This window comes from Toxorhynchites rutilus, chromosome 3, assembly GCF_029784135.1.
Source record: "Toxorhynchites rutilus septentrionalis strain SRP chromosome 3, ASM2978413v1, whole genome shotgun sequence".
NCBI lineage: Eukaryota > Metazoa > Arthropoda > Insecta > Diptera > Culicidae > Toxorhynchites > Toxorhynchites rutilus.
This window is the reverse complement of record NC_073746.1, coordinates 306,908,891-306,969,838: the sequence shown is the minus strand read 5'-3', so window position 1 is coordinate 306,969,838 and position 60,948 is coordinate 306,908,891. Positions and strand designations below refer to the sequence as shown.

The following is a 60,948-nucleotide window of genomic DNA, read 5'->3' as shown; positions in this document are numbered from 1 at the left end:
TAAATATGAATACTTACCAATAAACTAGTTATATGCCGGAAGGAATACATGGGATACATGAGAATAAAAATAAGTGACGAAATGAGAAACCATAAACAAAACAAAAAAAAAACGTTCTGTTCTTTGGAAAGAAACTACCTTCTCTGACAGTGCGGTCCTTGGCGCACGGCATCGACAGGGTTGGAAGCTGACAAGTTGAATACTAACCTCACTTTTTGCCACACAAGAAGAACGTGGAGCTCTGAGGGGAGGGGACGAGGTTTTACCCTGCCCTCGGAACAATGCCGTCCCTATGGGAACCATCGCCAAATAAGGTAGTGGCATAAATCAATATTCCATATTGCCAAGGTTAGCTCTGCCCTGCTGCTGTCTTGGTTTTCCGAGTCCGACCAGTTGTACGGCAGTTTCGCGAAAGTAAGGATGAACTCCAAGCGTTTCCTCCCATCTGCAAACTGGTGGAAAAGTGAAAGTAACCTAGTTTTTCCGCGTTTTCACTAACCCCGGGCAATGAATTCGTCGCAGTAATTGCTGGTGAGCAGCACAGTACGGATGGTGGTATCAATTAGTGCGGAATTTGGAAGGTTTGGTTAGGATTTGGCTTGACTACGAACAAAAGAAATGAACATCTCAAAATGGCTACCGAAGCAGCACCACGAAGTGGTTAAACTTTTCGATCAAACCAGAGCGCTGGAGCGGGAATTTCGTGTGCTGGGCAAGAAATTCGCCACGGACATTAACCTGGATCTGCCGGATTATTATGTGAGTATGGGAATTTTAACTTTCAGAGGAAATATGTAATGTGACATCAATTTCTGCGGTGTAACTCAATTACAGCGACACCATTATATTTTTTAATGATTGTTCTAATATTTGTACTTCCGAAACGTGCATTTTATGTTTGACTAGTGGGTACTGAGGAAATACGGTCAAGGTTTTTCCAATGAAACGGCACGTTGTTTCTGCTCTAACTTCCTTGAGATTAAGCACCACAAAACCAAATTGCAAACCAAGTCTTAGGAAAAAAAATGTATTGGGGAAATGCTGTTAAAATGAACCGGTGCTTAAATTTCGATGATTTAACTAAAAACAATTGATACTTCTTGATTATCTTATTCTTAAAACATATGAAGATAATAAAGACACCCTGTAAAATACATGAAACTGTCAAATGTTGAAAATAATTAATAAAACATAATTTTTTCTCCCGGTGGCCATACGGATTTTATTTTGCGCGTATCGCATTTAAGGAATTTCCCGTGAATTTTCTTTATCCGACCTGATATTTTCGAAAATTCATCAGTTTGAACGACATATTCTGAAAAAAGAAACAGATAGTTTGTTTGATTCTAGCGATCAATTAACATTCGAAACTACTTTGTTGTTTGGGGCAAAATGAGTTGGATAACGACTTACAATGTTATGCTTCCTAAAGCTGACATACCTTATCACATGTTGATCTTCAAGGGGTTTCTTTTGTGGGTTTGACCCTGGAGAAATATGCCATCCCTACATCCCGACCTCAATATGTGAAGCGCTGTGTTTCTTACTATGCTTTTGTATGTATGAATCGTTACAGTTTTCGTAGAGTGACCCCCTGATATAGGAAAGACATAGTCCTATGTCAAAATAATTTTGAGTGGGACGAAGTTCACCGGATCAGCTAGTTTAGGGAAAAAAAGTAATTTTGTTGGAACAAACAATTTGCTTCCAGATACACAGTTTGGGTTCACAAGAGGTAAAGCTGCGAATGATTGTCTAGCGTTGCTTTCGTCTGAAATTCAAATAGCAATTCGCTCGTGGAAATTTGGCAGTCTCTCGACTAAGCTAAAGGGTGTGTCACATCAAATTGCATCACGGATAAAACGCTGTAGAAATTTAATTTTTAGGAATTATATCTTCAGCTTTCGCTTATAATCAGATAAGAGTGTATAGATCACGTTGGCCATGCTTCACTGTAAATTTTTCGTAAATTTGGAAAAATGTCGTCGAACGAAAAAGAGCGTCGTGAATTAATCCTGCGCATTCATTTCGAGAATCCGGAGTTGTCACATCGGGACATTGGTAAGATGCTGGGAATCGTTTAATCCACGGTCAGCAGAGTACTAAAACGATACTTCGAGAACCTAACCATCGACCGGAAGGTGAAGAACGGCAAAAATGGATGCTCCGTCAGTGAAAAAGATCACAAGCGCGTAGTTAAGCAGTTTAGACGTGATCCGAGAAGTTCGGTCCGGGATGTCGCCAATAAGCTGAATTTGTTAAGTTCATTCGTCCAGCGGACCAAGCAGCGGGAGGGCCTGCGTACATACAAGGTTCAGAAGGCTCCTAACCGCGACGAAAGGCAAAACATGGTGGGGAAGACGCGAGCCCGGAAGCTGTACACCGAAATGCTGACGAAGCCGCATTGCCTGGTAATGGACGACGAAACCTACGTCAAAGCGGACTTTCGTCAGCTGCCGAGCCTGTTGTTCTTCTCCGCAGAGGACAAATTCAGCGTTCCGGAGGAGATTCGCAAGCAGAAACTATCCAAGTTTGCCAAAAAGTACATGGTGTGGCAAGCGATCTGCTCTTGCGGAAAGTGGAGCGCCCCCTTCGTGATGACCGGCACGGTAAACGGGCAGGTTTATCTTAAGGAGTTCCTACAGAAGCGCTTACTACCACTATTGAAGCAGCACGAGGGCCCGACCATCTTCTGGCCGGATCTCGCTTCGTACCACTATTCAAAGGACGTGTTGGAGTGGTACGAAGCCAACGGGGTCACCTTCGTGCCAAAGGAAATGAACCCGCCCAACGCGCCGGAGCTTCGCCCAATAGAGAAATATTGGGCGATTATGAATGCAATTATGATGCAATTTGATGTGACACACCCTTTATATGGGAGTTCCACAAGGTTCATGTTTGAGCCCCCTATTTTATTACATTTATGTTTATGATATTGACAATTGCCTTCCGGAACATTGCACGCTGTGACAACCTGCAGATGATGGAGTGGTTTCCAATAGGGGATCTTTCTCCGCCGATCTCTAAAGACCATTACAGGATACTTTGGACAATTTGTCCACATAGGCTATATTCTCTACGGAGAAAACAAGATAATAGTTTTTTTTTGACGTAAAACTACGTCTTTCAGGGTGCCAAATCAGAAAACAGGTCACGTTTTTATGAAATAAAGTTAACGTTAATAACTATTTTCACTGTGTACGAATTCTCATGATTCGCATACCAATCGAATCGGAAATTCTCTAAAATTTGTTTGAAATTCTATACATTACAATTAGCTAATCTCTCAACGGTTTATATTCATGAAAACTGGAAGAGTTTCCTTTTTCCCATACATTTGTTCTGCCGATTTGTGTGCTAACCCTACCCGTATTTCGAATGCTTACAACTCGAACATTTCTTAATAAATCGGAAAGATGTCTGCATCAATTGATAAAAAATATTTCTACGCGTCTATCACATTTAATAAAATGTTATTTTTCATGATTTGAACAAATGAATAACTGTAAAATGTCAAGCGTTATCTAAACGTCCTACTTCGGGACATCGAAGCTTGTTTGACAGCCAGTTTATATGAAGCAAAGATAAACAAAACGCAAATCAAAAAGTGGTGGATTTCAGCAAGTATTTTTACAAATGTAATGAATTGATTTTGATAATGGTAAGTGTTGAATGGAAGAATAATGTTCTGCAGAGCTAATTAGGTTGAAATATATACACTAGCAACATTAGAAACAACTTTTGATTGCTGTAGAAAATGACGCTTCCTCTGCGGCGGGAAAAATAAACGCAGTTTCAGGGACAAAATTATCAATGAAAATCAAATTATCCATATCAAATGAATATTCTAAGTGAAAATGTAACGAGTTTTGTACGAGTGAAAAAAAATTGTGAGCGAAAACAGTGTCTAGTAATGATTTTTTTCGCTGTTTTTCAGGAGCCATTATTGGGAGAAAACGCAACATGCAATGTATTTGTGGGCCTGGGAGATATTGGGCCTGATTCTCGAATACACTTCACGGTGGAAACAAAATTAGTTCCCCACTAAAACTTATCATTATTATATATATTATCTTCAGATAAAATTCTTGTATGAGATTATTATACCACATGAAGAAAACAAAGTTTTCCATTCACATTGAACACCAGTTTGATACGAAGAAGTTAGTTTTCATTAATGATTTTTATTTGAAAAGTGCTCATTCTGCCTGAAAACTCATTATTATCTTCGACACTTCACTAACTCGTAAAATGTAGTTCAATAGCGTGCCGTTTATTTCGTTTCCACCGTGAAGTGTATTCGAGAATCAGGCCCATTTTTAATTTCACTGCCGGAGGAAGTCGTTTGGTCGTCGAGGGTAATTTTACATACCTTCTGGAAAGAAATGCAAGGTGTTGATATGAAGATTTCAGGTACGGTTGTTTATCAATGGCTTAATCTCCATCCTGAGCCGTTAAAACTATTCGAGTTATCAGGTTTCATCTGTTTTCGATGAAATGTTACACTATTCTGGGTCAATATCTTAATTTATAATCTGGAACGACTATACAAATCGAGCGACAGTTAGGTTCAGCGTTATGATTATATTTTCCAGTATTACTGACAAAAGCAATATCCTTATTGAAAAGGCAATTCGTCCACTTTTCAAAGGTTCTGGTGAAAAGATTTAGGAGTTCTTCTAGTGATGATTATACACGGATCCGGACGATGTAACCTGCCCATGCGAACAACATTTCAAAATAATTTTCATTCAATGTATGAAAATTTACAACTGCATTTAAGCATGCTAGTCTCAATGAAGTTACTCTTATTCGAGTCTGTAGTGTGTGTCAATGCAATAAATGAACGGTTCCTGAGGTAAAAACTGCTTTACTAAGCTTCATTCTATCACTACGTATTCGTTTTTTTATAAACTACAAAAGAACTCGAGAAAAAATAGCACTCAAAGGACAGTTGAAAAACACACGGTTTGTTTACTTTTTCCTCATACATTCATAATATCCGCTAGATGGCGACAGCGTATATTGTATGTCGCGTTACATTTACAATTTCAGATTTCTGGTAATGAGAACTCCTTCTACATGTTATTCTATAATATTTAAGCCACCCTATGGCAATGAATACTGATAAAAAGTGGAAAAGGAAAACAAAAACCGAAAATCGTACATGATTCCGCGTGTGGATGTAATTTTAGCTACTTCGACATTAAGCATTTTGAGTGGTTCAATATCAAAATTCAATTCGCTCATGGTTATATTTCGGTTTGTGAGTAGACAGAGAAGCGAATTCCGACGTATGTACGGAAAATTAAATTAATTTTTGGTGGAAAAATTAAATTATTGAAATAATTGTACTGATGGGGTAAAACGGACAGTTGCCAGTGGAAGTGAGATGAACTGTGAAAAGTCTGTTTATTCTATTCCTAAGGAATGCCCTGCGTCTATAAATGGAAATCCAATCGTCAAATATGGACTGTTTAGAAGCTGACTGGAACCAAAAGCATAATAGTTGAGGGTCTGCTCGTTTATACTGCTAAAAAGCACGATATCACTTCTAGGTGGATTAATTCATTTTTTTCATCATTTAACGAACATTCGTGATGAGTGCAGACCTTGGTCGAATAAAATTATTCCTCTCGCGATCGTTAAAACTCTACGCTTCATATATTACAAACCTGTCCATATTCCCCCCATTATATGTCTATATTACCCGCATCGAAAAAAATGTTGTACTTATCAGTCTGTTTTAATTTTAGTAAAAAAACATTGAAAAACACTTTTTTGTAAAATATTTGGCCAATTAGGTTGAGAAACAACAATATTGAATTGCAAGAAACTGCATCAAAGTTTTGGAAAACATGAGTTCCCAAAGATACAGGGTTTTCCAACTTTAAATTCCGAAAGTAAATTGAAATAAAACACACTTAGAATTTGAATTTTGATGAAACTTTCATTTCAAATTAAAGTTTGGTTTATGCCATTATGTGTGAAATACAACATCATTCAAATGTCCACCTAGGGCTTCCTCGCACACCTTGATCCGGAACAGGTAATTTTCGATGACTTTTCGACACATATGGGGCGGTATCTCGGTCATAACTTCACGAATGTTGTCTTTCAAATGTTCAAGAGTTTGCGGAGAGTTGGCATAGAAACGGTCTTTCGCATAACCCCACAAAAAAAAGTCTAGCGGGTTCAAATCGCATGATCTGGACGGCCAATTAGCATCACCACAACGCGAAATTATGCGTCCCTCAAATTTGTTGTGTGGCACGTGGCGCCGTCCTGCTGAAACCACATGTCATCCGTATCCATATCTTCAATTTGTGGCAAAAAAAATCGGTTAACATGCGGCCATAGCGCTCACCATTCACAGTTACCGTCTCGCCGTCCTCATTTTCGAAGAAATACGGCCCGATGACTCCACCAGACCATAATGCGCACCAAACAGTGACTTTTGGCGGATGCAATGGCCTCTCAACAATCACGTGTGGATTTTCTGAGCCCCATATACGGAAATTTTGGGTGTTCACATAGCCACAGAGCTCGAAATGTGCCTCATCGCTGAAGAAAATTTGATGCGAAAATTCAGCATTTTGCTGCTGTTGTTCGTTCACCCAATCGACGTATGTCCGACGCATTCCATGGCCACCACGCTCTAATTTTTGTACCAGTTGGACTTTATATGGATGTAGGTGCAAGTCCAAATGCAAAATTCGCCACAATGATGTGTTTGACAAGCCCAATTGCTGAGCACGCCGTGGAATCGAAACATTCGGGTCATCCTCCACACTGGCAGCAACAGTAGCAATATTTTCGGCCGAACGCACATTACGATGATGCACAGGTTTCACAATATCCGCTACGGATCCAGTTTGTTCGAATTTACGCACTACATTAGCGATTGTGTGCTCTGTAGGCCGTCCATGACGACCAAAATCCGTCCGTAATGCTCGAAAAACATTTGCCTGTTTTTCATCATTTTTATAGTATAATTAAACAAAATTAACACGTTGTGCGATGCTAAAACGATCCATATTGTAAAATGGCAGACATTCAACTAACGATATGACGCTTTGGTTGACAGCTATGTCAAACGGTTGTCAGCGCAGGGCTGTATACTTTCGGAAGCCCGAAATGGAAAACCCTGTATAATTGAAGTTTTTCGGACATGTTAATGTTTTACCCCCTACCTGTGGAAATCCGCTTTGCAAATATACATGCAAGTAGGGGGTATTTTTGTTCCCACCGAGCTGTGTTTCCTTAGCACGGACCTCAAAATCAATGTGCCTAGGGGAATCCGCTTTGCAAATACATGCAAGTCGGTGTTAGGTACTTTTGTACTCGTTTGTCGTTTTGCAGACCGGAATATGTTTTCCTAAAACGTACTTTTAAACTGAAAAGCCTGGGAAAATCGTCATTTCAGATACTAGAGGTGAATGAACTTTCGCGGTTCGAGAACTACGTAATCATGAGATGTGCAATAATTTCAGAGGGAAATGTAAGATACAATGATTGTTTGACAATTCTTCCGTTCACATATTTTGGTAGTCCTAGGCATCATATCAAACGTAAAAGGACGTTCATCAAATTTACTTGTAACGAAGAACATAATCTATTATAATGCATGAATTGATCAAACTTTTAAAACTGTTCAAACTTTTAACTTACAAAGTAAATATGTTGAATTCAATTGAATTCGAAAATTGTTTCATTCAATCGATAATTTATTCAATACAATACAAATACTTACTACGACAACGGTAGTCCCACGTCAACTCTGCCGTTATATCATAGATAATACCTACCCATTTTTTTCCACAACGGCCCCTCCTCAGGGCTAGAGGCGAAAAAAAAGGATGGAATGAAACCACAGTTGCGAGCGAGCGGATATCATTCATGCCTAATGCTGATTTCAAACACAAATAAACACACAACTCAATATAAGGATAGGAAGCCATCTGTATCAAAGTGTGCTACAACAGAAAAAAATGCATACGGGAAATTTTTGTGCTAGTGCGGATATGGAAGAGTATCCAGAATTTTGGAATATGGTCATACACTGCATTTATTCAGATATAGCGTATATTTCATGGAAGTATGCTTTCAAATCCCCGTAGGAAAACCTTATGGTTGCATGTTGTGGGGTTCGATTCCACTTCAAGCGGAATATAGGAGCAAAAGTGTTAATAGTTTGTGATCGATATCTGAGTAGGAGTGAGAAATTCTGGTGCGGGTTGGCAGCGCTGTTGAATCGTAAATGTAATATATTAGGCTGTCAAAAAAGTCCTGCGGTATTTCCGCGAGGTGTCGTTGTAAGCGCGTAGTTCTAGTTGTATTCATCGAGTCATACTATAGCTTGTTGGAAAGGTATTTTTGCGCGCTATAATATAGTCCTTGATATTGTTTTGTTTGGTTGAGTCGTTCGTGAGTTATAGTGTCGCAAATATGGAGCAAAATAAAGAGAAAATCCGACATATTTTACTACTATGACAAAGGCAAAAATGCATCTCAAGCTGCCAATAAAATTTGTGCAGTTTATTGACCCGATACAGTTTCCATTTCCACCGCACAACGATGGTTTCAACGTTTTCGTTCTGGTGTAGAGGTCATCGAAGATGCGCCACGCTCCGGAAGGCCTGTCGTCGAAAATTGCGACAAAATCGCTGAATTAGCCGAGAAAGACCGGCATAGCATCGGCCAAGAGCTGGGGATAAGTCATCAAACCGTTATTAACCATTTGAAGAAGCTTGGATTCACAAAGAAGCTCGATGTATGGGTGCCACACACGTTGACGCAAAAAAACGTCTTTGACCGTATCGGCGCATGTGAATCGCTGCTGAATCGCAACAAAATCGACCCGTTTCTGAAGCGGATGGTGACTGGCGATGAAAAGTGGGTCACTTACGACAACGTGAAGCGCAAACGGTCGTGGTCGAAGCCCGCTGAAGCGGCTCAGACGGTGGCCAAGCCCTCATTAACGGCCAGGAAGGTTCTGCTGTGTGTTTGGTGGGATTGTCAAGGAATAATCTATTATGAGCTGCTTCCCCAAGGCCAAACGCTCAATTCGGACCTGTACTGCCAACAACTGGACCGCTTGAAGGTAGCACTCATGAAGAAGAGGCCATCTTTGATAAACAGAGGTCGCATTTTCTTCCATCAGGACAACGCCAGGCCACACACTTCTTTGGTGACGCGCCATAAGCTCCGGGAGCTCGGATGGGAGGTTCTTTTGCATCCGCCATATAGTCCGGACCTTGCACCAAGTGACTACCACCTGTTTTTGTCCATGGCGAACGAGCTAGGTAGTCAGAAGTTAGCCACAAAAGAGGCCTGTGAAAATTGGCTATCCGAGTTTTTTTGCCAATAAGGAAGCGAGCTTCTATAACCGGGGTATTATAAAGTTGGCATCTCGTTGGGAACTAGTCATCGAACAAAACGACGCATATTTGACTTAAAACAGATGATTGTAACTAATTTTATGAAAATTAAAAATTCAAAAAAAAAATACCGCAGGACTTTTTTGACAGCCTAATATTAATATATTATATATCTAATGTGTAAATCTACAGTCTGATAGCGATATCCATATAATTCTCTATTAGTTTACCAAGCCAGAACTACCAGTTTGGGATGGTTCGAATTTCAAATAAAAAAAATTAAAGGGTGTGTCACATCAAATTGCATCACGGAAAAAACGCTGTAGAAATTCGCCCAGTAGACCGATCGTTTTGAAAATTTTAGACAGTAAAATAAAAACTATTAAACAACTTTTGGCATTTTCTTTTTATTCATATTCATACTCCAACACGTCCTTTGAATAGTGGCATGAAGCGAGATCCGGCCAGAAGATGGTAGGGCCCTCGTGCTGCTTCAATAGTGGTAGTAAGCGCTTCTGTAGGCACTCCTTAAGGTAAACCTGCCCGTTTATCGTGCCGGTCATCACGAAGGGGGCGCTCCGCTTTCCGCAAGAGCGGATACACACCATATACTTTTTGGCAAACTTGGATAGTTTCTGCTTGCGAATCTCCTCCGGAACGCTGAATTTGTCCTCTGCGGAGAAAAACAACAGGCCCGGCAGCTGACGAAAGTCCGCTTTGACGTAGGTTTCGTCGTCCATTACCAGGCAATGCGGCTTCGTCAGCATTTCGGTGTACAGCTTCCGGGCTCGCGTCTTCCCCACCATGTTTTGCCTTTCGTCGCGGTTAGGAGCCTTCTGAACCTTGTATGTACGCAGGCCCTCCCGCTGCTTGGTCCGCTGGACGAATGAACTTGACAAATTCAGCTTATTGGCGACATCCCGGACCGAACTTCTCGGATCACGTCTAAACTGCTTAACTACGCGCTTGTGATCTTTTTCACTGACGGAGCATCCATTTTTGCCGTTCTTCACCTTCCGGTCGATTGTTAGGTTCTCGAAGTATCGTTTTAGTACTCTGCTGACCGTGGATTAAACGATTCCCAGCATCTTACCAATGTCCCGATGTGACAACTCCGGATTCTCGAAATGAGTGCACAGGATTAATTCACGACTCTCTTTTTCGTTCGTCGACATTTTTCCAAATTTACGAAAAATTGACAGTGAAGCATGGCCAACGTGATCTATACACTCTTATCTGATTATAAGCGAGAGCTGAAGATATAATTCCTAAAAATTAAATTTCTACAGCGTTTTTTCCGTGATGCAATTTGATGTGACACACCCTTTACTAACAATAAAAAAAAACTAGAAGTTATTTCTAAAATTTCGATGCATTCTAAAACAATATTCGAAGTGGTAAACAAGTGGATTTCATAATGTAATTGCGTAGTTCTACGTTGAAAATGCGGTCGTGTCCTACATACAATCCCTTACAATTTTCTTAAAAGCACAAACCTGCAAAATTTCTGGCAAACAATAATCCACTCAAATTTCAAATATCTTGGTATCAATTTATATTCTAAATGTACCTGGTAGTGTCATATTGCGTATCTGAAACAGAAATACCTAAAGAGGGGTGCGCACCCAGGAAACCCCATAAATTTGTATAAAACAACGATACTATCGGTCCTCGAGTACGGTATCTATCGCTTCCGAACGACAGCTATGACTCACTCTAAAGATGGAGAGGATACAAAATCGTTGCTTGCGTATTGCTCTGGGTTGCATGCAATCGATCCGCACGATGAATCTCGAGGAGTACTTTCTCTACTTCTTCGATTTAGAGAACTATCATACAGATATCTTGTTCGCTGTAAGATTTGGAGACTATTAGTGATTTCGAAGAACTTCTTCAATTGAATCCAGGCTCAAAGTTCACCACTTTCTACGTTGAGTTCCTTTCACAAGGATTGCAAACTTCATCATGCATCATCAACCAAGACAGTCTATCGATTTATCCATGCATCAAGTAATACGTGATATTTCAGAACATATGCGTTTTGTGGTTACCCCACGAAACTTTTCGTCCAAATTTCGCGAAATAGGTTCTGACAGAATGTTTTTTACTGATGAATCATACTATTATGGTTCCACTGGTTTTGGCATATTTATTGAAAACTTCAGTGTTAATCGCGGCTCGGTGTATGTTGCGGAAATGGAGAAAATTGCCGTTTTATCTATCCAGATAGCATCCACTCAATAGAAGCTTCTTCTTCTTCTTCAATGGCACTAACGTTCCTAGAGGAACTTCGCCGTCTCAACGTAGTATTACTTGCGTCATTTTTATTAGTACTTAGTTGAGATTTCTATGCCAAATAACACGCCTTGAATGCATTCTGAGAGGCAAGCTCTAGAATACGCGTGATCACAGTGCAAGTCGGAGGAAATTTCTTTGACGAAAAATTCCCCCGACCAGAACGGGAATCGAACCCGAACACCCGGCATGTTAGTTATGACGCTAACCACTCGACCACGGGAGCACGGGAGCAATAGAAGCTATTCGATCGATTAAATTTTAAGAACCTCATGTTATGTTCTTATGCGAATAAGTAGGATTATATTAGCCTGTGTTTCAGTCCATTGCTCCATTCCAGGTAACGAGAGACCGGACTCGTTAACTAAGATCGGCGCCTTGAAATTTTTGAGCGACAAATAACCTATCATGATTTTTTTGACGTGGGACTACACCTAAGCGGAATATATGGGGGGTAAAATGAAAACCTAAACACAGAACATGCAGGAAAAAATGAAAGATTTCGAATGCTTATAACTCGAATATTTCTTACTGGATCGGAAAGATGTTTGCATCAATTGATAGGGAATATTTCTACGCATCTATAGCAATCAGTAAAATGTTATTTTTCATTAAATAAACAATTGAATAACTGTAAAATATTAAGCGTAATCTAAACGCCATAACTGCTTCATTACGATTGGCCCGATTTACGGTTTCCCCAACACAGACTTCTAAACCAAGCAGCCTTGAGGAAATCGGCATTGCAAACACCTGAAAGTGGGGGAACTTTTGTTCTCACCGAGATGTGTTCTCCAACACGGACTTCAAAACTAAGGTTCCTTGAGGCCAACTGTGAATACTTTTGTACTCACTTGTCTTTGTGCAGGCTGGAACATTTTTCCCGGACACGATCTTCTAAACTTAGGAACGTGGTAAAATCGTGCAGACACTAGAGGCGAATGAACTTTCAAGTTTAAAGCCTCCATAGTATAAAGGGCAGAAGTTGAAGTTGTTGATTCATGCAAGCCGGAGGTACTTCTGCTCCGCATGTTTTGTTTTGCACTCCGGAAAGTGTTTTCCTTACACGGATTACAAAAGCGGGTACGAACACAACGCTTTGGCTCGGTTATTCATGATTGCATTGAAGGATATGCCTTCTGCTCACTGAATTCCGACGAATACCGTTTGATGATTAGGAAAAATGTTGATAACCATTTACTGCGATAACGCCTATTGATTAAACAATATGCGTTCGACGTACATGTCAATATCGAAACTGAGTGCCTGAAGCTCATCAAATCATGCAAATTCGTGGTTCGAGAAGTGCGTAAACTTGTGAGATGCAATCTTCAGAGGGAAATGTAAAATACAATAATCGTATGATAACTCTTCCGTTCACATATTTAGTAAGTCCTAGGCATAATACCAAACGTAAAAAAAGAGTCATTAAATATACTTGTAACGAAGAACATAATCTATCACAATGCATGGAAGGTCATGGCATTTGTTCAATCTTTTTACTCACAAAGCAAATATATTGAATTCAATTGAATTTGGAAATTGCTACATTCAATCAGAAATTTATTCAATACAAAAAAATATATTACTAAGCTAAGGTAGTGCCACGTCAACCTTGTGGTTATATCATAGATATAACCCATCGATTTTTTGTACTCCTCGTCGGCACACACTCTCCAATTGGCAACACAATTGAAGCGAAGATAACATGGGTCGCTGGTTGCATATAATTATTCCTAAGGTATCGACAAACGCATGGTTCAAGAAATTGAATGTAGGTCAAGACTTCTTTCGCGTGATATCTCGCCTTATTTCTAATGATAACTTGTTAAATACACATCTGCATCGCATTGGGATCGTTGATAGTAATATTTGCGTTTGTGATGATGGTTTGATATCATGACATCGAGGTCTGCCCCTGTAAAAAAATCATTTTGCCAGGGCTTATCTATAGGAATCACTCAGGGCACTAGGAAAGCAATCTGACTCACCGGTTAGAGACATGTTAGCCAGTCGCGACCTCAACCTTATGCTCTCTCTTTCTGAAAAGATATGATATCATGTTAGATTGTGTTATTACTGAATTATGAGTCTTAGTTATATAGAAAAAAAAAAGTTTTATTTTAAGGTGAAATATGACCCTATAAACTTTGACAAGTAATTGAGCTCATTTTTAGTTAAATGGATATATCAATAGGCAAAATTGTCGCATTTGGGTGAACAGAATCAATTGTCGCCATTGTCGAAATGTCGTTGCATTCTGAAAAAGACACTGTTTGATGCACTCCATGGATCGGCGGAATCATTGGTTCGATTTTTTTTTCACGTAGGACTACCTCTTTGATTTCTATATAGAGGGGTCACTCTACGACAAATGTAACGAAAAATTAAGAAATTTTAAATCAATATTTCACAAAATTGTTATTGCAATAAATGGGTTCCGGGGATAAATCGCCCCAGAGAACAACTGCAACAGAAACAACCGCTCAGGAAATGCGTGGTAGGCTACAAATATTGTGGTGCAATGCACCAGGCAAACGTATGTCGTCCGACGCTCGCTTAACCTCGGTCATACCTTGCTAAAGGATCGTATCCTTTGTTTCAAACTAACCAGACAATCAGTGGAACACAGGTTTGCGTGCGACAGACCGCCACTTCCGACAGCGGTCGACTCGGATCGCGTCATCTTGGCCGCTTCGGCCACCTCGATTCCTTATTCTCGTTAAACGAAGACATCGCTCATTGACATTGACCTCAGAATAAATTTCGAAAAACGAAAAATATTATATATAATAGAAATTGTATTTTTGTCCTGTGAGGCATCCATACCCATGATGTTTTTCCCGTGTCAAAATATTTCTTTTTTGTTTTATTTATAATTAATTTTCATGTTTTTTTCCTGAACGGTTCTGTTTCTGTTGCAGTTGTTTTCTGGGACGATTTATTCGGATTACGTCATATATGTCATACTACATGAATGAATTAATAGGAAATTAATTCAGCTTTTTTTTTTTTGAATGAAACGCCAACAGTGAAGATAGCAAAAGAAGTAAACAATTTAGCGAATAAAGCAGGTAAGTTTTTTTTAGATTTTACTCGCTGCTTGCGCTGTGGAGGAAAAGCAACAAACAACATGTTTGCATACCATTCGGGCGCTAACATCCATGGTAGAGATAGGAAACTGTTCACGAACGGTACAGAAGAACTAGTTGTTCAAAAAGATTGGACGAACGGTCGTTCCTTTTTAAAGAGCGGTAGTTCGCCATACGAACTGATTGCGAACGTACCGTTTGAGAAAGAATGAAGTGCAGTGGAACAGCTGAATACATGTGAAAAGAAAATTGCGTTGGACTGAACGGGTGAATATAACGAAAAGGTTTTGAAGAAAATATCCTATCTAATCTGACGATATCAATGTCAGAAATGAATAGCTGTGAAACTTCCTATGTATTTTGGGTTTCAGCTAACATTTAAAGTTGCTCTTAATGCCGGTATTGATACCGCCGAACGGAAGAGCGGAAGAACGGTTCAAAAGAGCTGCTTCACTTAGGTGACCAGTTAGCGACTGTGCGGTTCATCAAGGTGAACTGGTTTGCTCATCTCTACTCTATGATGTGGTTTCTTCATTCGTTCTTACAGGGTTTTTTTCGTGACAGACAATTTCTATATTTGCCAGCACTTGTCAGAATCAAAGGAGAGAAGATGACTTGGAAGATGGTGACACTCTATTATCTTCACATTTTCGACAAGAGCCGGGTTTAAAAGGTAAATGTTGATGGAGACTTTATTAGAGCTAGAGGCGAATGAACTGAAAAGTTTAAACCCTCTTAAAGCCAAAAAGAAGAAGAAGAAGAGTTTATTAGAAAGTTTGTTGTCTAATCATATCGTCTATCATGTAGGATATGATATTGAATACGTTGGTAGTGTTGAAAATTTTTCAATAAAAGAACTTAAGACAGCATTAGCTACGTTATAAAAATCCAAGTTCGTGTTCTATGTCTCTTTAAAAAAATAGGCCTTCACTACATGACCAGGAATGTCGGAAAATTTTTCAACTCGGAAGATTCATGAAAAATGAGAAGTGGGTTGTATCTGTGATATAACCGCAAGATAGACGTAGGACTACCGTTGGCTCGGTAATCATTTGTTTGAAATTGCATCTGCAATATTTTGAAAGATTGCTGAGAGTTTTTCTCTTTTTAGTATGGAATTGTTATTAACATGAAATTCAACTCTTTCGAACTTGTTGGTGGTCCCGGAACGAACCGATGAAATTTGAGTGGCCTTGTAAGAAGATGTTTGACACGTGATTCATTTTTGTTTTCGTGAGAATAACACGAGATTTTTCATGATCACTCCATGCGCAGAATAGAAACTTAGGGCGCCATTTCATGCTGAAAACGAAATAAAGTCTATATAACCTTGCATAAAATTTATTTCGATTTTATCGCGATGTGGCAATTTTTCATGATTGTTCCATGTAGTGATCCCCGATAATCGTTCGATTAATCGATTAATCGAATACTTCCTACAGAAATCGATTATTAATCGAACGAATACTGCGCCACCAATAACCGAAGCGAACGAATAATTTACGTCGATTAATCGTTCCAAGTCCAGAGAAAAAAACGTACGGCCGCTGCAGTTTTATCCTGAAAATCAAGCATTATCTTTGACGCTCCCCTCAACTCGCAAACGAAGCTCAATGCCGTCAACGCGAATTGAGCTTCGTTTACGAATTAAGAGGTGCGTAATATATAATAATTGATTTTCAGGCGGAATGAACACTTTTTTGATTCCAGTGGCTTTCTAGCAAATGTGAAATATTAGTCTAACTAATTATTTCCCTCATTGTGACGATTAATCGATTAATCGATTATTTGGGGCGATTAATCGTATCGAATAACAAACTGCTGAAAAGTATTCGATTAGCTGATGAACGATTATTTTCAAAAGTCGGGGATCACTAGTTCCATGCGTAAGCAGAACAGAAACTGATGCTATTGGATTGCATCACGAGAACACCAATTCGAGTGTGTAAATGGTTGCGAATATTTCTTCGCTCGGACGCATTTACACGCAAGCAATCTTCATGTCTATTCCATGCGAAAGCAGAACAGAAACTGATGTCCGCTATGGTTCCCCAAAACCAATGCAAGCGAGCAAAAGAAATCACAGCTTGCATGTATTCGTTATGACCAGCGTTGCCATTGTTCCAGTTTAAACTGGATTCTTCCAGTTTTTTTTCTCGATCCAGTCAAACAGTTAAATCCTGAAATCTTCCAGTTTTTTGAAATATTATCCAGTTTTATCCAGTTTTTTCATATGTGTGCTTCATTTTTATCCGTGAATTTACAATGTATAAATATTATCCCTCTCAGGGTTGCCACAATAAAATCTGTGTTTTTAATCTAAAAAAATCTCGGGTATGTTTTCATTCAAATTTATTTTTTTTCGAACTTCTTCGTTGAAACATTTGACGATTCCGCAGATAGTCTAAAATGTCATTTTTCTACCTCGTCCAGTTCAGTAGCTCCTGTTTCTACAACTTCAACACCGATGTAGATATATTTGCCTTCTTTAGACAGGTTGTCGACTCTAACCCCGAAAAAAATCCCTAATTTGCCATTAATTTTTCAGAATAAACCAGCTGTAGACTAGTAACTAAATTTCTACTAGTTATGTAGTTATAGTTATAGTATCTTAGAATGAATGAATTGTTTGTGATTTTTTATTGCATTTCACGAAACTATTACGATTTTAACGAAACTATTTTTTCAAAGGGCTTCCTTCTAAGCGTTTTCCAAAATATCCTTCGTTTCACCTCGAGAAATTTCACTTCTGCTTCTAGTAGCCGTTTCATTATTTTGTATCATTTGATGCAAAAGCTCTTTTTTCCGGCTTTCCTTGCCTTCTAAAAGAAGTGAATGAAAATTTATCGATAATCTGTTTTTCTCTTATGTATTTTGAATTAATTAGCTCGACTTTTTTATTTATGTTATCCCTCCAACGTGAAACACATGTCGCATTGCACAATAGTATAGTATCTACTGATACGTCCAAATTTTGATAGGAGTCAATGACGGAAATGTCAAGAGAGAATACGATTTTCGTCGTAGGATACATCAACGCTTCACAAGTTTTAAAAATAGTGCGTTTAACATCCTTTCGCATCCCGGATGAAATTGCAAGATATATTTCTTTGGTACCATTAAACTTTCTAATTAATTCAATAATTAAAATAATAATCGACGGAATTGCATTTTTCCCTGATTGGTGAAGATATTTCCTGATTTCAAGAATATTCCAGGAAGTCGCTGTTAGATGCTGTTTAAAATTTCCTTAGATTTGTGTATTATTGTGGGCATATATTGTTCAAGAGAGAAAGATAAATTGTTGTGGTTTCCGAATCAATCTGAGTAAATTCGGGCGTTTCAGTTTGTTTGTTCGACTTAATAATCAATAGCGAAACGTTTAACAAAACACATGTTTGGTCTTCGAGTCTTTCAAATGATTCAAAATCACTATTTGGTTTTGGCCGTAGTTGAACCTGGAGGTTACGTTTAACGACGGATTCCAGCAAAAGCCATCTTGTTGCGAACGAATTCAGTATTTTCAACATGGGATAGATCTGACACGGTTTTGTCTGTGTTAGGGAAACAACTCGAATCTATGGGAAGTTAGAAGCTCTATTTTCAACGCTATTCATTATTTACCATCAACTATACGAAATTTGATAATTACATTTATGATTAAATTTTATTTAAAAAAATATCAAAAATATCCCTCATGAAATGATGTGTTATTTTCACTTCCTATATGTTCCCGAAAACGTAATCCAACATCAAAACGTGTCGATAGTACTTTCAAATATTTCAAATCCTTAAAACAAGACTTTTGAAATGAAAATGTATTTTCACGACACTGTGAGCGCACTTGCGAGGCTCACATTGCTGTGCTTTAAATATAAAAAGATAAAGAGTGTTATTTATTGTAACGCTAACCGATGACGCAGATTTTTTTCTATGAATATCAGATGTACTAGATTTTTCAAAACATTCTGAAGTCAAAACCAATTGATCTACCATTGAGTTTATATAAATATCAGATATGATAGGTCCTCCAAATCATTCTAAAGTTCAGAAGATCATAGAGTCAATGTGCTCCATATGAATATAAAAAATAAGGATACCTCATTTCTGATATTGATACCAAAATTCAAAGGAAAATCTATTACTCAAGCATTGAAATGGATAAAAATCTTTTTAGATAAATCAAAGCCGACTTTCTTAAAATAAACCGGTTTTACAAGATCCAGTTTTTTTAAGAGCGATCTTCCAGTTTTTTGGAAAATATTATTTGCAACCCTGGCTATGACGGTTTCTCGTCCGTGTTCGGGAACACATTGCGATCACCAATCATCATCAATGAGCTAGATTGTTATGACTTTAATAGCTTGCTTTCAAATCAATTTTTAAGCTATTGAAACGATTTTTTGGACCAATAAGTGACAATCATATAACTCGTTGACATTTTATCTTTAGGATGAAGTGATTATTATACCACTCCATTCAGCCGGTAAAGAAGTATTAACGTTCAAAACCTTGCAGTCCAGCGTCACTCTCTCTCTCTCTCTTTCGAAACTCTGAACTTACATCCCGGTACAGAAATGAAAGACGTAGTCTTACGTCAAAATATACATGTTTTTGAACACCATCCAAACGGTACGATTTAACACAAATGAAAATGATTAAATATTCATTTGGGGAGATAAATCTGTTTTTAAACTAAATTGATAAATTAATTGGCAATTTTTCAAATGTGAAAAAAACGTGTTTTTGTCCAAACGTTGTCAATGATAAAGTATCGTGTATGTAATACTGGTAGGAGAAATGACAGGCAGTTTTAATCAAATTAATTTTCTTGCACTACAATAGATCAAACTAATGGTCGCAGTGGTACAATTCTCCTACAGAAGAAGACAGACAGTTTAAACAGGATAATGCACCTGAAGTTATAATACATAATAAACATGAAACCTCATATGAACCATCAATTTGAGGTAGACGGTAGGAAAGAAAATATTATTTATCATACATTTGATTTGCTTTTTGGGGCGGATGGAGGAACACCCGATTAGTCAACCTATATGTATGATTAGTCTCATTGCTTTGTACCTGTTTACCCTATGTTCTATAGTGAAAAAAAACGAAACTTTACGAATAACCCAAACCGTTGACCTGCGAAATTTCATATTCATATCATCCGAACGATCAGTCCGAACCAATCCAGATACTTCGACTGTATAATCCATTTTCTGATGCATCTGATCTATGGCCTGCGTTCCTTGGCCGAATGCGAGCGTGACCACGACTTGATCAAAAGATACATCCGCGAGCTAGTCCGAAATGGTGTTAGGTGTGTGAAAACCAGGGAAACGCTGCTGCACCTGTCCATCCAGCGGCTCGGACCGGTTGAGACCTCATTCTGGATGATCAGAACCAGTCCCAGTTTAGATGTAGTGAAGCTGCTACTGGAATGCGGAGCCCATCCGGATCTACCGGATCGAAATGGCGTCCGACCGTCGAAGGTTCTCGCAAAAAAGGACATCGCTCTGAGTGGACAAATGTCACTCAAATGTATTTGCGCGAATGCGATAATCGAGAGTGGAATATATTATCGAGATCAGTTACCACGCACGCTGGAGAATTTTGTTGAGGAACACGACCCTCAATAATACCCGACACCGAAAGCTGCCTTCATCTGTTCCATTATTGATAATGTGAATACTCTTTTTATAAAAATAAAACGAATTTATATTGGTAATCTTAATCATTAAACAAACAAAAACTGCTTTACATTTGTTGATGAGAATTCCTTCCAAATATTAGCTGTTTAATTTAATTTTCAATCACACCGTTGAGCGTCCAGTTTCCTATGATACGCAAGCGTACCACAAGCGAGACACAATGTTGAAGTTTTCGGAACAGTCATTTCGTCACAAATGAGACTCGATGTTGAAAGAGAAAGGGTTAATGGTTACGTAAATAAACGAACATCCACTATTAGACATTTGGGACCACGAACAGTCTTCATGATGCTGTGACTTTCCTACCGTCTGTTTCCGGAAAATCAGAGTAGCAAAAGACCTCTCGCACTCGGACTTCTCAGGATCGGCTTTGTACTGAGTAATTGATGGGGCTTCGCGATCAAATTAAACCTTTTGAATCCGGAAAGCGCAATAGCGCTCCTCTTGTTATATTCTAAAAGGGAGGGGAGCGCGATAGCACTCTTCCTGTTTTATGTTAATGTTTTTGACTTGGCACCTCTTAACGTAGGATTTCGTTTTGACGTAGGACTACGTCTTTCATTTCTATACCGGGGTGTAAAATCAAAGTTTCGAAACCGAAAGCGTTACGCCGGAGACCGAGAACCATCAATTTGAGGTAGACGGTAGGAAAGAAAATATTATTTATCATACATTTGATTTGCTTTTTGGGGCGGATGGAGGAACACCCGATTAGTCAACCTATATGTATGATTAGTCTCATTGCTTTGTACCTGTTTACCCTATGTTCTATAGTGAAAAAAAACGAAACTTTACGAATAACCCAAACCGTTGACCTGCGAAATTTCATATTCATATCATCTATTAAATCTGTAGAGTCTAGGTAGCGGTTTGGAGAATGTTTCATTAGATTGAACTACCCTGGATCGATGGAGTAATTGACATATTTAACAGGAGCAAATCCTTAACTGTTTCACAGTAATAACTGAGAATCCATCGAATTGCGGTCTTATTATTTCCCAGTGTAATCGCTTGTAAGTGTTCCAAAGTGCACAAATATCAAGTTCAAAACAATGAGTGAAGACAAAGACTATGCACCGTCACCGTTAGCAAAACAGTTATTTAAGGAGGCTAGATTCAACAAATCTCCCCTATCCGAGGAAATTCGCGAGCAATTGGAGGGTTTACCTTCGGACATCCGCAAGGAAGAGGTGGAACAAACGGTTTACGGTTACACCCCGCTAAGCACCGCCTGTATCCGTGGAAACGTTTGTATCGTCGAGTATCTCATCACCACGTGCCATGCGGACATTGAACAGACGAGCAAAGGATGGCTACGGAACCCTAAGAACGACGAGCGCAGCCTCTTTACCCCTTTGTGTTGGGCGTGCAAAACCGTAAAACTTGAGGTCATCACATGTCTCCTCAAGAATGGGGCAAACCTTAATGGAACCTCCGAGTGCGGCTCAACACCAGTGCTGGTTGCATGTAGAACACAACATTTCAAAATTGTGAATTATTTGGTAGTGAGAGGGGCAAACATCAATAAACCGAACCACTACGGAGAAACTTGTCTCATCGCTTCGATTGGTTCATTACAACTGTGCAAATATTTGCTCAGAAAGGGAGTGGATGTTGATGCACGTGACAACAACGACTATACAGCACTACACCACGCGATTCAGAATCAAATATTTCAAACGCTCAAACCACTGCTGGATTATAGAGCTGACCCATTCGCTAAGACGCGTGACGGTGAGGATGCCTTGCAGATAGCATGTATCGAAGGATCATCTAAAATAGCGGATTATCTTATGGGCCGGATTCGATATTCGCCAGAAAGGAAGGCTGATGCGAACGAACTACTTGGAGCTTCGATATTCTTCATTTCTACCGATAACTCGAAGGCAATTCTTCGTTGGAAAGAAGCTCTTCAAATTCGAATGGATAAGGACAATTTCATTCAAAAGCGTCCGATGATTCCATCTCGATCTATCTATGGCGATTTCGTTGAGTTCACAACCGTTGCCCAGTTGGAAACAATTGCTGATGACCCCTATGCAATGTATATGCAGAGCTTGTTGATTTTCGAGAGGATATTGGGAATGGACCACGAGCGTACATTAGCGCATTTGATGAATTTAGCCGAATACTACCAAGAAATATTACAAAACCGTCAGGGGTCTCTAGATATTTTACTACTGGTGCTGCAACTAAGAATTCAAAAGGATTCGATATTACATTCTGATAGCTATGATGCTGTGCGAACCATCGTCGGTTTCATAATGTCTTTACTAGATAATCCAAATTATTCGCCACGATTCGAATATGTCAGTGCCGTATTCCAGCTTTTGGCATCGAGCGCCATCGCAACATATCAGCTGGCTCGTACTAAACCGATCAGTCCGAACCAATCCAGATACTTCGACTGTATAATCCATTTTCTGATGCATCTGATCTATGGCCTGCGTTCCTTGGCCGAATGCGAGCGTGACCACGACTTGATCAAAAGATACATCCGCGAGCTAGTCCGAAATGGTGTTAGGTGTGTGAAAACCAGGGAAACGCTGCTGCACCTGTCCATCCAGCGGCTCGGACCGGTTGAGACCTCATTCTGGATGATCAGAACCAGTCCCAGTTTAGATGTAGTGAAGCTGCTACTGGAATGCGGAGCCCATCCGGATCTACCGGATCGAAATGGCGTCCGACCGTCGAAGGTTCTCGCAAAAAAGGACATCGCTCTGAGTGGACAAATGTCACTCAAATGTATTTGCGCGAATGCGATAATCGAGAGTGGAATATATTATCGAGATCAGTTACCACGCACGCTGGAGAATTTTGTTGAGGAACACGACCCTCAATAATACCCGACACCGAAAGCTGCCTTCATCTGTTCCATTATTGATAATGTGAATACTCTTTTTATAAAAATAAAACGAATTTATATTGGTAATCTTAATCATTAAACAAACAAAAACTGCTTTACATTTGTTGATGAGAATTCCTTCCAAATATTAGCTGTTTAATTTAATTTTCAATCACACCGTTGAGCGTCCAGTTTCCTATGATACGCAAGCGTACCACAAGCGAGACACAATGTTGACGTTTTCGGAACAGTCATTTCGTCACAAATGAGACTCGATGTTGAAAGAGAAAGGGTTAATGGTTACGTAAATAAACGAACATCCACTATTAGACATTTGGGACCACGAACAGTCTTCATGATGCTGTGACTTTCCTACCGTCTGTTTCGGAAAATCAGAGTAGCAAAAGACCTCTCGCACTCGGACTTCTCAGGATCGGCTTTGTACTGAGTAATTGATGGGGCTTCGCGATCAAATTAAACCTTTTGAATCCGGAAAGCGCAATAGCGCTCCTCTTGTTATATTCTAAAAGGGAGGGGAGCGCGATAGCACTCTTCCTGTTTTATGTTAATGTTTTTGACTTGGCACCTCTTAACGTAGGATTTCGTTTTGACGTAGGACTACGTCTTTCATTTCTATACCGGGGTGTAAAATCAAAGTTTCGAAACCGAAAGCGTTACGCCGGAGACCGAGATTTTGAGCGTTAATAGCTCCTAAACAACTGAACGAAATGGTGTGATAAACACTTCATTCGAAAGATAAAATGTCTACGCGTTATATACTTGTTACTTTTTGTTCCAAAAACTTGTTTCAATTGCCTTAAAATTGTTCTCAAAACAGGCTATTGAAATCACCAAACGGTATATAAGCGAGCGCCGCTCGGAAATCCACTCAGTTCTAATTGAACAGCGATTGGAGCATGTTGTCGCTGTTGTGGTGAAGCTCTTCGTTTATCATGAAAGCGCGGATGAACGGTGTCACCAAGAGCCTGTTTGTGCACCTTAGGCCAGAAGGGAATCCATCAGGAGGAGAGAGATGCCACAAACGGTTCCCCGGGAAGACATCGCTACACACACACATACACGCGCGGAATTCTTTCCGTTTGGATGCCATTCAGCATCGAGAAAGTTCCGGAAAGATCTAATCATTTCTGGAATATAATCTGCCAGTTCCTCTGGGAATTTAAAAATACATTCATGTGAAAGAGTTTATTTTAATGTTTTCTAACCAAATAACACTGCGAACAAATACATTTGATTTTGTAATTTTTCAACTAAGTGTAATTAGCAGGAAAGCTTCTGAAGATTATTCTTCCCCATCAGTAGGATATTTCCGTATCCAATATTGTATGCGCACGCAATCGATTACTGCTCAGTCGCCGAAAGTTTCGAGCTCAGAGAGTTCATTGCCCTCTAGTTTGCCTTCCAAATTGCCATCGTAAACCACACCTTCTCTCGATTCAATCACACACAAAAAACATACTTAAGCGATATTCTGGTGGTGAGACGCATTAATTTTTCGTGAGGACATCGACAAGACAACATCGTTGCCTAACGTGCTGGAGGAGGTGGACGGCGAAGGATCGACACATACACGCGCGGAATTCTTTCCGTTTGGATGCCATTCAGCATCGAGAAAGTTCCGGAAAGATCTAATCATTTCTGGAAAATAATCTGCCAGTTCCTCTGGGAATTTAAAAACATATTCATGTGAAAGAGTTTATTTTAATGTTTTCTATCCATGTAACACTGACCAAATATTTTTCAATCAAGTGCTATTAACAGGTGGTTATCGAGTTAGTATTAACTACTGGTGGGCTTCCAGTATCGAGGAAAATGTGGAAATATCTAATCGTTGCTGGAAAATAATCTGCCAGTCCCCTTTGAATTGAAAATTACATTCAAGCGAAAGAGTTTATTTTAATGTTTTCTATCCATAAAATATCCATATAATACCTTTGGTTTTGTGATTTGTCAATCAAGTGCAGTTAGCAGGAAAGCTTTTGAAGACTATTCTTCAGAACAAGGTTTTTCAGTATCCTATATTGGATGCATAAAACCTTGTGCCTCCAACGTAACGCTCTCGTTTTCGAAGTCCCCCAAATATTCATCTATTCATTTATTCAGAATGGATTTAGATTCAACTTCAAACAAATGATCTCTAAATCAACGGTAGTCCTACGTCACCCTTGCGGTTATACCATAGATATAACCCACTTCCTGTTTTTCGGGAACGCTTCCCGCTTTGTGCAGCAAACAATAATTGTGAATGAAATGGTGTAAATACAATTGCCACATTATTAAAAAAAAAAAAATCTATACATATAAAAATGGATTTCTGTCTGTCTGTCTGTCTGATTCTTATGGACTCGGAAACTACTGAACCGATCGATATGAAAAGGTTCCTATGATAGTTCGTGACCCCTCCCCCTCTCTAAGGGGGGGTCGTCATACAAATGAAACACAAATTTCTGCATTACTCAAACATTAATCAAGCAAATGAAACGAAATTTGGCAGGTGAGGGTTTCAGGGTGCAATAAATGTTTTTACGGTGGTAAGACACTCCACGCCCTCTCTAAGGGGGAGCTGCCATACAAATGAAAGTCAAATTCCTGAATAATTCGAAAACTAATCAAGCAAATGAGCCAAATTCGGCATGCGAAGGTTTTAGGGGACACGAAACGTTTCTATGGTGAATAGACACTCCTCCCCTCTCTCTGAAGAGGGGGGGGGGACTGAAGCTTACATTTCTGCATAATTCAAGAACTAATCAAGCAAACGGAACCGCATGCCAATGTGGAGGTTTTAGGGGACAAGAAACATTTCTAAGGTGGTTCAACACTCCTCCCACCTTTCTAAGGGGAGGCTGCCATAGAAATGAAACACAAATTTCTGTATAACTCGAGACCTAATCAAGCAAATGTAACCAAGTTTGGCATATGGAGGTTTTAAGGATCGATAAACATTTCTATGGTAGTTCGACACTCCTCCCATGCATATCATTTTGGATGGGACGAAGTTTGCCGGGTCAGCTATTATATATAAATAAGGAAGTTGATGTTGATAAATTTAATAAACCCCGCTTTTTGTGTTTTTTTTTTTCATTAATACAACTTTCGTCACCTAATCAGTTATCTACGTTCTTTAGTATCAATTTCAATATACCCAAACTCATCCGCATTTTTGGCATACGTTTACAAAATTTGCTCCGCACTCAAACGGTTAATAATAATATTCTCGCTTTCTTTTTCAATACTTACTGTTTTATGTTTTGACGTTAGTTTCGACAATCTGTCGCTTGATGGCGAAACAATAGCGGGTAGTCTCTCAAGTGGGGAGAAACGAATGTTTCGCTCTTCTAATGAGGCCCTTACCAGGTATACTATATTCATCGAAAAGTTCCCGGAATCACCACCGTGTGGCGCTCTCAGTCACTCGTTTTCATATTTCATTTTTTTTGTAGGTTGGCACATCTGTCATTGACATTCTATAAAATTTGTAGTGTGATAGTTTTTCATTTCTAAAAGTTAAAGTGTAAAGTTGAATACATCTGCTAGTGTGCGAGCTTCGATTTTGTACACTTTGCAAAATTTGCCAAATCAATCTTTTCGCGTGAACATTCTGCTAAAAACATCGTTTCGTTTTTCGATTTCGATTCAGCAACCACCGAATTCACCTGATTTGGCTCCCTGCGACTTTTTCCCATTTTCTATGAAAATATATTTAACGTCATTTTGAAATTCATAAGTATTATCGATGAAAAATTCAAAACAATCGACAAATTTGCATGTCGATAATTGGTAACCTTACCATTTCGATTAATAACCTGGAAAATTCGTGTTGGCACTATTTACCAACTTCTGCAGAACGGATTCTCGATGATTTCCCATGTCTCCGAAATTTCAGCCTTCAGTTCATCAACAGTTGAGTAGATACTGCTTTCCTCCCGCGTAGATTCTGCGTACTAGGATCTCCCAAAGATTTTCAACATGATTCAAGTCTGGAGAGCGAGACGGCCTTATTCTGGAGAGTTTTGATTCTTAATCCATTGCTTAGTTTTTTGCTGGATGTCTTGCTGGAATGTGAATTTTTTGCGACATTGTCTACGCAAAAACGGTAGGAGAGAGGATTTCAGAACATGTACGTAATTCTTTGCAGACCTCAAGAAAAATTCATTTCCGATTTTTCAGATGGATAAAAGAAGCTGGATCATCGCTAGGTCAAGTGTATCGAGCTAAAAGGGGACTATGTTGAGAAACAAATTTTGTTTTTTTTTTGTAGGCTAAGTACTTATCGGACTGCCCTCGTATAAGTGATACACGAATGTTCATTCCCCTTCTTCCCGAGACCATAATTTCAGAGCAAAAAAACACATAGCCTACATAATGACATAGTTCACCTAATCCTATATAATACAATTGCAATGAGCAGTTTGCATTTTGCCGCTAAAAGTAAATATTCCATTTAAAGACTACATGGGCTGAAAAGTCCCGGGATTTTTGATGATAACAATCGTTTTTTGGGCAAAGCTGTATTTATCACTCAACATAGTTTTCTTCGAGAGCAATACACATGGTATAGCGAGTTTCCAACATTTCGACTCCCTTTCTGTAGTACAAAACGTCTAAGTCTTCTAAATAGGCCTCCGTGCCACTCTGCAGACTGCCTATTGGACTCCGGAGTGTGGTAATGGATCCACGTTTCATCCATTGTCACAAAACGTCAAAGTCCACTCGATTACGCTCCAACGACGCCAAACCGGCTGTTGAATAAACAACGCGCCGTTGTTTCTGGTCGACGGTCAGCAGACGTGGCATCGCGCGGATAGCTTCTTCATATCCAAAATGCCTACGGCCTCAGCTAACTCGCGTAACTTCACTTTACGATCGTTCAAAACGAATTCATGCACTTGTTTTACGATTTCTGGATTCGTAGGCTCGTTTGACCTTCCAGAGCGAGGTGCATCTGCGGTGCTTGTATGACCCATTTTAAATTCATTAAGTCACCGAGAAACTAATGTTCTCGAATGAGTAGAAGTGGAACAACATTTCGTCAACCACTGCATTAATTGTTCAGGAGTTTTTCCCATAAAAAATGTTTTATCAAAACACGATATTCCTCTTTTTCCATATTCTATACGAAGGCTCAGGTAGCGACACTTAACATATTAAGGACCACTCACGAGTTTTCTCGTGTTTCGTGTCCCGTATGTTACGGATGGATCAAGAAATAACCCGTGTTTTCACATGCTGTCGTTAGATGTCACTACTTTGATCCATTGTATTCCATTTTATGTATTAAAGTATTTACATCAGCAGCCAACGTATTAAACTTGGTGATTAAGTTAAATTTTTAAGTAAAAAAGTTATTATAATTATTAAAAAACATATTGTTCTCCAATAATACCTAGAATGCATCTTATTGTACAATTTCTGAAAATTTCACAAAAATTGCTTCATAAATAAAGGATTTTAGAACGTACAAGTGTGCCCAACATGGTGGGGTGCCCATCCAGGAGACCTCATTCAGTTGTACAAAACAACGATATTATCAGTTTTAGAATATGGCAGTTTTTGCTTCCGATCAGCTGCCAGGATTCATATTCTCAAGCTGGAGAGAATACAATATCGTTGCTTGCGTATAGCCATGGGGTGTTTGCATTCGACACATACGATGAGTCTCGAAGTTTTGGCAGGAGTACCCCCGCTTACTCTTCGGTTCACAGAATTATCCTACAGATTTCTCATCCGTTGCAAGATCATGAATCCATTGGTAATTGATAACTTCGAAGATCTACTCCAACTGACTCCTCAGTCAAGTTTTATGGCTTTATACCATGAGTACCTTACACACGACGTGCACCCTTCACCAGGCATCTCCAACCAAGTTTGCTTCCCATACTTCTGCAATTCCTCTGTCATTTTTGATCTGTCCATGCGACAAAAAATCCATGGAATCCCAGATCACCTGCGCTCCGATTCTATTCCGCCGATATTTTCGGCAGAATATGGGAAAGTTAGATCTGATAAAATGTTCTTTACTGACGGTTCATTCATAAACGGGTCCACTGGCTTCGGCATCTTCAATGAAAATTCCAGTGCCTCTTTCAAACTCAAAGATCCTTGTTCCGTGTATGTCCCTGAACTGGGTGCGATATATTACGCATTAGGGATCATTGAAACATAGCCCATCGACCACTATTTTATTTTTTCAGACAGTCTCAGCTCAATAGAGGCAATCCGCTCAATGAAAGTTGATAAACGCTCATCTTATTTCCTAACAAGAATAAGACAACTATTGAGTGTTTTGGTCGAAAAATTATTCACGATTACCTTAGCATGGGTTCCCTCTCATTGCTCGATTCCGGGGAATGAGAAAGCGGACTCGCTAGCTAAGGTGGGCGCTTTAGAAGGCACACTTTTTGAAAGGCAAATTGCTTATAAAGAATTTTTCCACATTCCTCGTCAGTATACGCTCGTAAGTTGGCAGCGCATGTGGAGTGGTGATGAGTTCGGTCGTTGGTTACACACGATTATCCCTAAGGTCTCGACGAGTGCATGGTTCAAGGGATTGAATGTAGGTCGTGATTTCATTCGTGTGATATCTCGGCTTATGTCCAATCAGCAAACAATCTTTGTGATTGTGGCGATGGCTATCACGACATCGAGCATGTTGTCTGGTCGTGTATCCGATTCCATGCTGCTCGCTCTCAGCTCTCCAGAGCACTGAGAGCACAAGGCAGACAATCGGATATCCCCGTCCGGGATATCTTAGGTAGCCGCGATCTTGATCTTCTGCTTCATCTATACCTGTTCCTGAGAAACGCCAATGTCAACGTTTAATGATGTTTCCTTCGTTGTGTCCCTGTTTCATATCCATCCTATCCGATCTATAAACTTTTACTTAGTTGCGGCAATACATACACACACTCTTTACAGATACACGGGCCAAAGGTTGTGCAGTCCACTGATGATTCAACAAGAGCCAAAGGTTGTACCGCTCATGACAACTGTGTTTCCGTGGGGTATAACACGAGCTGATGATTGCGCCGGCTAGCGACCATTCTATCCTGGATTCCTCGAGTCGAGAAAGACGCACCACGCTAGATATGGGGTACAGACTAGGGGGGCGTTGCTGATTAATGGTCAGCTGCATCCCAATAGGAAGTATCCCGTGTCGGGCACACGTACAGAGCATCGAAGACTGCGACATACCAATTATGAGAACACTTGTAATACTAACCTCGAGTCATCCGCGAGTAATCGGTTACATATTACTAACATAGTCTAAGAAAACATTGTCAAAATATTGAACTCCCGGCCCCGTTAGGCTGACGCCATATGAGCCTTAATAAAATATATATTTTGGAAAAAAAAAAAAAAAAAGTGTGCCCCAAAACGTGCGGTTCCAGGCGTATGTCTCACAGATTTCTTTGCGGTCCTTAAACTGTAGTTTGTGACCAAACAAACGAAATGTCATGAAACTTCCCATATATGCTAGTAACAGATAAACCTCCCGAACTGAATCTTGTTCATTTTTAGTGGTGCCATCTGTTGAAAAATACCGGAACTTTTCAGCCCATGTTATAGAAAAGGAAAATTACATGTTTCATTCTATTGCCCGTTACAAGAAATTTCCGACGGGCGGAGCAAACGTTATAACAATGATGCATTAAAAATAGTCTAATTTAAGGGGTTTTCCATGCGAATTCCATGCTACCTGGTAACCAAGGAAGGATTTGTGGTAAATCCCCCAATGCATCGCCAATCGTAGCAACTCTGTTGAGTATAAAAAACAGCGTTCAGTTGATCAGTTGATTTTCAGCAGTCATGGCGAAAGCAATCAGGCAACTACGATTGATGCTGTGTTCGTATTGCCAGCTCCATCCGAAGCGGAGAAATTGCTCATCGTGTTCACCAGATTCATCCCAAGGCGCTTGTACAAATGTATAACAGGTGAAGCAACATCATCACTTCAATAAGAAGGGGATTACGGTTTGTGGAGCGGGGGTTGTTTGTTTTGTTATTGCTAGGATACGCCATTTTTGCATATTCATTTGCGAGAGTAGTGGAAATGAGAATGAAATTCTACAAATTCATCCCTTCTTTTTCACATAAATTCGCGAACGCCCTACATAGTAGGCATCGTTCGAATAAGCGTCGTAGCAGTTTGTAGAGAGTCGCTGGCAGCGTTCTGATGCGGTTTGTAAACAATACCGACAGCAATTCCAATATGGCTGAACGTGCATTTCATATGATTGTTTCACCAGGTATATATAGAGGCGCCTTGATCCATCCTAGAGCGTCGAACGGAAGCTCGGCTCCGACCGCCCGACGGTGCTGCGCGACCGTTAAATGCAGCAACAGCTGAAGAGAACGATCAAGAGCAAGGTTGCCTCATCATATACCTTAGTCCGGAAGTTCGGAATTACCAGCCAAACGGCCTGACAAAAATGGACCTTTTTTGCGGAAGCGTCAATTTAGGTCGACCGTATATGAGCAGTAGGCAGTCTTCCAAAAGGAACGACTTAAAGTGATGGTGGAAAACATCTTTCCGGCGAAGCGCGACGTCGTGGTCGTAATAGATGAAGAGACCTACTTGACGCTGGACGGCAAGGCTGTCTGGGATCCATGCCTCTGTTGTTTCCTTCGGGGTTTGCGGTGAACGGGGAGATATACCGAACAAAGTGTCTGTCCGGAAGTTGCCGCCTTCATCAAGAAATATCATGCGAAGGAGGCTGCAATCTTTTGGCCGAATGTGGCCTCTGCTCATTATGCCAAGAGATCACTGAAGGAGAAGAACCAGCTGAAGATAAACGTTATACCGGAGAGCGCCAACCCTTGCAACGTCCCCCAGCTGCGACCGATAGAAAAAAAATTGGTGACTTTCAAACGAAAGATCTATTTCAATAATTTGGAGGCCAAAACAAAATTGCAAATGGTGACAAATGTATGACAAATTAAAATCTCTCTTTTCAACGCTATTCTAAATAACAATTGAAAAAAAATATAATTTTCCATATCGCAGGAAGTGTTTAAATTAATTGGTCAAAAGTCTAGTGAATCCACCAGAAAATGAATGAGCGATAAGCACCCAGAATTAAAAAATCTTCCAGCGGATTTGAGTGTATCCCGAATGTGCTCCGGAAAAAATGTAATCCTACGCCAAAATAGATAATGAACATATGTTTTTGAACAACAAGGTTGGAATTCTGACAAATAAAAATGCTGCAATTACCATAACATCGATGATGTTATGATTTGTGGAAGAAGTAGGATTGAACACGACAGAAGGCTGGAAGCGGTATTGAAAAGATTGTCTTATTATGGTATTCTTCAGAACGAAGAGAAATGTGTATACAACGTTGAATCTGTTGAGTTCCGGTCCGGTGTTCCAATTCTAAATGATCATAACTTTATTGGCTAATTTTGGACGTTTATTCTGCATCGCAGGCTTCAATTCGTCTATTTGCTTGGTAGAAGCTCATAATACATAATTCCTTTCTAATCCAACCAAACATAGAGCAGGACTTAGTGGAAAAGGGGGGAATTCGGACCACCTAAGCAAATCGCCTAATATTTCCAAACCAATGCGGCCTAAATAAAAAATGTCACATTGTATACTAAGCAACACATGTTTTCTCTCAATCAATAATGTTGAATCATTATATAAAGCTTTATTCTACCAAATATATCATAAAATAAAAGAGATGATTTTTGGACATTAAAATTTGATGCGGGGTGATTTGGACCATCTGTGGGGTGATTTGGTCCAGTGTGTGTTTCATGGGAAAAAAACATGTTCATGTTTATGTAAAGTATTTTGAAATAATTTTACAGTCAGTAACAGTGTTCTAGGATCGATACCAGGTGTCTTGGCCAGATTCCAGACCAGAAAAATTGGATTGAGACCATCTCGAATTCTGCATGGATTTTTTCACTGTTGTTCGAGCATTTTTGAACACTTTCGATACTTAGTCAAAGAAGATCCGTTCTTAATAGCCTGCGTTACTTTTTCAAGCTGCTCCTTTTTCCAACGTTGTCTGCCATCCTCTTTTTGTAATTCAGCGGCATCTGGAATCAATTAGACCAAAGAAAAACCTCAAATCTGTAGGACCAATTCACCCCACAGAAACGTGTCCATGTTACCCCACACAACATGTAAAAATTAAAATGCAATTAATTTCATTTATTGTTATCAAACCTACAGTTTCGCTGCATCAAATTGTTCCTCTTCTGTAGGGGAACAGAACTTTACTGCACAATACACGAAAAGTTTGTTTAATCAGCGGGAAAAACCTTAAAACCACGATCTGGAAACTCACATTTTTTGACAATCAAAGTGCTTGCTGTGTTCATGCTACCATTTCCTTCCACCTGTCGAATTTTACCAGAGTTGTTTTACGTTAGTTACATACGGTTCAACTAAAAAAGAAGATGACATTATAAAAAATCCAAGTTGAGCCGTACTTTTTGAGATAATGGGGTGGTCCAAATCACCCCGTGTTACCCTACTTGTAGTGGAGACCGGCGTTCATGAAGCGAGACGCAGATGCATGTTTTTTCTGTCAAATTATGTAGAGCCCATTCATCGTAATGATTTACGTAACCAAGCTTCATGAACAGTGGTTTTACGTGTCATGTACCTAAGATTATTCTTGATCAGTGCCTCGATTTAGTCATCATCAGTGGCGGCACAAACTTTTCAGACAACCCAATATTTTTTATTATCCGCTTAAGGGGGGGGCCCCGGTCTTGATGGTCGAAAAAATCGTTTTTTGCATTTTTGGGAAGCTCATGCCATCAGGGTTCTTTGATATTTGATTTCGTTTGAAAACTACAGACAAAAGTATGAGGTCAGCTCAAGAAATATACTACACTAGCTGACCCGGCAAACTTCGTCCCGCCCAGAATTTGTTTTTTGACATCCGGCGTGTTTTTTGACATCTTTTTTTGGTATAGATAGAAGAAGATATAGGAGTGCGTTTCATCACATTAAAATCCATTTCCAGTTTCGAACAAAGATCAATTTCGCTAGCGCAAACATCAAATGGACTAACAGCACTTGTCACTATGTAATTGTAGAACATATGGGAATTTAATTTTCCGAATTTTCCCTTTTTCCTTCAGAGTTTTCCGAAAATTTTCAATTGTCATGTTTGGAGGGATGTCATACCATCATAGAAACATTTCTCATACCCAAAAACCCTCACATCCCAAATTGTGCTTGATTAGTTCTCGAGTTATGCAGAAGTTTGTGTTTCGTTTGTATGGTAGCCCCCCTTAGAGAGGGGGGATGAATGTATTCACCATAGAAACGTTTCGTGCTCCGTAAAACCTTCACATGCCAAATTTGGCTCCATTCGCTTGATTAGTTTTCGCGTTATGAAGAAATTTGTATTTCATTTGTATGACAGCCCATCCTTAGAGAGCGGGTGGAGTGTCTCATTCATTTGCTTGAATAATTCTCGAGTAATGCAGAAATTTGTGTTTCATTTGTATGGCAGCCCCCCCTTAGAGAGGGGGAGGGGTCTCAAACTACCACGAAAACCTTCCCAGGCCCCAAAAACCCCTACATACCAATTTTCATGTTGATCGGTTCAGTAGTTTCCGAGTCCATAAGAATCAGACAGACAGACAGACAGACAGAAATCCATTTTTATATATATAGATGGGCTACAAGTCCCGGGATTTTTCAACAAATGGCGCCACTAAAAGATTTCGAGAGGTTCATCTGTCTCTAGCTTACGTGTAAAGTTTCATGACGTTTCCTTTATTTGTTCGCAAACTATAACTGTTCAAGTGTACCATTCGTATAGATAATGGAAAAAGAGGAATATCGTATTTTGATCGAACATTCTTTTTAATTTGACTTTTGGTCCTTCGAGAACAACAGCTTATCAGTGGTTTAGTGAATTTAGAATGGATCGAACAAACACCGCAGATGCACCTCGCTCAGGAAGGTCAAAAGAGCCTACGAATACAGAAATCGTAAAACAAGTTCATCGACTCGTTTTGAACGATCGTAAAGTGAAGTTACGCGAGTTAGCTAAGGCCATAGGCATTTCAAAAGAACGAGTGAGATACATTTTTCACGACATTTTGGACATGAAAAAGCTATCCGCGCGATAAGTGCCGCGTTTGCTGACCATCGACCGAATACAACGGCGCGTTGTTGATTCAACAGTCGGTATGGCGTTGTTGAAGCGTGATCGAGTGGACATTTTGTGACAACGGATGATACGTGGATCCATTACCACACTCCTGAGTCCAACAAAGGTAGGTTTAGAGTTCCCGTGGACGTGAACGCGGACACACACTTTTTTGTTAATAATTCATCAGTCCATATATAAAACGCGAGGAAAACATCTTGAAACGATAGAAAGAAACATTTTCTAGTTGAAAAACATGTTCAAACACAATTCATATTGATAAAAATGAATTAATTCAATATTTCACAACAATTCTGAATTTCCACCGTGGAATCGAGATGTTGGTGAACTCACCTGAACTCACCTCACATAGTTCACCGACTTCGGTGAACGTGAACGTGAAAACAGTGGTGAATATAGACGTCAAAATATTTCCACGTTCATGTTCACGTTCGAATGTCCCAAGGCATTCTGAAAATTATATCACCGCGAACTGTAAAAGGATATGTTTAGCAATTCTCAAGTTTTCAATGAAAATTTTGATATGGATGCAATTTCAATCAATCGGATCTCTGCGCGGGTTAAAAAACTTCGTTGGTTTGGGTTGATTCGTGAACAACTCTATATTTTATCCGAATTACTTTATTGAAGATCGATATTTATTTACTTCACGTTCACTGTCGAACTTTTAAAATGAACGTGAACGTGAACAAAATCATTCTATTCACCACGATTTTTTGAATTGTTTGTTCGCAATGTAGTTCACCGTGAAATGATCGTCCTATTCCACCGCCTGTTCAAGTTCACGTTCACGGGTACTCTAAACCGGCCTTAAGCAGTCTGCAGTGTGGCTGACCAGCACATTTCGAAGACTTAGAAGTTTCGTACTACAGGAAGGGAATCGAAATGTTGGAAACTCGCTATACCAAGTGTATTGCCCTCGAAGTAAACTATGTTGAGGAATGAATAAAGCTTTGCCCAAAAAACGATTTTTTTATTAAAAATGCCGAAAATTTTCAGCCATATAGTAGAATTGCTGTATGATTTTTTATATGCGTTTTTTTCGAAACCATGTTTTTTCAGCTGATGGTATCGATATCTTAGGATCGATTTTGGCTGATTTTTTTATCAGCAAGTAGAAATGAACTATTTAAAGCGTTATATAGCCGCTTTTTTATATCCCATTTTTTCGATTCTTATATTAAACAGCCATTTTTTATGAAAATTTACTCATTTTAAGCAAAAATAACCGCCATTTTGGCTATTTTTCGAATTAAAAAAACCTATGTAACGCTTTAGATATTGTCAAGTTTCAAAATATTAATTGGAATTCGTTTTGCAACACCTCGTTGTTTCAGAACCGATACCACCAGCAAGGTACTGATTTTTCAGACAGCATCTGCGCATCCAGCTGTTAACAACCTAAAAATTATTATTCGTGCATTCAAAACAATAACCAAAATACCCGAACACTTCGGGCCTGATTCTCGAATACACTTCACGGTGGAAACGAAATAAACGGCACGCAATTGAACTACGTTTTACGAGAAGGTGAAGCGTCGAAGATAATAATGAGTACTCAGGCAGAATGAGCACTTTTTAAATAAAAAATCATTAATGAAAATTAACTTCTTCGTATCAAACTGGTATTCAATGTGAGTGGAAAACTTTGTTTTCTTCATGTGATATAATAATCTCATACAAAAGATACATCTGAAGATAATTTGATATTATAATGATAAATTTAGTGGGAAACTAATCTCGTATCCAGATGTCGACACTGTACCGTTGTCATCGCGAATACGTTTCATTCCGTTTCCACCGTGAAGTGTATTCGTAGTGTATTCGAGAATCAGGCCTTCATTTTATTCTTAACATCCGAAAAAAAAACCAGGAGAATTCATTATTTTTCGGTCTTCCAGACAGGGTTCCTGCCTTAAATTTATTCACGATATGGAGTTTAACTCGGGGAGTGAAATACGCTAAGACTGTACCGTTGTCGATTGTACAACAATGTAATTCTGCTGGAAACTCTAAATACAATATGCGCACACGTGTTTGAGCCATCAAATTCTGTCGCTCATTGTGATCGGAGAACTACTGAACCTTGTAAGCGTGCAAATCAATCTTCGATCTGAGGGCGTAATTTTTTGGGCACAGCATTCGAAGGTCTTTCGATTGCAGAAATACCCTTCTATTCGACCTTTCTGCTCACTAGGCTTGATTTTCGTCCTCCGCCACCAAGTTTCGTTATAGATTGTAAACAGTACACGTTAAGCTACTATCTACAAATTGAGTTCTTTCCCGTCGTGTGCACGATGAGCGATGAGCAAAACCCTAGAATGAGACCTTGTTGCGAAGATGTTCATTTTGAAATACGTCGAAATGTGCTAATATTGATTAAAACTTCTCTATTACACCGTTCTGTGGGAGCCAACAAAGCAGTTTCCTCCATCACGAATCAAGTTCAAGCGGCCATAGCGTGACTAAAACACCTTCCAACATCCATCGCACGTATCAATTGTACAGGTGAACTAGGTCTACCCTTGCTATCGAACTTCATGTGCTACCAATCGTACCATTTAGACTGCTGCTGAGCTGCCGAGGCCGACCGCTCCAGACCGTCATTCGGCCAGGTTCATTGAATTAAATCTAACCCTATCAATCACGGTTGGTTCAGCAGTTTCCGCTTTCGGGAAATTAATTCTTCGTACACACACACACATATTTTTTACATTAAACATCGATGGCGCGCAGAAGCTCTAAACGATGGGCTTTCATTCATGAATCTCACCACCCCATTTGTTCCATCCACAGGAATTTGAACGGTTGCTACAACAAAGCCGTCAGGACTTCGAACTATCGGCACACATACAATTGCGGCTGATACGGATGTCGGCTGCATCGGCAGACAAGAATGCCGAGCGAAGTTTCTTCAAAATCTTACTCAGCCGGAAGGCACATCTCATTCGAATGAGCCTTCGCAAGCGACACTTCCAGTTGATATTCATCATCCATAAAATGGTTAAGCTAATGCTTGGATTGACGTACAGCTCGGAAGTGGTAATCGACGGCGCCATGCTCTTGTCTACGCTGCACAATGAAAGTGTAGCCCTAGCGCTGAAGACGGCTCGAGCGAAAACCCAAGCCGGGGCACAAATTTGCAGCAATTCTTTCCCGGCTCTGATGTCCACCCCAAGGAAAATTGACATTGGGACAATACTACAGGTTCGATTCGTTCTCCTGGGTGAGTTATGGTCCGATTCAAACCCTGCCCATTTTACCCCCAATACAGATCATCACGAAACAACGATCGGAGCAATGTTGTGCGACACTAATCAACTGCCTTCTGGTGACGTGCAAGGGCGCCACCACGACCGCCATCGAAGACAACGAATCGGACACTTCAAGTGTGGAAATTCTACGCACTCTGACTGCGAACTTCAACGAAGGGAACAAAACACAGGACCCTTTCCAGGAAGAGTACAACAATAGACGAAAAAGCAGCATCAATCTTATCGCCAGTGGCGATATGCATATTGGACAAGCAACGAAGCCTGTCGCCGTCACGCCGATAGTGAAACCAGAATCCAGAGAACCGGATGAATCGGAACATAACGTAATTTAATCAATCGATTAGTTTGAAAGGACAATCCAACTCACTCCAACTTTCTCTATTGTAGGATCCAGCCATCAACTTTTTCGACGAAATGGCTGCTGAAGCGGCCGCCTACAACTCAATCAACTACTTGGTGAACGAACCGGAAGGAATCGATTTGTTGGAGAATCTTATCACAGACGAGGAAATATTCATCGCCAACGTACTGATGAAGGTTATCAAACTCTGTCCATCCGCTTTCGACAAAGATTTAAACAAATCCGAACTCATCAAATGGGTAAATCGAGGAAACAGAGGCCTTTGGACGCAGGTAGGCGGGACACTCGAGCACGTTGTGCTATGGTGGAGTAGTTCCCCGCTTGCGTGTAGACCGGCTGCCTGTACCAAATACTTGCGCGACTGGTTGTCATTGATAACCTCAGATGACGCTCCCGAGCCTATACTGTCCATGCTTAAGGGTCTGGGTGAAACCTTGACAGTGCACGTAAGCAGCACGATCTGGGACAAGCAATTCCGTCTGTCGATTGTTTCCTCCAGTTTACCGGTAGATTACCCTTTTGATGAATCAGAGTTTTTCAGCTCCTCTATGACGGTAAGATATTAAATAAGATATGATTGCTTCGAATATCAACAATTCTAGACATGACTATTCTACATCCAACCAAGATCGAAGGAACCGTCTGCGGAAAGGTCTGGAGCGAACTTCTCTACCAGCTAGTACAGCTGTCCAACACCTGCGACATTGGAACGATCCCCAACGAACTGCCACTGGTCGAGCAGATTCCGGTGCTTCATCGACTCGATCACTCGATCCACTCGATGCGAATCTGGGCTGCCAATAAGGCGCGATCGCTGTGCACCGACTGGAACATGATGATGTTCTTCAAGGTGGTTCACAACGATATTGGTCTCAGTCTGGAACAGCTGCAGTATCTCCGTGTTCCGGAACTGGTAACACCGGACGCCCTAGAAGTGCAGGTTCAGGTATGCGTCGCTCTCCGAGCGAAACTTGTGTCAGAAATTAAGGAGAACATTCGAAAGCTGAAGCAAACCGGTGCGGAGTGCATCGATGTGCTGGCAGCGGTGTGTAGAACTACGAGCCTGGCGTCGCTGACACTTTGTTTTCCCCACTTTCGCCATTGGCAGTCCGAAATGCTACAGGAAACTGCCAACGAGTATGTGGCCTATTTTTTCAACCAAGTGTACCTACCGGTCATTGAGGCCACCAAGGATCTGGACATTTTGAAGCTAACCCTCAAAATTATCTGTGAGGCCTGGTTGGACCATATCTACATGAAAAAGACCAAATTCAGCAGCACAGGTGCGTTGAATCTACTGAAAGATTTCGATGGAGTGGCTGACTGGATCGTACATTGTAAATCGCTAGACAAAGCCCCCCGAGAAGTGCTATCAACGCACGAAGTGCTACGGATGTGCGAGGGTGTCGGGAAGCTTCTGCTGAGGAAACCGGACGAAACTATTTCGATTCTTCCCACTCCGAAGAGTGGTCGCAAAGGAGAAGGTGAGAGTTAAAGAGAAACATGACCTTTTCTTGTTTCCTACGCTCAGTCTTTTTTCTTCCTTTACAGAAACCAACGGGGATGACAAAGCGCCATTGCCACCGGAGATGTTTGTTCCGAATCAAAAGCGCTGGCTAGAGTTACGTGCAAGGGATAAGAAGGCGATGAGCTTGAATTGTGCCTGCCTTTGTGCCGGTATGGATGTTTATTGAACTTGTTGATATTGGACACTACAGTAGTTGCGCGGTTACAGTATATAACAAATTTTATCCGACAGTTGTTTTCTATTTTATCTAGTGTTTGTTAGCTTTTACGAAAAACAAACAATGAGTCATTAAGCAGAGATTTGTGTTATCGTATAAAGAGAAATACCATTGGGATCAACGCATACAACGGAACGTTCGGTTGCAAGGTTTTGTAGAAGCAGTTGGAAATGGTTTCTACATGATTAATTATTTTCCACGCGAGAACAATACACAAGTTCGCCATATTTCGCTATTTGTTTCCTGTTAGCAATGCTGAAGACTCGTCTCCGAGTAATTACAAACTACGCTGTTTTAACGCTTTATTACACTGGCATAAACTAGATTGTCTCTTCTCGTATTCCATTCAAGTCTCAAGAGGTCATATCGACTTGATCCTGTAAGTATTCAGCCCTATTATGTATTCCGACGGATTTTCATTTCGTTCGAGTTATAATTTTGCATTCCCTAATTCGAACGTTTTGCCCATTTAATGTTGGAAGAGAAGCAGAACGAACGAAATGCAAAAACAACTCGAACGGAATACAGAATTGAATTTTAGCAAGTAGTTGGAAATATTTCGAATCGATCGAAATACAGAATAGGAGTGATTGAGTCAAATCACAATCTTTTCTCCTTCTCTGATGGGCACCTTACACGATCAAACTGATTGACAATAAGTGTCTTCAATATCGTGACAGCTAGGCTTTCGACATCCGATCTAACCTCAATCAATATTTTGCCACCTTACACGGTCAATATCGCCCTCAACCCGAGACAACGAAAATATCCGCGATGGCTAGTGGCGACATTCGTGTTTGGGATCCAAACTATTCTCCATCAGATTAGAAGGCTAAAAGGCAATTTTCAATTGGTAAAATTTGAATGAAAATATCTACTTGGTATTATTTAATTAGTTGAAGCGCGTAGTCCTAACTCTTTTTTTTTTTTTTTTTTATCTTCGCTTATTTTTCGTCGGCCTATTTCCGCCACTTCAGTGCCAATCACCGACATCAGGGAGGCGACTCCACCTGTTCCTACCTATCAGACTCAACAACTCATGAGCCGGGCCAACTTCTTTTACTTCCTCTCCGAAGGAAGACGTAACCAGAGATTTTTCGCCTCAGAAAATCCCAACGACGCCAGCTGGGATTGAACCCGGGCCGATCGGATTGTGAGGCTGTTACGCTAACCACACAACCACTGGCACCGTCTAGTCCTAACTCTAACTTAACCATTTTTTTTTTATCTTCTCATTCTCCAAATTTTATAGCGGAGTGTGAAGAAACACACAACTTAGACCCCGCTCGCTAGCGCAAAAAATGACATTCACTCTCTCACCATCACATTGTCAGTTTACTTTGAGGTTTCGATTTGTATCGCGAAAAGTACTGTATTTTGCTATTTTAGGTACAGTAATTTACATTTAATGCGACATTTTTCTAATTTTGGGCAGACCTGTATGCGACACGTTTAGTTAGACATTTTTGTAAACATCGAGTTCGGGCCCAAATTATGGCCCCACATTGAAATTCGCCGCCAGACGTCGACGCTGTACCACTCTCATCTTCAATGTCCAATTACAGGTCAAATCGCCTCCAATGCGACACTGAGTGGTTCCTCGGCATGTCGCATTAAATGTAAATTACTGTATCAGTTTTCCAAACCAAAAGCTTTCATTTATGATTCCTACAATTGCAGAAGTTTATGAATTTTAATTGCAATCGCAAAAAAAGACTAACAAACAATAAATGTCCGCTTGCAAATCTGGCAACTCAGTCTGGAAGTCCGTGAGGTAAAACGTCATCATCATGCATCCATATGAAATGTCACGATATTGATGCCCGAAAATCAGAAAATCCGGATTTCTGCGTTGTCGGCCATGTTCAGCTGTCATTATGCTCTCAAATGTCATCATATTGTCAATAAATTTGACCGTGTAAGGTCCGCTTGATATACACCGAACATTTGCGAGACCAGTCGAACGATCAACTGTGTTGTTTAAAAAAACTCTACACCAGGAAGCACTGCATCTCAACATTTAGCCGATTCTTCAACCATCTTACTAATGCGGGCGCTACACGATTCGTCCAACGTTTACCAACGAATGTTGGACTCAAACATTTGACTCGATGAATCGACAAATGTTGTGACGAATGTGCTGCTACACGGTGAAGTGAATGATCGATTCAATGCAATCGGTTCAAACAATCGGCGAGTATTTGGATCGAATGTTCATTGTTTTTATTTACCATCAAAAACGTTAGGAAACTTGATGACGATGCGAGTATTGAAATTGCTGCCGTAGCGATTGTACTGATATCGGGCTGTAAATTAAAAATGCTTGGAATCAACATTATTAAACTGCAATATTTTGCCGAATATTTTGAATTTTATGAATCAATTTCATAGTTCCCTCATCTAAAACTTCTAAACAAACCAATCTGTCGAAGATATATTCGGACGAAGCGTGTAGCGGTGTGTCGAATGTCATCGAGTGTCGAATCAACGAATGACAAAAATCCTTTGACTCGTGCCACTCGCGTTGGAAGGTAATCCACAACGAACGGATTACCTTCCAACGCGAATATTCGACACTCGACATTGGAGGTTCGTAGCTCGTCAGTCCACTACACGATGCGTCGAATCATCGAGCGTCCAACATTCGAGGGTGTTCGTAGCATCGTGTAGCGCTGGCTTAAAAGAGAATCCTCTCCGGTGGGTTGCTATAAGCGTTGGTAATTTGACAATTTCAATCGTTGCTTCTTTGGATAGCAACTCATTTTTGCACCGGTCGCTGCTATCATGGTTGCCATTTTACTATTTTTTTTCCCACCGGTGGTTATCAAACGAGGATGTTTGTTTTTGTTGTTATAATCGTTTGCTCCGAGGTTTGAGAAAATCAAACGTTATGAAAAGAAAAGCAAAAATCACTATTTTATAAAACAACTTAATCAACAGGGAATCAAAACAAAATGTTGACTTTTGCTGCAAATAGCAACCCTGCAATGAAGTAACTACTGGGTTGCCAAAATGATGAACCGGCTGCTACTTTGGGGGTGCGTAGTTATATTACTCACCCGAATGGAAACTCTCGGTGTGGTTGCCAAGTTATGTGCGATTCACATAGAACGTTACGGAGAAAAACGTCTACGTTCCGTCAACGTCTCCACCAATTCACATATGTGCTCAATGGAAGCAGCACCGTCTCGTCAAATTTCAAACGAATGATTAATTTAATGTTTTTCATGTTGTCGCCACCTACAACAATTTTAAATTGCAATACCTTCTTTCAAATCAGCATGCCTAGAATCATTTCTAAATTTTGAAAAATGAAAATCATTGAATTCAATTATTTAAATGCTCCATATTCCCGACCGTAGTTATTTAAATTTAAAAACTCCGTAGTCCCGACCGTTATTCAACAATAATATATATATATATATATATATATATATATATATATATATATATATATATATATATATATATATATATATATATATATATATATATATATATATATATATATATATATATATATATATATATATATATATACTATCTCTCTCAGCTAGTCGCGAATGATTTTCACTCCGAAATTTGGAACTGAGAGATATGTTGGCATAAAAAGTACAGTAAGTTACTTATAATGTGACATGCCGAGGCACCACTCAGTGTCGCATTGGAGGCGATTTTGACCAGTAATTGGACATTCGCGACTGGTGGTGACTTTCAATGTGGGTTCATAATTTGAGCCCCAAGCTCAATGTTTACAAAAACGTCCAATTAGAGGTTAAAATGTGCAATTAAACGTGTTGTTATTAAACAGGTCTGTCCAATTAGTTAAATGTCGAATTAAATGTAAATTACTGTACAACCGAAATAAAAACAAATGCCGAGACGCAAAGCCCAGACAAAAACTCAAGGAACCGTCCATCTCCGTCAGTTCACTGAGAGGAAAATTTAGTATATATGACGATTTTTTTCGTAAATGTTACAAATTCGTTAGTCATTTTCTACCCTACTAATCATTGGTACATCTTACAAAAGGGAATTGGTAGGCATTATTTTTGTAAACTGAGAGGAATAGTTAGTAAATACGACGAATTTTTTGGTAAATATTACCAATTCGCTAGTCATTTTCGACCCTACTAATTATTAGTAAATTCTACCAAAACAAATTGGTAGACATCAATTTCAAACAAAACCACGAATTGTAAATCCAATGTTGGCTCAATTTTGTGGCAATATCAATGAAGATGTTGGCCCTCATTTGTAAAGGGATAATAACAGTAATAACGATATTTATCGAATAATAAATTTTCAAATCGAAAGCTGTGTTCTAATAATTTCATTCTTATTAATATTCTAATATTAATATTCACACAAACCTTTCCAGTTTTTCGTTTTCGTTGAAGTTTGTTGTGAGCGACAGTTGGGCCATCAGCGCTTTTCATATACCCACTTATTCACCTACGTAGTCGGACGAGACATCGAAACATCATTCCTCGATAATGCATGTCGTACGCTCTGTGGTATTTTTACAAATTAAAATAAATATTTAGGTACAATGAATCAACAGAAACAAAATGTTTACCTCCGAATCGCTCCACTTCCACTAAAGAAATGGCGAATGCACACACACAGTTGCTAAGCATGAAAATACTCAAGGTTACTAATGCTATGAAGTAAAATTTACGAAACGTTGGTAGGGATGTACATTGAATTTGACATCAGTTTTACAAGACTTACCAATGTTTCAACTACTAAAGATTTGGTAGCTGCATTTACTAATGTTTTCCTCCAGTGTAGGATGGTGAGCATATTGACCCACCACTGCACTGGAGAAATAGTTTAGTAAAAGCAGCTACCAAATCTTTAGTAGCAAAAACATTGGTAAAATATACACATTTTTTGTAAATATTACTAAAATTGCGTAAAAAAGATGTCAGACGCAATGAATGTTCCTACCAGGAATTCGTATATTTTACTTCATACCATTAGTAAGTTTGTTTTTATTGTTATACCTAACAACTGTGATGTGCGCACTTTGCAATCGCCATTTGTCTTTTGGAGACGAAGCGATTCGGAGGTAAGCACTTTGTTTTTATTGAATTCAATTATGTATTCATCTCCCCCGAGAATTTGTTTTCATATTTTCGGCGGGGAAAATATCACAAGAAATTTTGATCCATATTAACATAATTGACCTAATACCATTTTTTTCTTTTTTAGTTGGCCTTAAAATTATATGCAGTACAATCATTCATCATAAACAAATCGGAGATAAGTATTCGTTTTTTTTACATCATTACATCAGTCACCTCGGTCGGGAAACTATTTTCATATTCCCGCCAAGGATAAACATCAGTTATATTCTATACATTACAACACTATTGACCTTTTTCCTTGTCTGGGCATGATCCCAGACTCGTAATACTTGTTTACCAAAAACCATCCAAGCTATGGGATTGAAGGTAACGGCGAGTTTGTCGCTAAGATTGGAATCTTTCTTCAACACATCATCGACCGTAAAAAAATTAAGGTGAACATACATAATTTATTGCATTTTTTATATCATTAACATATGTATTTCTTTTCTTCATAGGGACACGAGAGAACAAAATACGGATGAAACGTGCTAATTCTACCGTCACTCTGCTAATCAGCTAATGCAAATCAGAGCGATGCAGCAGGAAGAGGAACGGAAACTTGCTTTGGAAATGCTCATCAAATTGAGGTGGTTGAAGCTGCGATTAAAATTTGCCTCTTGTACGCAGTTTATAGAATGATTCCAACGAGAATTATTGATGTTGTTTATAGCATAAGTTATTAGTATTATGTATTCTAAGTATGTAGAATTAAACGCAATCAAATACAATTTTTTAAATTAAAAATAATTATTAAAAAATATTGTCATTATCCCTGATGATTACCTCTCACAAATATGAAGCAAAATTTTCACTGTTATTGCACCAATGTTGGACCAACAATTTGTAGTTTGTTTGACATATGAGCCTACCATTCTTTTTTTGTAACATGTAACAATGATTAGTAGGGTAGAAAATGACTAGAGAATTGGTAACATGTACCAAATAATTCGTCATATTTACTAAATTTTGCTCTCAGTGTGGAACAACATCAGTGAAAACGTTGTTTTTTATTTGTAAGAGATAATGATAAAGCGGACCTTACACGGTCAAATTTATTGACAATATGATGACATTTGAGAGCATAATGACAGCTGAACATGGCCGACAACGCAGAAATCCGGATTTTCTGATTTTCGGGCATCAATATCGTGACATTTCATATGGATGCATGATGATGACGTTTTACCTCACGGACTTCCAGACTGAGTTGCCAGATTTGCAAGCGGACATTTAATGTTTGTTTGTCTTTTTTGCGATTGTAATTAAAATTTATAAACTTCTGAAATTGTAGGAATCATAAATGAAAGCTTTTGGTTTGGAAAACTGATACAGTAATTTACATTTAATGCGACATGCCGAGGATTCACTCAGTGTCGCATTGGAGGCGATTTGAAGATGAGAGTGGTACAGCGTCGACGTCTGGCGGCGAATTTCAATGTGGGGCCATAATTTGGGCCCGAACTCGATGTTTACAAAAAATGTCTAACTAAACGTGTCACATACAGGTCTGTCCAATTAGAAAAATGTCGCATTAAATGTAAATTACTGTACCTAAAATAGCAAAATACAGTACTTTTCGCGATACAAATCAAAACCTCAAAGTAAACTGACAATGTGATGGTGAGAGAGTGAATGAAAATTAACAACGTCTTAGGAATTTTTTAACATTGAACTCGGTCATTCTTTGCGCTAGCAAGCGGGGCAGCCACTTTAGTCTAAGTTGTGTGTTTCTTCACACTCCGCTATAAAATTTGGAAAATGAGAAGATCTGGGAAAATCACAGGTGAAAAAAACATCACGTGTTAATTCAAGTTACAGTAGAATCCCGATTATCCGCGAATAGTCGGGATGATGTTTAAACATAGAAACTATGTTTTATCAATACAGAAATAGATACAGATACAGATAATCGGGGTACAGATACAGATACAGATAATCGGGGTTCTACTGTCATAGTCTTATTTATCGAATAAAAACATTTGCTTGCAGATAATATAATTTGCATATATTTTCGCAATCTAAAATAATCTGGCATCCCTGAAACTGAAAGGATCAGTCTGTATTTGTGAAGCGAGTATTATGATGTGTTTTTGAGAAGGAAAAACGAGTTTTAAAGTGTAAATTATTAATGAAAATTAACTTTTCCAAATCAAATTAGTATGCTATGTGAATGCAAATCACTTTTTTTCTGCAAGTGGTGAGAAAATCTCATACAAAAATTGTATCTGAAACTGACGTTATATAATAATAATAAATTTTAGTAGGAATATCTGAAAATTCATAGAAAACAGGTAAAGTTAGAGTTAGGACCACGCGCTTCAACTAATTAAATAATACCAAGTAGATATTTTCATTCAAATTTAACCAATTGAAAATTGCTTTTTAGCCTTCTAATCTGATGGAGAATAGTTTGAATCCCAAACTCGAATGTCGCCACTAGCCATCGCGGATATTTTCGTTGTCTCGGGTTGAGGGCGATATTGACCGTGTAAGGTGGCAAAATATTGATTGAGGTTAGATCGGATGTCGAAAGCCTAGCTGTCACGATATTGAAGACACTTATTGTCAATCAGTTTGATCGTGTAAGGTGCCCATAAGGGATAATGACATTATGTTGTTGATAATTGATTCTTACGCTGAGAGAAATAATTAGTAAATATAACGAATTTTTTGGTAAATACTACCAATCTATAGTCATTTTCGACCGTACTAATAAACACATATGTCAAGCAGAACCATGATTCGGAAGCCCAATATCGGCTACATTTTCTCGACGAAAATGCACGTATCAGAATTATATCCTAATTATACCTCTGTATTGCCTTATGGGAACAATGAAAATGGTTAATACGCGCTTTTCTCACCAATTTTCAGATATGACAATATCCAAGCTTATTAATGTTATCGAGTAAACTATACTAATCTCTGGTAGGGATGCGGGTTTGTTGACAATATGTACAAAAAATTTGTACATTCTACTAATTTTGCATTACCAAATGTATTTAGTAGTTTTCGACCAAGGATTTTTCTAAGGGTATTTATAAAGCTTTCTTCAATCATACATTATCTTTTACACAGTAATTTCCTACATCCAACATTCTATATCTAAACATTGCTCGTGCAAATAGACAGATTTAATCGCAGCCTCGACCGAATCAATCTCATATGTTTTTTCAAACTCTCACTCATCAAGGTTTTGCTCCTTTTCCTGTTGCACATTTTCATTCTTTAGGATAGCTGATTAGTTGGCAGTTGATGGGACCAGATCGCAGTACATTTCATACGCATTATTTGCTCTCCCGTTTCCTGATGTATGATTATGGTTAGTTATAAATATGGGTTTGTGATGAAATATATGTGATTACCTGAGATTTCTTTGTGTTGCACATGCTCAGTCTAATAAACATTGAATACTCCACCAGTCAACTGTGCAATTTTAATCCAAGGTTAGAAGCTGAAAATTAAAAGGGAAAGGATTGTGTTGAAGTTTATTGACGTAGGACTACGTCTAACCGGAAGATATAGGGGGTGAAATGGAAATCTAGGCACTGAACAAGTAGGAAAAAATGCAAGATTTGGAACGCTTATAACTCGAGCATTTCTCAATAGATCGCAAAGGTTTTTGCATCAATTGATAGGAAATATATCTACGCATCTATCATAACGAATAACATTTCATTTTTCTTGAGATAAATAATTGAATAATTGTGAAATATCAAGCATTGTCAAAATGCACTATGTGCCCATTTTTGATTGGTCCATTTTGTGCTCCTCAAATCATACCGACCAAAACGGGCAACCAGAGCAGCAGCGAAATAGAATAAAGCACGATTGGAAAGAAAAAGAAAAAAATGAACGAAACATTGGTCGCAGTCTCACACATGCGTAATTCTCGAGCCAGCCAGCTTAAAAATCCCCGCTCCGCTGCCGTAACGATCATTCTCATTCAAACCGTACACCACATCAGTTCGCATCACAACACATCAACAAACCAACCCAAGCAGCCATGTCTGGACATGGCAAAGGAGGAAAAGTGAAGGGAAAGGCAAAATCCCGCTCGAATCGCGTTGGTCCCCGCAAGGGTAGCTAGTTCGAGCGCGTTAGTACCAGTGCACCAGTCCACCTAGTCGGCGTTATATAGTTTCGGCCGCCGAAGTGATCGAGTTAGCTGGCAAAGCTGCTCGCGACGATAAGAAAACCCCCATTCGGAACAGAACAAATTCGGTTCGGTGGACATCAAGACAACAGGCAGTTGCAGCGAGTGGCGAGTGGCAAACGCAATATCGTAGCAAACGCATTATGGTGCATGGGAATATCGAGTGATAACAAAAACACAACACCAAAGGTTCTTTTCAGTACCATCAACATATTCATAAAGAGTAAACAGTAAACTAATCCTTTTTTCAGGTAGATAGGTAGGTATTCACGTAGGAGAAGAAAATAAAACAATATATTTAAAATATATATTTAACAAAAGCTGTCCCCTTTGTATAGTCCTACGTCACTCCGGTTATGTCCCCGACATTACCCACCCGTCTTTTTTTATAAGATTCGGTGTATTGAGATTTCAATACAACGAATTAAACTTTTGTTTTCCCGCAGCGGAAACAAGTCCTCGATATCTTTGTGATCGAGAATTTGTTTTCGCCGAAAAGAAACAAAAGTTACATATATTTGAATCTAATAAAAAGCAAAAAAAAATTACCTCCGAATAGCTTTGTTTCCTCAAGAGGAATGACGACTGCGAAGTACGCACATTACAGTTCCTAGAAATGAAAACAATCAAGGTTACACATGCTATGAAGTAAAATGTACGAGTCTTTAGTTGGGATGTTTATGCAATACACATCCGTTTTACAAAGTTTTGGTAATATGTACAAAAAATGCGTACATTTTACCAATGTTTCAACTACTAAAGATTTGGTAGCTGCATTTACTAATGTTTTCCTCCAGTGTTCTAGATCAACATGTCGAAAGGGCCTATCTTCTTTGATCTATTCTCTTCATCTACATTCTCTTTCATTAATAACTCAGCAGTAACAATAATTCCTGATGTGTTCGATGACAAGGAATGTGAAAGGGGACCTCGTTTATCAAACTACATGGCAAAACAGGAGATAAATCTGTCTGAAAGGCCGTGGTTATCGGAAGAGAGAGTCGATGAAGAGAATCGATCGAAGAAGATATGCCCCTTTGACATGTTGATCTAGAATAATTCTTATTATTCTTTCCTACAAATCCTGCCAGTCCCCACATTCCGTTTTGCCTGCCAAGATTGGGTCGATGTGATGTCAACGATCGACTCCAAATGCTGCCACTTTGCAATCGAGTTATCGACCTTTCATATGCATTCGTCGAACAATTTGACGCCACTTTCTTGCCAACATGTGCAAGGCGTCGACCTGCTGGCAGCGCTGCTTTCAGCACTGCTTCCAGCACTGCTCGCCTCTTGTTTGTATTGGTTTGTTATGAAACATGAAAACGAAAGTCATTGATTGATTTCAATAATTTTATTAAAAAAAAAGAGAACAAAAATACATGTAATAAAAACACTATTGTGAACAAACAAGTAGATATAATCAGTGCATCCGGGTTGTCCGGATTGACGATTCGAATCCAGTTGAGTACGTTGTCGTTGATATATTTCTCCTTGACACACATATGTGGCTGAGGAGGATTCTTGAATGTGCGCGAAGCACGGGATCTCCGATAGGGAAAATTGCTTCGATGGCCAGGTCCTGCTGCTGCTGCTGTTGATGTTGGTACTGTCCCCCGGCATTGAAACCAGGGCTTGGCGTATACTGCTGCGGGGAAACTGATGCTGATGGTTGCTGTTACAGAAGTTAACATCCGTTATAGAAGTGGAATGGTGGAACTCACCAATTGATGGGAGCAAAAAAGCCGGATCCACCGAACGAACGGATGTATCCATGGCTAGAACAAAATAAAATAATTTATGAATAAAAAGTATAATAGTTTCTTTACTCACCAATTGTATGATCCATTTATTTTTGTTTGAGATGACAGTTTAGCGACGAAGAAAAAAAGAATCACCAGTGACGCCAATTGGTTTTTTAATTATTCCGCATTTTCGACCAATGACGGAGATGTCACAGCGTTTCGGTTCACGTAAGGTTGATGTTTTTTCGTCGATTGGATTGTGGATCGTTTTCGTTGAACGTATGCTGACGGGTCGTTACGTTGCCGGTGTATGTGAATGTTTTCATAAGAATTGCATGGTAGAATAATTGACGTAACGTGACGTGACGGGACGTGAACGTGACGTAGATTTTTTATATGAATCGCACTTTATGGTGAAGGGGTGCCTAATTGTGTTTAGCAACCGAATTTAGCAACTGGTGGAGATGCTCTTAGCAGCGAATCTTATGTTTTGTTGTACCGTTCAACTTGACCGTTTGCCTTGGGACAAGCCGTATCGACCTTCACATGTTTCCCTCCATGAACTTCCATGAACTTTTCAAACGCCACAGACGTAAACGCCGGACGCCGGTCTGATACCGACACTTCTGTATGTATGAAAGTAACAACTGTATTCTTTCGCGAGTAGACTGCTGTACACTCGGTCGTGACGAAGTTCTTCTATGATATATTTCAGCGTGGCTGAACATAAGCCACCATCCTGTGCGATGACATCTACGCGGTATACGTATGACTCGTATGATTTCCCTCGTTCTATCTTCACAGCTTCCTATTCACACGGTGGAGATCAGCTTCATCATATGTTTCAGATAGACTCCTCCTGACGTCGTACCGGTTATTTGCCGCCAACCGGGTTGAAGCCTAGAACAAGCATACCTGCTCCGATCATCCATAAATAACGCGAAAATGATCGATTCTTCGCCACCACTTACCAACGCCATCATCTTCAAAATATTCCGGAATCAATCGGCGAATCATAAAGCAGATGTAAAGCCACGTTTTAAAATCGCTAACGAAATTTGCGTCTTCGATCGATTTTACGTCGTGTTGTTCCTCTTTGTCTTCTTTTTGTTGGTCCGAATTCCGTTCTTCTTTCTGTATTATAGTGACTTTTAACACTTTTGGCTGGTTCGTCACTTTAACTTTCCATTTCGGAAGAATGTCGGGAGTGAGAATTGAACTCGTGACCCTCAGCGTGAGAGGTATGGATGTTACCACAAAACCAGCCGGTTAGAAAAAATCCTACGTCAAGTAAGCAATGAACCATATAACTGTTCGCTTCGCTTAGAAAAACAAAGAGAGAGAGAAAGACAGAGAGGGTGTGTGTTGAAATTATAGAGGCTTTAAACTTTTACAGCTTGTGCGAAATAGGACTAAGAATACCGAATATAATTAGAATTCATTGAACGATATAACTACAGAACTGAAAATAACTAGCGATTCATCTGTTTTGTAGCTTTGATGAATTGACGAACTCTACACTTCAAAATATCAGAGCTCTATAATAATCCGCGTTGACGGCATATTACGAAATGGGGGAGCAGGCATGATAATATGGGGTTCCAGAAGAAATGAACACACTTTTAAAATAAAAATTATGAATGAAAATTATTTTTCACAAATCAAATTAGTACTCTGTGTAAAAGAAAATCACGTTTGCTTGCAAGTAATGAAAAAATATCATACAAAAATTGTGTCTTAAGATAATTTTATATTATAATGGTAAATTTTGGTGAGAATTCAGATATTCTTCATAGAAAATAGTTCAAATTAGGGTCAGAACAACATACTTCTAGTAGGTAAATAACTCCAAGAAAAAAAAATTATGCAGATTTTAGCAATTTAAAACTGCCTTAGGGCCGACTAATCTGATAGAGAATAGTTGGCCTCATACAAACTAATGTCGTATCCAGAGTTCAACACCATTTCGCCGTCAACGCGAACCGTTTGGAACTAAATTCTTTCATTCGTAAACCCCTCGAAGAAATCAACTGTGGCTGCCTGTTGACGGCGATGCCAAACGTGGCTGCGCCGCAGAAAACTTGGAAAACTTCATTCATTTTCGAGTCGAACTGTCGCCGCTACGTGGCTCACAGAGTCTTCAGAAATCGACAACAGGAGAAAGGCGATCGTTTTGGACGCAGCTTCAACTAATCCTTCACGTAGCCCAGTTTCCCGTTGGTTTTTGCGTAAAGTAGTAACTTAAGATCATCACAATGAACGCAAAATTTGTGCTTTCCATTGCCGTTGTTGCGCTTTCGGCTTGTCTTAGCCATGCCAGCACCTGCAACAACCCAGGGGTGAAATCAAGCTTCTTCTCCACATCGGACGCCACCATCGTGAGCCAGATTGCCTTCGTGACCGAATTCACCCTCAAGTGTTCCAACGCTGGTGTCGAGAAGCTGCCATTGTTTGCCGAAGTCGGCGGAAAGTTGAGTCCGGTGGTCCGAGTTGGAGATAGCAAGTACCAGGTAAAAGGAGTAGAATTTTTATTGTATGGATAGTTTTCCCGGCTTCAACACGTTTTCATATGTTCGATCATGCTGAAGTATAATATAAATAGAATGTGCAGATTTTCTGTGTATCTTTTATCAGGCTCATTAAAGATTTATTTAAAGATTGATTAATGGTATATTGCTTCCTACAGGTTAGCTGGAACGAGGATATCAAAAAGGCCAGCAGCGGCAGGTACAACATCCGACTGTTCGATGAGGAATCCTTTGCTGCTGTGCGCAAGGCTCAGCGCGCTGGCGACAGCGTCCAGTCGGTGAAGGAACTGACCACCGTGACGGTGAACTACCCAGGTGCCTACAAGGGTCCATGGATCAACTCGGAGATCCTCGCGGCCGGCGTTGTCGGACTGGTAGCGTACGTGGCCTTCTCCACCCGTACCAAGCTGCTTGCGTAAAGAGGATTTCGTGAGCCACTCGCTGGCCCTAGTTTTGTTTGCTGCTGAATTTTCCTTGTGCGTGCTTTTTGCCGTTTTGTACAAGTAAGAGATTAATTTATCGTTTTTTCCTGATGCAAATCGGAGGTAGGCCAAAACTAGCTCACATGTTCTAAATGTGGGCCTATATATTGACTGAGAAACATCAAACAAATAAAAGCCTCCAATATTACACAGTCGCCAAGACTTTGTGATTTCGTATATCACATCCCAAAGTACTTCCGGAATAGTCGTTTTTTTTATTAAAGGCGCTATTCTTTATTACCTAGGATTACCAACGATTTCTATTTTATTGTCATCAATCATTCATTCAGTATTTGGGGACTATCCATTGTTTGAATCTGAAACTCGGATGAAATTGCCATTTATGCTTTACGTCTAAATTCCTGAGTAGGTTTTTGCATAAAATCGATCACAGATAATCGAACTTAAATGCATAAATTTACCAGAAGAAAAACCGAAAATGTCTTCAGAGAAAAGCAGTTCTAGCTAAACCCCATAAACAACTTGTTCGTCAACAACAATTGCTTTGCATGGTCATTGTTCAGACGAAAGATTGATAATCTATAGTTGTTTTGCCGTCAATGCACATGTCATTGGTGGTATCGTAGAACAGACAAGCCCCCAAGCGCAAATGAAAATACGCTCTCTAAACAAGATATTTGCTACTGTCTGCAACAAAATAACTATTAATACATTTTGTTTGCAGCAAACCACTTCTGGTGTGTTTGTAAAACGGTATATGCAAACTGGAACGCAAAACCGTTCGGGATTGGCAAAATATTTATCACTGGCTCTCATTTGTTTACCGATAAGTATTACGAAAACATGCATTATTATTAGAACCAAGCAAACGCCATTGGGCGAACGCGGTTGTACATCGCGCTGCACTATTTCTAGCTATTGCTACTGCCAGATCCTCATGCACCGAATCAGAGGTAAATAAGTTTTCTTCGCCGAAAAACCGGCTTGGCCGCTGCTGCCTTACCGTTCCCTTGGTTTCATTCACTTCACGTTGAGATTGTTGAATGTAGGTAGAATATTTTAATAAAAAATGAATGAATTTGTCTGTGTGAGTAGTAGTGCAGATAAACATTAATATTACAATCAGTGTAGTGTTTTATGATCGAGATTTTACGGCTTAATTGTTTTCTCAGGACATATTAATTGTACAACAAGGTTTTGGCGAAGTACGAAGGATGCATGCGGATGGATGACGAAACGTACGGGAAGATGGATTTTGGACGACTCCAAGGACTCCAAGGTTTCGTACGAAGCAAATCTATCTATTCCATCATCGTTTTCGTACGAACGCGTTTTTTCATCGGTCAGTCAAACGCTACTTTTGAGTTGCGAATCAGATTGTGCGTAGAGTAAATGATCTTGGTTTGTCCGATTTGGGGTGTTTTTACGCAACTAGTAAATGCAAATCGATTTTTCTTCATGAAAATCACATATAATCGATACGAATTAGGGTTAGCCCCAAGTCTCTAGTTGCTAATACAACCATAAGGTGTTGAAATTATTCAAATTTTTATGTTTTTTTAACGATTTTCCTCAAAGAGGAATTATGATCATTTTTTGACCACTTCTGATTATGGTTTGTCCAAAAAATGATCATGGTTTGTCCGGTTTTAGAAATCACCATTTTTTAATGAAAACTTTCGAATTCTCATGTAGATGCTGCATTTATCATTGCTTGAGTTTACTGTCATCATATTGATCCATTCATAATTTAGGCTTTCTTCAGAATATTGCCTTTTTTTTGGGCATTTTAAAAGTGTTACCCTCAACACACTCACCACAGAGAAACTTTATTTCTGCTATGCGTGAAGGACACAATAAATAAACTGCAGCGCATCAAGCGGTTGCCATAAAAATCATGTGGACAAAACAACATTATTGAATTGGTCAACTCATGATCAGAATTGAGTTCCTAAAAATGCGTTAATTTAATGGTTTAGCTATGTAAATCTGATACAAATGGTGTGCAAGCATGATGTTTATAATATTTGTTAGTGTTATAATCCAGAGATGGTCTGAATACGTGCCAAATAATCATCTGTTGATCGATCAAAAGTTAGCACCATTGGCACCAATAGAAGGTGTATTTTATAATCCTTTAAAAAATGTTATTCCGTAAAAGTATACTATAAAACTACTGTAAATGATGAAAAAGACAATTTTATTTATATGTTTTGAAACATTCGAATACCTGATTTGACAAAGGTGTGCTAAATTAGAGCATTCAAAAAAGTGGACAGGGTGTCGACTACCTTGAAAATCAGGGAATATCAGGGAATTCAAAAAATGTCAGGGAAAGTCAGGGAATATCAGGGAATTTCGTCATCAATCTGGAAAAAAAAGTGAAATTCCGTCAATTTTAATTTCGATTATTGCAGTAATTAGAAAGTTAATGATACCAAAAAAGTTGTATTTGACTAGTCTGACTCTCTGTAGGTTTTTCAGTATATGTTGTTTGCTTTCGCCTGTAGGTGAACTTAGTCCTTCCGAAGGGTAAACAGCGCAAAAGTAGACGGCTTTTACATTCGCGATGTTTTACTGGCATTTTTGGCATCAGTATCTGCCGTTCAGCTTCAACCAATTCCTTTCCTTTTCTACTTCGAAAACTATCGAAAAATTAATGCTTGAAAATCATACTATGAAAACTGAGCTCCTGTGGTGCCTGGAAACAGCTATGTAGCACAAATCACTCCACACTGCTGAAAGATACATTGTTGTATTGAGAAGAATGTTTCATGACAACTAGGAAGCTAAACTCAGGACCCTCATTGACCATCTTTGTGTTGTTACAGAATAACTACGTCCACGCAACAATCATCAGCGATGGAGATCGATCCACGATCGAAATAAGATCGATTCATCCATACAACTGCTCTGCTCTGCAAGACACATCGGGCTGCTGTTCTATAAATAACTCAACAATGATCAATCAACTGTCTCCGCTGTCCGGTGGTCCAACTGGATAATGGAAGAACAGAAAGAATACTCTTACGCCTAAATGGCTACTGTGTGAATGTACCATATGTAATGGTATAGAAGGAATAGTGGCGAATGGCAACTGTGTAATGTGTTAATTATAGATATATGATAACCGTGTGACATGTACACTATTGAAATTCGGCTCTATTACAGCTAAAATGCTAATGAGCCTTAAATAAATAAATGGGATTAAAAAAACCAGGAAGCTGAGAAGGTCTAACTAGGGCCTGATAATATGAGCTTTATGACGATTTTTGGTTCGATGAAACAATGTAAGCTATACATTGCCTTTGGTTTCGCCGAGTCTTTGAACAAGACTACAAAAGGATACAGATGGATCTGAATGTCAGATTTTGGGATGAAAATGAGAAGGTTTTGGTAAATCTTTACATGACGTCAATGTTCTTGGGACATTTTGAAGCGTCCTGATGCTTCAAAATGTCCCAAGAGCTTTTGAAGAAGGCATGGGAATTATGTTTGTGTCGATGGACGGTATAAACGTGAGTTGGTCATATTACGCGAGCTGCAACTGGTTTTTCAAAATGAAGAGAAAAAAAAGCTCTCGAATTTGGATAGCTTTAAATTGCATATTTCAGGCGGTTCATCAAAGGATTAAAAAAACTCGCCAAAATTTAACGACTGACAAATTTTCAAATTTCGTCTAAGATGCGAAACACTGCGCTGATGTATCCTTGATCTTTCCATCATTGATTCCGAAGAAAATGGAGGGAAAACGATTCGAGAAGCTTTTGACTATTGACTTTTTGAAATTTGACGGATTTTGGTCGTATCAGTGGAGCTCCAACAGATTTATCATTGAAACAACATTGCTAGCAACATAAACAAATTTGCTCACTATGCTCCGAAAAATGAACGTTGTTGGGGTTTTTCCATTAGCGAATGTTTTCATGAAAATATGTGGGAGGAAACGGTTGTGCTATGCGACAAGTGTATGATGCTACACTTCACTTTGGACGGATAGCTTCAATAAAGAGGTTGAGCTCTTTTTATCGTCATATGAACCAAAGTTAATAAAACGGCTACGGGAAACAGAAGTGGAATCTCTGGAGGTAAAACGGGGGAAATTTTGGAAAACGTACAGAAGGAAGCCAAAAGATTGCGAGATAAAGCATTTCGTTAAAACCGTAACACTTTTATAAAATTGATCCAAATCAAAATGAAATTGTCTCATTCTGCAAGAGACGAATGAACTCTCAGAGTTTAAAGTCTCTCTAATTCAATACCTTCCTTCCTTCCTTCCTCATTCTGTACTAGTATTGAAGACTCCTTTAAGATAACTTTGAACTGTATTAGTAAATCCATTTTTTAAAATCTTTTAGGACCCTTATCAGTCGTCGTTAAAGTCAATTAAAAATCACAAACAATACAGTTATTGTAAAATATCGACAGACGTTCTTAAATTTCATTGTTAAAGCTAACTGAATGTTTGAGGATCTACAGCTAAAGTATTTTTAGAGAATTTAATTACCAGTCTACATCTGGATTTTTTCTGAAAAATTACTGGAAAATCAGGGAATATCAGGGAATTTATTTTCGGATTCTGAGTCGACACCCTGGTGGCCAAAAATGGCCATCTGTCTCTCGTGTGGAATCCCCAATGATGATACGCTTCACTTTGGAAGGATAGTATCAATTAAAATGTTGAGATAGTTAATTTAACGAATTCGAAATTCTCATTCTCTTTAACTAGAAGACAAGGAAAGTTGGAGAAGAAAGAAGTTTTTGTGTTGAATGAGTTGATTAATGAGTAAGTTAATGAAACGGCTACGGGAAGCAAAAGCGAAATCTTCATGGTTTGTCAATACTAACTTATTGGAGACCATTTCGAGGATTTATGCCCACATTAGGATATCCCTGGCGGAGATGGAAATTTGGTATGCTCAAACGCTTGAATTAGGTTTTTAGTGTTACGTAACATAAGGGGGAGGGGGTTTGTCTTGCGTTACTTATTGTTACGCAGGGGGGGGGGGGAGAGGGGGTTCAAGAACCGTATTTTTAGCGTTACGTAATTTGTGCACGACGCCTAATAAACAGTAGGGATAAAAAATAATACACTTTCATTCGATATAAGAACCTTTCATTTCCATTTGGTGATTTGATAACTTCGCTTCAGTGTGAAGAATGAAAGAAATGAACGTGAAACGAAAATACAATGTACGAAGGTGAAGTGATATTCTCTTTATTGAGCGTGAAGAGAGAGTATATCTTTTTTCAGCCTGCCTGAGTTTGCATGAAATTGAAAGGCTATAGACTCATTATTGAGTGATGATGTGTCAATTAAAGTGAAATTGTAAGGCCCTAATCGTGCTTTTCTGCCCATGTGGTATGTGAACAGCCCCTTAGTAATGCAACTTCCCCGCCTAACATCAGGTATCAGATATGGTACTCAACGGTAAGTAGTTTTTTCGCAAGACAGATGGAGTCGTCAATAATTCAATTACAACTTCATTTAAAAAATACTTCTATCCGAGACTTGACCGCTTAGTACGTAGGACTACGCAACCTTCTTTTTTAATTTATTGGTTTATCTTTTCGGATATTATTTACGAATACGTGGAAATTTCATAGATAACTCTTTAGCAAAAAGTTCCGGGGACCCTGAAAAGGTTTAATGGCTTGCATGGTGTTGTAGAATCATTTCGTGAAGCAATGATTCTTTCTTGCCTTTGCGAGAACAATACACTTATATGTTATATGTCGCAATTTGTTTCCTATATCAATGCACGCATTGCTCTGAGTATTTAACGAGAGGCATCTTCCATGCATCGCCATTCAACAAGCATCGAACACGCGTCTTACAGATGCACACAGTTGCAGCGATAAAAATGAAACATCGCGAGAATTACCCTTTAATGAAAATCGTTTCTCGACTCTCGGTCAAAACTGCCAACAAAATTAGGAGCTTGTTGCATCAGAACAGAGCCGATGCGCACGAGAGAAAATATGAATGGCAACTAAAAGTATCGAAGGTGTGCTATTCACATGTAGTGTAACACGGGGTGAGTTGGACCACCCCTTTATC

The 60,948-nt window shown here is 39.3% G+C and overlaps 3 protein-coding genes across 4 annotated transcripts; all 3 read left to right on the top strand.

The window, feature by feature from the left end:
- The first annotated feature begins 403 nt into the window (after nt 1-403).
- On the top strand, nt 404-40,952 carry LOC129780574 (uncharacterized). Of its 2 annotated transcripts, XM_055788979.1 has the most exons (7): nt 404-759; nt 38,296-38,706; nt 38,774-39,097; nt 39,162-39,689; nt 39,764-40,418; nt 40,485-40,619; nt 40,687-40,952. In XM_055788979.1, the coding sequence occupies exons 1-7, from the start codon at nt 619-621 to the stop codon at nt 40,827-40,829; spliced, it is 2,337 nt and encodes a 778-aa protein (XP_055644954.1). In that variant the 5' UTR covers nt 404-618; the 3' UTR covers nt 40,830-40,952. The 2 variants fall into 2 exon arrangements, with proteins under 2 accessions (XP_055644954.1, XP_055644953.1); XM_055788978.1 differs by having other exon boundaries at nt 39,764-40,619.
- On the top strand, nt 21,372-23,342 carry LOC129780580 (protein fem-1 homolog C-like). The gene has a single exon (XM_055788998.1). It carries the CDS (start codon nt 21,537-21,539, stop codon nt 23,325-23,327), a length of 1,791 nt encoding a protein of 596 aa, XP_055644973.1. The 5' UTR covers nt 21,372-21,536; the 3' UTR covers nt 23,328-23,342.
- A 13,048-nt stretch (nt 40,953-54,000) lies between the features above and the next one.
- LOC129780585 (translocon-associated protein subunit delta) lies at nt 54,001-55,081 on the top strand. The gene is made up of 2 exons (XM_055789003.1): nt 54,001-54,426; nt 54,603-55,081. Exons 1-2 carry the CDS (start codon nt 54,172-54,174, stop codon nt 54,861-54,863), a joined length of 516 nt encoding a protein of 171 aa, XP_055644978.1. The 5' UTR covers nt 54,001-54,171; the 3' UTR covers nt 54,864-55,081.
- Nucleotides 55,082-60,948: the final 5,867 nt, after the last annotated feature.

Excerpts from the sequence above, each read along its gene's own strand:
- LOC129780580 (XM_055788998.1), top strand. The coding sequence starts at position 21,537 with ATGAGTGAAGACAAAGACTATGCACCGTCACCGTTAGCAAAACAGTTA.
- LOC129780585 (XM_055789003.1), top strand. The coding sequence starts at position 54,172 with ATGAACGCAAAATTTGTGCTTTCCATTGCCGTTGTTGCGCTTTCGGCT. Across the intron at positions 54,427-54,602 it reads TTGGAGATAGCAAGTACCAG|GTTAGCTGGAACGAGGATAT; the intron begins GTAAAAGGAGTA and ends TGCTTCCTACAG.
- LOC129780574 (XM_055788978.1), top strand. The coding sequence starts at position 619 with ATGAACATCTCAAAATGGCTACCGAAGCAGCACCACGAAGTGGTTAAA. Across the intron at positions 760-38,295 it reads TGGATCTGCCGGATTATTAT|GAATTTGAACGGTTGCTACA; the intron begins GTGAGTATGGGA and ends TTCCATCCACAG. Across the intron at positions 38,707-38,773 it reads ACATTGGGACAATACTACAG|ATCATCACGAAACAACGATC; the intron begins GTTCGATTCGTT and ends CCCCCAATACAG.